The sequence below is a fragment of the Oncorhynchus nerka genome, linkage group LG17, assembly GCF_034236695.1.
Source record: "Oncorhynchus nerka isolate Pitt River linkage group LG17, Oner_Uvic_2.0, whole genome shotgun sequence".
Taxonomy (NCBI): Eukaryota; Metazoa; Chordata; class Actinopteri; order Salmoniformes; family Salmonidae; genus Oncorhynchus; species Oncorhynchus nerka.
Window position 1 is genome coordinate 19,351,643 of NC_088412.1, and position 72,089 is coordinate 19,423,731.

General features: G+C 43.5%; 1 protein-coding gene across 2 annotated transcripts; it reads right to left on the reverse strand.

The window, feature by feature from the left end:
* Positions 1-1,440: 1,440 nt before the first annotated feature.
* On the reverse strand, positions 1,441-60,624 carry LOC115144842 (protein Wnt-7b). Of its 2 annotated transcripts, none has more exons than XM_029685943.2 (4): positions 59,959-60,624; positions 51,664-51,890; positions 12,801-13,072; positions 1,441-3,151 (listed from the first exon to the last, which is right to left on the reverse strand). In XM_029685943.2, exons 1-4 carry the CDS (start codon positions 60,033-60,035, stop codon positions 2,672-2,674), a joined length of 1,056 nt encoding a protein of 351 aa, XP_029541803.1. In that variant the 5' UTR covers positions 60,036-60,624; the 3' UTR covers positions 1,441-2,671. The 2 variants fall into 2 exon arrangements, with proteins under 2 accessions (XP_029541803.1, XP_029541802.1); XM_029685942.2 differs by lacking the exon at positions 59,959-60,624 and adding an exon at positions 57,972-58,431.
* Between the last annotated feature and the right edge of the window lie 11,465 nt (positions 60,625-72,089).

The window sequence follows — 72,089 nt, forward strand, 5'->3', positions numbered from 1 at the left end:
AGCCCAGTCAAAACTGTTCGCTGCTCTGGCCCCCCAATGGTGGAACAAACTCCCTCACGACGCCAGGACAGCGGAGTCAATCACCACCTTCCGGAGACACCTGAAACCCCACCTCTTTAAGGAATACCTAGGATAGGATAAAGTAATCCCTCTCACCCCCTCCCCTGAAAAGATTTAGATGCACTACTGTTCCACTGGAGGTCATAAGGTGAATGCACCAATTTGTAAGTCGCTCTGGATAAGAGCGTCTGCTAAATGACTTAAATGTAAATGTAAATAAGTGAAATAATCTGTCTGTAAACAATTGTTGGAAAAATGACTTGTGTCATGCACGAAGTAGATGTCCTAACCGACTTGCTAAAACTATAGTTTGTTAACAAGAAATGCGTGAGGTGGTTGAAAAATGAGTTTTAATGACTCCAAACTAAGCGTATGTTAACTTCCGACTTCAACTGTATGGTTTTCTGCCAAAGAGTTTTGAAATAACTGATTCAGGATGAGTTTTTCATATTGTTTGTTTTGGTGTGGCTAAATGTGTATTAGTAATATTATGAGAAACTGTTTGAGAGATGGTTTGGATCATTTTCACGCTTTTGTCCCCTTGTTGCTGAGTTCATACTGTATCTAGAAATAGGAACATGCCTGCGGTGGTTTTAATCCAAATTAGAACGCATATAAATTAGCCAAGAAAGAAATTGGCCCATCTGACAGGTAAACCTTGGGTCATCATAATCTCAAATAAGCAGAAAGCAAATATTCTCTTATCAACATATGAACGTTAAAGCTAAAATCCACTGTTGAAACTATACCAAAGTGGTCACCTGCCTCCTTTTTGGGAAAAAGTTGAGGGATGGGCCTGGAGAAATGTAACCACTCTCAAATTCATAGACAGAGCTATGGATGCAATGACTGATCATCCCAGACATCAAAATTATAGTTTCAATCATGTTTTAAGGCTATACAGTGTTTGTTTACGTTGTTTTCAGACATTGGAGTAAAACAGGCTAATATTTGGGATTCTGATAGGATGAGACAGTTAAACTAAGCTCATGAGGCATTTACAAGTTATATTCTTCAAAAATCAATGGGTAAATACCATTAGTTTATAAGTCCAAAAATGGATGTTGCAACTAAATATTCTAGCTTTAAGCATGATGATAAGATGCTGAAATAATGACTGCTTTTGATCAGTGATGTATTCTGATGGTTTACGTCAATGGAACTCTACATAGCCTGACACTTGGTATAGTTTAACCACAACCAATGAATACAGATGAGAATGCCAACACAGCTTTGGAAGCAGTGAATTACCGAAACTGTTGGCTAAAACCTAACATTTCCTCTCACGACCAGCAGACTTCACTCACTGACTATCAGTCTTGTTTTTCTTTGATTCTCAGTCTTGTTTTTCTTTGCAATAAATTTCAAAAAGCAGTCAAATGGGAGATTATTTCTTTTTAATTTTGGTCGTTTCTGAATAGAAAATAATATCAGTGCACCACTCTACAATACATCCAGCAATATCATGTTTAAATAATTGAGGAAGGATCTTTGCGGTTAAGAGATGAGTTCTCTTGCTACTGTCTATGCTAAATAACCCAAACAGGATGTAGGCCTAACGTCTGCTGCATAAATGACTGAAAACAAAAGCTATGCTACAGCAAAATAGAACCAATGTGATTGATTGTGATGTGAAATACCCTGTATTGTTGATGTTTTATGTAGTCAACACACCAGTAGCAATGAAACCATTTTAGAAAAAGGGGGATTGATAGTGGGATAGTGGGATAGGGCCATATTCTAAAAGACACGCATTATCTTCAGTCAGAGTTTTCTAAAAAGTAATTTTTACACTTAGTACAAAAAAAGACATTTCTACCCGTTAGTGCTTTGTTTTAAGATACTATAACATAAATAAACAATTTATTTTCAGTGTTCAAACAGACAGTTCCAGTGTGACTGGAAAACTAACATACTCCACCGTATTCCAGTTGGCAGCAGAGGGCTTACTATAGAGACTTCTCCACTTTCAATGCGCCCCAAGGCACCACACTTACACAGCGTTCTTCATGTCTACACAGCTCCAAAAAGAAAACACCTCCAGTTTGGGGGCTCAAATATTCACCTCTGCCCTCTCCCTCTGTGGAAAAAGAAAGTAAAACTCAAAGTTCTCACTAAAAGACTTTTAGAGTCTCATGCCAGTCTCATCCCTCAACAGTTACTGTCATTTTCTACCACATCTCCAGAGTCTGTCTCTGTCTTTCTGTTCCATGAAGAAGCCATTTTGTGAAAAAAATAACTACAAATCCCAGAGTGCAATGCACAGTTCCCATCCAGGCACCATTTGCTTCCTGTAGTCATAACTTTTACATCAGTACATGATCACACATTATTCTGTCTCAGTCAGTCAAAGATTTTAGTATTATTATCTATTGATATTTAGCCCTCACTTTTCTTTTAAAAAGCTCATATAGATTCTGCTGTGCAAAACGATGCCATGAAGAGCTGATATTGAACATTCCATTCCTTTTTATTTTTAAATCTCTCACTATTCCTCTTCCAATACATGTCCTTTTCTCTTTTCTCTGGGGTCTTCCTTGTCATCCAGGTAGTCCTGCCACGCCCCTCCCAATCATAGTACCGTACTATAGGTCCATTATGTCATGCCCCTTTATTTGCAGGTAAACACCTCCGTCCTCTCGCTGCACGTGTTGCACTTGACGAAGCAGCACCACTGGAACTTACAGTTGCACTGCCACACTTTGGTGTACTGGTGCGTGTTGTAGCCCCGGCCGCAGCACATGAGGTCGCAGCCGTCTGTGTGGGGCGAGGTGCGGTTACACAGCCTCCCCTGGGTGCCAACGCTCCCCGTGGCTGCGTCCTCCTCGCAGTAGTTGGGCGACCTCTCGATGTAGACGAGGTCGGTCTCCATGGGCTTTCGGTAGCCCTGGGTCTTCTTCACCTTGAGGAAGGTGGGCTGGCGTAGTCGGCTGGCCCGGACCACCTCCACGTGGACCGCCTGGTTGTACTTGTCTTTCAGGACATAGCCGATCTCTCGGAACTTGGGCAGGGTCGTCCAGCAGGTTTTGGTGGTGCAGGAGCCTGACACGCCATGACACTTACACTCCAACTTCATCCGCTCCTCCAGGACCTGCATGGACACACAGGGATAGAGGAGGTTACATGGCATTAAATTACATTACTAAACATTACATGACATTACATGGACAAACAGGGATAGAGGAGGTTACATGGTGTTAGATTACATTACTAAACATTACATGACATTACATGGACAAACAGGGATAGAGGAGGCTACATGGTGTTAGATTACATTACTAAACATTACATAAATGGACATAGAGGAGGTTACATGGTGTTAGATTACATTACTAAACATTACATAACATTACATGGACACACAGGGATAGAGGAGGTTACATGGTGTTAGATTACATTACTAAACATTACATAACATTACATGGACACACAGGGATAGAGGAGGTTACATGGTGTTACATTACTAAACATTACTGGAAAACATTTACATGGTGTTACATTTACTGACACAGGATTTACATGGTGTTAGACATTACAAACATTACATGGACATTACATGACATTACATGGACAAACAGGGATAGAGGAGGTTACATGGTGTTAGATTACATTGCTGAACATTACATGACATTACATGGACAAACAGGGATAGAGGAGGTTACATGGTGTTAGATTACATTACTAAACATTACATGGACAAACAGGGATGGTGTTAGATTACATTACTAAACATTACATGGACAAACAGGGATAGAGGAGGTTACATGGTGTTAGATTACATTGCTGAACATTACATGACATTACATGGACAAACAGGGATAGAGGAGGTTACATGGTGTTAGATTACATTGCTGAACATTACATGACATTACATGGACAAACAGGGATAGAGGAGGTTACATGGTGTTAGATTACATTACTAAACATTACATGGACAAACAGGGATAGAGGAGGTTACATGGTGTTAGATTACATTGCTGAACATTACATGACATTACATGGACAAACAGGGGGAGAGGCGGTTACATGGTGTTAGATTACATTGCTGAATATTACATGGACAAACAGGGAGAGAGAGTCATACATGACAATGTTTTACTGGGGTAGGCCCAGTGTTGAAATAGAGAGATGACCTGACTTGGGTGGAAAGAGAAACCCAAAGAAACCCAAAGGGTGAAGAGGTTGCTAACTAGCTCTGCTGCTGAATGAATGATGGAAAAAACTATCCACAGAAGGTCAGTGAGAAAAGATGGTCCTTGGATACTATCATTTTTTTCTATAATAAAAGAACATTAGACAAGACCAAGCTGTTCTCAAACGTTGGTGAACCACCACACTTTTCTATAAACTCCCTACGAATTACCTCTTGAGCCAACAACTGTCCTTTGAAGGGATATTATTTTAGTGCGTTTGGCAATAACTACTGAACTCCTAAACCAAATGCAAGGTGAAAACGTGACATGATGCTGTCCAACAATCCTCTATTGGGCTTGGTAACATTGATGATGTTTCTTTTTAAAAAGTACGAGAACATTTAATGATACTAATGAATCACACTGCTCCAAATTCTTCCCTGACACTTTAAAAAGGACAAACTCAGATAACAATCAGGAACCAATTTTTACAAGACAAGTCTGAGAATACGTGAAAGCATAAAGTTTCAATGTCTCTAACCGTCTTAATATTCTTTAATTAAATGTGTCAAAACATGGAGCGATACCACACTGTTGCATGGACCAAAAGACAACTGTTGTCTGTGATGTATTTGGAGCACTTTTAGCTAATGTCTAAGTACAGTTTACACCATGGCACTGTGGCAAAATGACACTATATAGACTACCGTTCAAAAGTTTGGGGTCACTTAGAAATGTCCCTGTTTTTTAAAGAAAAGCACATTTTTTGTCCATTAAAATAACATCAAATTGATCAGAAATACAGTGTAGACATTATTAATGTTGACTTGTAGCTGGAAACGGCAGATTTTTAATGGAATATCTACGTAGGCGTACAGAGGCCCATTATCAGCAACCATCACTTCTGTGTTCCAATGTTATGTTGTGTTAGCTAATCCAAGTTTATTATTTTAAAAAGGCTAATTGATCCTTAGAAAACACTTTTGCAATTATGTTAGCATAGCTGAAAACTGTTGTTCTGATTAAAGAAGCAATAAAACTAGCCTTCTTTAGCCTAGTTGAGTATCTGGAGCATCAGCATTGGTGGGTTCGATTACAGGCAAAAAATGGCCAGAAACAAAGACCTTTCTATATATATATAAACAGAACCAGTCAAAAGTTTGGACACACCTACTCATTCAAGGGATTTTCTTTATTTTTACTATTTGAATGATAGAATGGTAGTGAAGCCATCAAAACTATGAAATAACACATAGAGTGGGGCAAAAAAAGTATTTAGTTAGCCACCAATTGTGCAAGTTCTCCCACTTAAAAAGATGAGAGAGGCCTGTAATTTTCATCATAGGTACACTTCAACTATGACAGACAAAATGAGAAAAACAAATCCAGAAAATCACATTGTAGGATTTTTTATTTGACTGGTACTGTATATAGGGGGAGAGGAAAAAGGGGGAGGTTTGCAAGCGAAAGAACACCATCCCAACCGTGAAGCACAGGGGTGGCAGCATCATGTTGTGGGGGTGCTTTGCTGCAGGAGGGACTGGTGCACTTCACAAAATAGATGGCATCATGAGGGAAGAAAATTATGTGGATATATTGAAGCAACATCTCAAGTCATCAGTCAGGAAGTTAAAGCTTGGTTGCAAATGGGTCTTCCAAATGGACAATGACCCCAAGCATACTTCCAAAGTTGTGGCAAAATGGCTTAAGGACAACAAAGTCAAGGTATTGGAGTGGCCATCACAAAGCCATGACTTCATCCTATAGAACATTTGTGGGCAGAACTGAAAAAGCATGTGTGAGCAAGGAGGCCTACAAACCTGACTCAGTTACACCAGCTCTGTCGGGAGGAATGGGCCAAAATTCACCCAACTTATTGTGGGAAGCTTGTGGAAGGCTACGTGAAACGTTTGACCCAAGATAAACAATTTAAAGGCAATGCTACCAAATACTAATTGAGTGTATGTAAACTTCTGACCCACTGGGACTGTGATGAAATAAAAGCTAAAATAAATCATTCTCTCTACTTTTATTCTGACATTTCGCATTCTTAAAATACTGTGGTGATCCTAACTGACCTAAGACAGGGAATGTTTACTAAGATTAAATGTCAGGAATTGTGAAAAACTGAATTTAAATGTATTTATCTAAGGTCTATGTAAACTTCCGACTTCAACTGTGTATATATATATTTAAGCAACAAGGCCTGAGGGGTATGGTATATTGCCAATATAACACGGCTTAGGGTTGTTCTTACGCATCGTGGAGTGCCTGGATACAGCCATTTTCCGTGGTATATTGGCCATATACCACAACCCCCCGAGGTGCCTTATTGCTATTCTAAATAATCATAATCATAATCAAATAATCTAATAATCAATCAAATAATCAAATAATCAAATTTTATTTGTCACATACACATGGTTAGCAGATGTTAATGCGAGTGTAGCGAAATGCTTGTGCTTCTAGTTCCGACAATGCAGTAATAACCAACAAGTAATCTAACAAACAATTCCAAAACTACTGTCTTATACACAGTGTAAGGGGATAAAGAATATGTACATAAGGATATATGAATGAGTGATGGTACAGAGCAGCATAGGCAAGATACAGTAGATGGTACCGAGTACAGTATATACATATGAGATGAGTATGTAAACAAAGTGGCATAGTTAAAGTGGCTAGTGATACATGTATTACATAAGGATGCAGTCGATGATATAGAGTTCAGTATATACGTATACATATGAGATGAATAATGTAGGGTATGTAAACATTATATTAGGTAGCATTGTTTAAAGTGGCTCGTGATATATTTTACATCATTTCCCATCAATTCCCATTATTAAAGTGGCTGGAGTTGAGTCAGTGTGTTGGTAGCAGCCACTCAATGTTAGTGGTGGCTGTTTAACAGTCTGATGGCCTTGAGATAGAAGCTGTTTTTCAGTCTCTCGGTCCCAGCTTTGATGCACCTGTACTGACCTCGCCTTCTGTATGATAGCGGGGTGAACAGGCAGTGGCTCGGGTGGTTGTTGTCCTTGATGATCTTTATGGCCTTCCTGTGACATCGGGTGGTGTAGGTGTCCTGGAGGGCAGGTAGTTTGCCCCCGGTGATGCGTTGTGCAGACCTCACTACCCTCTGGAGAGCCTTACGGTTGTGGGCGGAGCAGTTGACGTACCAGGCGGTGATACAGCCCGACAGGATGCTCTCGATTGTGCATCTGTAAAAGTTTGTGAGTGCTTTTGGTGACAAGCCGAATTTCTTCAGCCTCCTGAGGTTGAAGAGGCGCTGCCGCGCCTTCTTCACGATGCTGTCTGTGTGGGTGGACCAATTCAGTTTGTCTGTGATGTGTACGTCGAGGAACTTAAAACTTACTACCCTCTCCACTACTGTCCCATCGATGTGGATAGGGGGGTGCTCCCTCTGCTGTTTCCTGAAGTCCACAATCATCTCCTTAGTTTTGTTGACGTTGAGTGTGAGATTATTTTCCTGACACCACACTCCGAGGGCCCTCACCTCCTCCCTGTAGGCCGTCTCGTCGTTGTTGGTAATCAAGCCTACCACTGTTGTGTCGTCCGCAAACTTGATGATTGAGTGGTTACTAAAGTAATTCGAGCTGTAAAAATAAATGTTTTGTCATACCCATGGTATACGGTCTCAGTAGAGATGACTAGAAACGATTCGGTTGGCCGTTTTATGTGTGGATTAATTGTCGGAGTAGAGGACCTTGTGCATTTCGGGTAAAATAACAACTCAATGTTCATATCCCTGGACAAATTAACTAGCAACTGCAAGCTAGCTAAATAGGACAAATTAACGTTAGCTAGCAAGTGCAAGCTAACTAGCTAAATTGCCATACATGTTTAATGCTTTTCGACCTGTCCCCAAATTAATGTCATTGGTTCAGTTTGTTTTGATATTTTAACCTGCGTGACCGCATTTGGTGTAGGGGGACAAAATAAATATATGTACGATAGCGCACGATGGCGCACACGCGCAGCCGGTTTGGGTTCTGTGTTACATATACATTAGGAACATTAGGAACACCTTCCTAATATTGAGTTGCACCCCCTTTTGTCGGGGCATGGACTCTATAAGCAAGGTGTCGAAAGTGTTCCACAGGGATGCTGGCCCATGTTGACTCCAATTCTTTCCACAGTTGTATCAAGTTGGCTGAATTTCCTTTGGGTGGTGGACTATTCTTGATACACACGGGAAACTGTTGCGTTTGAAAAACCCAGCAGCATTGAAGTTCTTGACACACTGAAACCGGTGCGCCTGGCACCTACTACCATACCCCCTTCAAATGCACAAAATCTTTTGTCTTGCCCATTCACCCTCTGAATGGCACACATACACAATCCATGTCTCAGTTGTCTCAAAGCTTAAAAATCCTTCTTTAACTTGTCTCCTCTCATTCATCTACACTGATCTATCTCAAAGGACATCAGTCTGTTAAATAGCCATCACTAGCCGGCTTCCACCCGGTTACGCAACCCTGCACCTTAGAGACTGCTGCCCTTTATACATAGACTTGGAATCATTGGCCACTTTAATAATGGAACACCAGTCACTTTAATAATGGAACACTAGTCACTTCAATAATGTTTAAATAATGTTTACATACTGCTTTTCTCATCTCATATGTATATACTGTATTCTATTCTACTGTATTTTAGTCAATGTTACTAATATTTATATATTTCTTTATTCCATTCTTTTACTTTTAGATTTGTGTGTATTGTTGTGAATTGTTAGACACTACTGCACTGTTGGAACTAGGAACACAAGCATTTCGCTACAACCACAATAACATCTGCTAAATATGTGTGGCCAATAACATTTTGATTTGATTTGATTGAAGTTAATTTAACAGTGACATCAATAAGGGATCATAACTTTCACCTGGATTCACCTGGTCAGTCTATTTCATGGAAAGAGCAGGTGTTCCTAATGTTTTGTTCACTCAGTGTAAATTCTTTAGAGAGAGACCAAGAAGCATTCTGAGTGAAGAGGACGTATTTATTTGAGTTCAACATTGTGTTTATTAATGAATAACAAAGAGTTTTCAGCAGACGGTTGGTGAATGCACTCTTTGTATGGAGGAGTCCCTGTAAGTGGAAACGGATGTTCACAATGACAGATGCGTGCCATTCCAAAGACAGTTGTTTTGATTTTAAAGTATTTGAGTACATTGTGTTATAGAATAGAGTTGTGTTTGATCTGAATTCACACTGGTTGTTTGTTTTGTACGTTGTGCCACATCCATTTACATCTGAGGGTCAAACATTCACAATCTGGCGTAGAGTGACTGTTCCCTATGAAGTAGACCAAACCAGGCATATCTGACATTCTAAGAGGGACACTGATGCCAGCTATATGTCAAAAACAAGGGAAAATGCACTTACTGGTAATATTCAACCATATAATTATCCCTACCTTCCTGAAGACTACATCAATAGCAAGGGAAAATAAATATAAATCTCATATAACCATACACCATTACGCTTGAGTTAAATGTGGATCATTCAGCTATTTAATGCGTTGCAGATACGACATACTCGACAGATGTTTATTAACTGTTTGCATCTGGATCAGTGTGAATGCTGGGATCATGGTTTGGTTAATTAACTAAAGAAACATGACGTTTGAATGAAAGAAGTATTAAATACTGGATTTCACAATATAACAGATCATGCAAATCAACACTTCAAGGCCTCTTATCTTAAATCAAAACACTCTTACATGTTCAGATAGCGGTCATAGTTCTTAGAAACGGAATCATTTCAAAATGCACTGGTACCCATTCATTACCAAGCTCATCTCTGACATGTGGCACACAGTGTAGTAGAGAACTCCTCTAAATGCCTAATCCTAGGGCACCTGGGAAATATTGTGTGGTGTCCTCAGCAGTTTAGTGTCAGGACCAAGTCAATCCTTGTTCTACAACAGGCCTCTACTTACCTACTGTAAATCTGCATTCTGTCACTACAGTACATGTTGTATTCTGTGACTACAGTACGTGTTGTATTCTGTAACTACAGTACGTGTTGTATTCTGTGACTACAGTACGTGTTGTATTCTGTGACTACAGTACATGTTGTATTCTGTGACTACAGTACATGTTGTATTCTGTGACTACAGTACGTGTTGTATTCTGTGACTACAGTACATGTTGTATTCTGTGACTACAGTACGTGTTGTATTCTGTCACTACAGTACATTTTGTATTCTGTGACTACAGTACGTGTTGTATTCTGTGACTACAGTACGTGTTGTATTCTGTGACTACAGTACGTGTTGTATTCTGTGACTACAGTACATGTTGTATTCTGTGACTACAGTACGTGTTGTATTCTGTGACTACAGTACGTGTTGTATTCTGTGACTACAGTACGTGTTGTATTCTGTGACTACAGTACATGTTGTATTCTGTGACTACAGTACGTGTTGTATTCTGTCACTACAGTACATGTTGTATTCTGTGACTACAGTACGTGTTGTATTCTGTGACTACAGTACGTGTTGTATTCTGTGACTACAGTACGTGTTGTATTCTGTGACTACAGTACATGTTGTATTCTGTGACTACAGTACGTGTTGTAATCTGTGACTACAGTACGTGTTGTATTCTGTGACTACAGTACGTGTTGTATTCTGTGACTACAGTACATGTTGTATTCTGTGACTACAGTACATGTTGTATTCTGTCACTACAGTACATGTTGTATTCTGTGACTACAGTACATGTTGTATTCTGTGACTACAGTACGTGTTGTATTCTATGGAGAATAGAGCGGATGAAGTCATTGAGAAAAAAGAGACAGTGGCGCTTGTATAGGACATGGGATACATATAGTAGTCCTAACATGACTCTTCCAACCTAACTGGGTGCTTCTACTTGTAAGAACCAAGTATGTATTCGTTATATAAGATGTTCAGTTTTGTTGGCAGGGCATTTTTCCAGAGTGGTTTTTTTCCTGGCATGACGCCTTGCCAGCAGTAGTCATCGTTTCTGTCAGACACTTCCACAATGTACACAATGTACACAGAGTTATGGATCAATAAATGCTGCCTGATTCTTACATTGACACTGTTTGTGTTTTGAAATCCCTCATTAGCAGATATTCGATTAAAAGCGTAGGGAGAAGGTACATAGAATACTTGAGGGTCAACCGACAATCTCGTTACAGACGATGATTCAGAACGAGGATTTCCCAAAATATATGGTGGTATAAACCACAATGAATGTCTGTGTGAAACAGAATTACTGAATGGTTGAAAACATTTACTTTACACGGTGTCCATCAAAACCTTGTCTGCTACCAATTAGTCAGATATGACCAGATTTGTCAAACTCACTGGATCCCAGTATACAGAGAGACTAAATCATTCCATGGGTTTGTCTGTATTTATTTGGGATTCACATAACTGGAGCCTACAGTGTTTGTGTCGGAATGTTCTAGATACAGAGGGATCTTTGTAGTGGTAGAGTAGTAGTCTCGGGCCAGCATCAATCAAACCACAAACACTGTGAAGAAAATCACGTTATTCCTGTGCTGTGAAAATGCATCCTTTCAAACAAAAAAATGTGTTTAGCTGAGTTTCCCCATTGTCTCGTTAATCAACAGATTGCACTTAAAAATGTATTGATCACCAACCTCGCCCTGTTTCCACGGCGTGTGTTTGATTGAATCCCATCCTCTGTACCAAACCTCTGCCAGGCTTAACTCAGACTCAGACAGGTCATCTGACTACGATCCCCTCATATCAGTCTGCCTGCGTTAACTCCGGCATTGTCGCTGTGCTTTCAGAAACTGAATGGGCGCAGTGAAATGGCAGTGCTGTGTTTTTGGTACGGCTGAGAGACCTGCAATAATATCCTGTTCCTGACTTTACACTTCATAATTCCATGAAAGGGCTGGATGAAGGGCCATGGCAGAACTCCATCTGGCAGCCGGCTACCGTCCTCGCTCCGCTCTGCTTATTCATTAGATCCATTTATCACCAGAACGCCAGAGAAGCCCAGGCAGGCATGCTCTCTCTTACTCTCTCTTGCTCTCTCTCTCTTTCTCTCACTTTCTTGCTCTCTCTGTCTCTCTGTTATGATTCATGTTGTTCTTTGTTCTGGGATGACTAATAACAAACAAACATACCCCAGGACCACACCACCACCACCACCACCACCACCGCCGCCACCACCACCACCACCACCACCACCACCCCCACCACCACCGCCGCCACCACCACCACCACCACCACCGCCACAGGAGAAGTGTGCCAGATCTCCAAGAGAAAAACACCCCACATTATAGTAGGGAAAAAAACTGTAATTGAGCTAAAGCAAAACAGGCTACTGAGAGGCTAACTGTCAATCAGCACGACCCCCATTTAGGGGTTGCCGCCACCACTCTGTAGGTTCCATTCTTTATCTGGGCTGGGATGTTTACACGTGGACGCGCGTGCGCACACACAAACCACAAATACACGAGTGAACGAGCGTGCGCACACACACACACACACACACACACACACACACACACACACACACACACACACACTGATCTAAAAAGATAAAGATGCATTTCTTCTATGTGGGTGTTTACCTTTCTCCCTGCCTCATTGTTGTGGAGGTTCATCAGCCGGCGCGTGGTCTTCTTGATCTCGCGGGCGTCCACGAACCTCCTGGAGAACTCAACGCCGTACTTGATGTCTGCTGAGCAGCCTCCCCACTTCCAGCCCTCTTCCTGGTTATAGTAACCCTGCTTCTCCCGGTCACAGCCACACTGGCTCAGGTTGCCCTGGCTACACGCCGCCGTGATGGCATGGGCTACGCCGGCGGCCGTGATGGCGTACGTGAACGCAGCTTCCCGGCTACCTGAGAAGAGGTAGAGAGGTTAGGGACGTTAAATAACTGTAGACTTACAGCGATGACAACAGAACGTCATAGAAGCTTGTGTACTATGACCTTGTTGCTCTATTTTGACTTGATGATCTCTAGTTAAAGAAATCAGGCACAATCGTCCAGGCAAGACCTCCCTGGCGTCCCTCCTACCTCCGGTCCCTCCTGCACCTTGGTAAGAAGATGGTCACAGCATCAGACCACAAGTACTCAAGGACAGCCTCCAAGTGTGCAGTGCTGTGATTCTAGGCCGAGTGGGGAGAGGAGAGTACTGTAGCTAGGTGCTGTCCACAGTGCTGAATTCCTCTCCTCGAGCACCTTGTACTGCATGCCCACATTACTACAGCTGTGATTTGCAGGTCTGTCTGGCTGTCTGGTGCAGTTACTTCCCTTCTCCCTCTCTCTCTCTAGGAGCCTGGTGTTCTCTCTCTCTACAGTACACTTGCAGTGGTTAGGACTTCAGCATTACTGGTATAGGCCATGTATGCATGCACAAGTTCGGACAGAGGACAGTCAACAGACAAAAGTGATGCCGGTATGACATAGTATTTCCTCCAATGAGAGGAACTGTTCAAGACTGATAATACAAATGCTTTTTTCTACCATCCCTTTTCAAGTATGCATCCCCCAGACAGTGCTGTCCAATTGTCAGTAGGGAGTGCTCAATCTTTAAAAGGCTACTGTGCTCCAAAAGGGGCCGTGGATGCTGTGCTGTCACAGTGAGTTACCCAGGTGTCCCCTAAGTAGTCCTTCATGTGGGAGAGAGGGTGTGGGCCTCAGAGAGAGAAAAAGGGGCTCTGGGCCTCAAAGAGAGAGGGTAGAGGGGCTCTGGGCCTCAGAGAGAGAGGGTAGAGGGGCTCTGGGCCTCAGAGAGAGAGGGTTGATGGGCTCTGGGCCTCAGAGAGAGAGGGTAGAGGGGCTCTGGGCCTCAGAGAGAAAGGGTAGAGGGGCTCTGGGCCTCAGAGAGAGAGGGTAGAGGGGCTCTGGGCCTCAGAGAGAAAGGGTAGAGGGTGGAAGGAGAACAAATGCTACTAGTGACAAACCATTGGGTTTATTGGGCCTTAAAGGGGATATATTTTTTTTTACATGGATGTTTCTGTTTCTTTACGTAACATACTTGGCGTGTAACATCACTCTGTAGAATGTATGGTTGTGTTTTCTTCTTACTCAAATGTGTGTTCCATATCATGTAAACAATATTAATCAAGTATTTCAGATATCCAGGAGATTTTATGATCATCAGACCGACATGTACTTTCTGCTGTCTGGTCCATAAGGCAGAGCAGGCCTACTGTACCAGGCTACCAGCATGAGGGAAGGGAAAATGATATTGACCACTGCATATTGCAATACAGCCAAATTACAGAAAAAAAACCATGACAAATCTCAAATGTGAAAAGTTATACGTTATTTGGCTAAGCAAATACATATTTAACAATTTAGAAACTTGCTAGATGCAAAATCACTGCTTATTTTACATTATTTTACAGCCCCAAACACTGTGGTCACATCCAGTGGAGGCTGAGGACTAAGGCTGCTAGTCTGTGCTGCTGGAGATAAGCCCGGCCATGACTGCTGCTAATGCCCTGCCTGCTCACTGCCTGCTGTATGTACTGTATGGGGACTGACTCACAAACACCAGCCTTACTGGTTACCAACAGAGTTATGCCCTGCCAGTTTATGGTCACTCTCAGCCACCTTCATCTCACACATACAGACACACACACACAGAATCGCATACAGACACATGCACACAGACACACACACACACACAATGAACACACACACATGGCGGGGCAGTATGATGGTAAAAACAGAATGGAGTATGAAGTTTCCAGGGTAAGAAGGTTGGTTCCCTGTGTCATAGATGCAGGCCTGTTTCTGGGCCCATTCAGCCTGCACTGACACATCTCATGGGGGAAATGGTCTTGGTTGACACCCCCTGTTGGGTCTGGAACTGTCCACTAACGCTAATGGCGTCAACATGCTTCAGTTCGGCTGGTGCCTAGCCGAGCTCGGCTAGGAGAACCAAACGAGTGTGCTCGCATACTCCCTTAAAGGACATTCACTTGAAAACATTTCCTTTAATATTACCTTTATTTTAGCAGGGAGTCACCATTGAGACCAGTGTCTCTTTTCCAAGGAGCCCTGCATATACAATATTCATATTAATCTAATACAATATACAACAAGTCAAATACAGACAAGCATAAATACACAAAAGACAATCAACTAAAACAGACACATTGTTCATTATAACATTCCTCTTTCCACTTTCTAAACTGCCCCAGGGACAGTAAGGCATCTCTCTAAACAGCCCCAGGGACACTAAGGCATCTCTCTAAACAGCCCCAGGGACACTAAGGCATCTCTCTAAACTGCCCCAGGGACAGTAAGGCATCTCTCTAAACTGCCCCAGGGACACTAAGGCATCTCTCTAAACAGCCCCAGGGACACTAAGGCATCTCTCTAAACTGCCCCAGGGACAGTAAGGCATCTCTCTAAACTGCCCCAGGGACAGTAAGGCATCTCTCTAAACTGCCCCAGGGACAGTAAGGCATCTCTCTAAACAGCCCCAGGGACACTACGGCATCTCTCTAAACAGCCCCAGGGACACTAAGGCATCTCTCTAAACAGCCCCAGGGACACTAAGGCATCTCTCTAAACAGCCCCAGGGACACTAAGGCATCTCTCTAAACAGCCCCAGGGACACTAAGGCATCTCTCTAAACAGCCCCAGGGACACTAAGGCATCTCTCTAAACTGCCCCAGGGACAGTAAGGCATCTCTCTAAACTGCCCCAGGGACACTAAGGCATCTCTCTAAACAGCCCCAGGGACACTAAGGCATCTCTCTAAACTGCCCCAGGGACAGTAAGGCATCTCTAAACTGCCCCAGGGACAGTAAGGCATCTAAACTGCCCCAGGGACAGTAAGGCATCTCTCTAAACAGCCCCAGGGACACTACGGCATCTCTCTAAACAGCCCCAGGGACACTAAGGCATCTCTCTAAACAGCCCCAGGGACACTAAGGCATCTCTCTAAACAGCCCCAGGGACACTAAGGCATCTCTCTAAACAGCCCCAGGGACAGTAAGGCATCTCTCTAAACAGCCCCAGGGACACTAAGGCATCTCTAAACAGCCCCAGGGACACTAAGGCATCTCTCTAAACAGCCCCAGGGACAGTAAGGCATCTCTCTAAACTGCCCCAGGGACACTAAGGCATCTCTCTAAACTGCCCCAGGGACACTAAGGCATCTCTCTAAACTGCCCCAGGGACACTAAGGCATCTCTCTAAACTGCCCCAGGGACACTAAGGCATCTCTAAACTGCCCCAGGGACACTAAGGCATCTCTCTAAATGGCCCCAGGGACACTAAGGCATCTCTCTAAACTGCCCCAGGGACACTAAGGCATCTCTAAACGGCCCCAGGGACACTAAGGAATCTCTCTAAACTGCCCCAGGGACACTAAGGCATCTCTCTAAACTGCCCCAGGGACACTAAGGCATCTCTCTAAACTTCCCCAGGGACAGTAAGGCATCTCTCTAAACTGCCCCAGGGACACTAAGGCATCTCTCTAAACTGCCCCAGGGACACTAGGCATCTCTCTAAACTGCCCCAGGGACACTAAGGCATCTCTCTAAACAGCCCCAGGGACACTAAGGCATCTCTCTAAACTGCCCCAGGGACACTAAGGCATCTCTCTAAACTGCCCCAGGGACACTACGGCATCTCTCTAAACTGCCCCAGGGACACTAAGGCATCTCTCTAAACTGCCCCAGGGACACTAAGGCATCTCTCTAAACTGCCCCAGGGACACTAAGGCATCTCTCTAAACTGCCCCAGGGACACTAAGGCATCTCTCTAAACTGCCCCAGGGACAGTAAGGCATCTCTCTAAACTGCCCCAGGGACACTAAGGCATCTCTCTAAACTGCCCCAGGGACACTAAGGCATCTCTCTAAACGGCCCCAGGGACACTAAGGCATCTCTCTAAACTGCCCCAGGGACACTAAGGCATCTCTCTAAACAGCCCCAGGGACACTAAGGCATCTCTCTAAACAGCCCCAGGGACAGTAAGGCATCTCTCTAAACAGCCCCAGGGACACTAAGGCATCTCTCTAAACAGCCCCAGGGACAGTAAGGCATCTCTCTAAACAGCCCCAGGGACACTAAGGCATCTCTCTAAACTGCCCCAGGGACAGTAAGGCATCTCTCTAAACTGCCCCAGGGACAGTAAGGCATCTCTCTAAACTGCCCCAGGGACACTAAGGCATCTCTCTAAACAGCCCCAGGGACACTAAGGCATCTCTCTAAACTGCCCCAGGGACAGTAAGGCATCTCTCTAAACTGCCCCAGGGACAGTAAGACATCTCTCTAAACTGCCCCAGGGACAGTAAGGCATCTCTCTAAACAGCCCCAGGGACACTAAGGCATCTCTCTAAACAGCCCCAGGGACACTAAGGCATCTCTCTAAACAGCCCCAGGGACACTAAGGCATCTCTCTAAACAGCCCCAGGGACAGTAAGGCATCTCTCTAAACAGCCCCAGGGACACTAAGGCATCTCTCTAAACAGCCCCAGGGACACTAAGGCATCTCTCTAAACAGCCCCAGGGACAGTAAGGCATCTCTCTAAACTGCCCCAGGGACAGTAAGCTATCTCTCTAAACTGCCCCAGGGACACTAAGGCATCTCTCTAAACTGCCCCAGGGACACTAAGGCATCTCTCTAAACTGCCCCAGGGACACTAAGGCATCTCTCTAAACTGCCCCAGGGACACTAAGGCATCTCTCTAAACTGCCCCAGGGACACTAAGGCATCTCTCTAAATTGCCCCAGGGACACTAAGGCATCTCTCTAAACTGCCACAGGGACACTAAGGCATCTCTCTAAACGGCCCCAGGGACACTAAGGAATCTCTCTAAACTGCCCCAGGGACACTAAGGCATCTCTCTAAACTGCCCCAGGGACACTAAGGCATCTCTCTAAACTTCCCCAGGGACAGTAAGGCATCTCTCTAAACTGCCCCAGGGACACTAAGGCATCTCTCTAAACGGCCCCAGGGACACTAAGGCATCTCTCTAAACTGCCCCAGGGACAGTAAGGCATCTCTCTAAACTGCCCCAGGGACACTAAGGCATCTCTCTAAACTGCCCCAGGGACACTAGGCATCTCTCTAAACTGCCCCAGGGACACTAAGGCATCTCAAACAGCCCTCTAAACTGCCCCAGGGACACTAAGGCATCTCTCTAAACTGCCCCAGGGACACTACGGCATCTCTCTAAACTGCCCCAGGGACACTAAGGCATCTCTCTAAACTGCCCCAGGGACACTAGGCATCTCTCTAAACTGCCCCAGGGACACTAAGGCATCTCTCTAAACTGCCCCAGGGACACTAAGGCATCTCTCTAAACTGCCCCAGGGACACTAAGGCATCTCTCTAAACTGCCCCAGGGACACTAAGGCATCTCTAAACTGCCCCAGGGACACTAAGGCATCTCTCTAAACGGCCCCAGGGACACTAATTCATCTCTCTAAACAGCCCCAGGGACAGTAAGGCATCTCTCTAAACTGCCCCAGGGACACTAAGGCATCACTCTAAACTGCCCCAGGGACACTAAGGCATCTCTCTAAACTGCCCCAGGGACACTAAGGCATCTCTCTAAACAGCCCCAGGGACACTAAGGCATCTCTCTAAACTGCCCCAGGGACACTAAGGCATCTCTCTAAACTGCCCCAGGGACAGTAAGGCATCTCTCTAAACTGCCCCAGGGACACTAAGGCATCTCCTAAACTGCCCCAGGGACACTAAGGCATCCCAAACGGCCCCAGGACACTAAGGCATCTCTCTAAACTGCCCCAGGGACACTAAGGCATCTCTCTAAACAGCCCCAGGGACACTAAGGCATCTCTCTAAACAGCCCCAGGGACAGTAAGGCATCTCTCTAAACAGCCCCAGGGACACTAAGGCATCTCTCTAAACAGCCCCAGGGACACTAAGGCATCTCTCTAAACAGCCCCAGGGACAGTAAGGCATCTCTCTAAACTGCCCCAGGGACAGTAAGGCATCTCTCTAAACTGCCCCAGGGACAGTAAGGCATCTCTCTAAACTGCCCCAGGGACACTAAGGCATCTCTCTAAACAGCCCCAGGGACACTAAGGCATCTCTCTAAACTGCCCCAGGGACAGTAAGGCATCTCTAAACTGCCCCAGGGACAGTAAGACATCTCTCTAAACTGCCCCAGGGACAGTAAGGCATCTCTCTAAACAGCCCCAGGGACACTAAGGCATCTCTCTAAACAGCCCCAGGGACACTAAGGCATCTCTCTAAACAGCCCCAGGGACACTAAGGCATCTCTCTAAACAGCCCCAGGGACAGTAAGGCATCTCTCTAAACAGCCCCAGGGACACTAAGGCATCTCTCTAAACAGCCCCAGGGACACTAAGGCATCTCTCTAAACAGCCCCAGGGACAGTAAGGCATCTCTCTAAACTGCCCCAGGGACAGTAAGCTATCTCTCTAAACTGCCCCAGGGACACTAAGGCATCTCTCTAAACTGCCCCAGGGACACTAAGGCATCTCTAAACTGCCCCAGGGACACTAAGGCATCTCTCTAAACTGCCCCAGGGACACTAAGGCATCTCTCTAAACTGCCCCAGGGACACTAAGGCATCTCTCTAAATTGCCCCAGGGACACTAAGGCATCTCTCTAAACTGCCACAGGGACACTAAGGCATCTCTCTAAACGGCCCCAGGGACACTAAGGAATCTCTCTAAACTGCCCCAGGGACACTAAGGCATCTCTCTAAACTGCCCCAGGGACACTAAGGCATCTCTCTAAACTTCCCCAGGGACAGTAAGGCATCTCTCTAAACTGCCCCAGGGACACTAAGGCATCTCTCTAAACGGCCCCAGGGACACTAAGGCATCTCTCTAAACTGCCCCAGGGACAGTAAGGCATCTCTCTAAACTGCCCCAGGGACACTAAGGCATCTCTCTAAACTGCCCCAGGGACACTAGGCATCTCTCTAAACTGCCCCAGGGACACTAAGGCATCTCTCTAAACAGCCCCAGGGACACTAAGGCATCTCTCTAAACTGCCCCAGGGACACTAAGGCATCTCTCTAAACTGCCCCAGGGACACTACGGCATCTCTCTAAACTGCCCCAGGGACACTAAGGCATCTCTCTAAACTGCCCCAGGGACACTAGGCATCTCTCTAAACTGCCCCAGGGACACTAAGGCATCTCTCTAAACTGCCCCAGGGACAGTAAGGCATCTCTCTAAACTGCCCCAGGGACACTAAGGCATCTCTCTAAACTGCCCCAGGGACACTAAGGCATCTCTCTAAACTGCCCCAGGGACACTAAGGCATCTCTCTAAACGGCCCCAGGGACACTAATTCATCTCTCTAAACAGCCCCAGGGACAGTAAGGCATCTCTCTAAACTGCCCCAGGGACACTAAGGCATCACTCTAAACTGCCCCAGGGACACTAAGGCATCTCTCTAAACTGCCCCAGGGACACTAAGGCATCTCTCTAAACTGCCCCAGGGACACTAAGGCATCTCTCTAAACTGCCCCAGGGACACTACAGCATCTCTCTAAACGGCCCCAGGGACACTACCTCTATGTGTACTGCTTTTTGGAGATTATTCAAAACATATGGGGCATAAAACCTAAAGGCCAATTTACCAAAGAGACACCAACGGAGTCTCCAGAGTTAACCAACCCTGTGAACATACTTTCACATCTTAATAGTGAAGTTAAGTAAGTCGGAAGCTTGTGGAACAGGGCTTTGTGAACAAAAAGAGCGTAATCATGTGATCTACATGACTTCAAAGAGGTTCAGCCAACCTTTTGGTAAAGAATAGAGTGATGAGTAATAAAACTGTCTCATGGGATAAAAAGATGACAAATGGCATCCAGGAGTTTAAGAGAAGAGGCAGCTGTACTTTAATAAATAGTATCACCATAAGCAAGAACTGATAGAAAGTTTGACAGCACAATCTACTTCCTGCTGACTAGAGAGCGAAAATAGCTGTTTTTGTAAAAGGCTACTTTAAATCTTAGTTTCTTAACACGCTCATTCGTATGTTTTTTAAACTATAAATCATTGTCAATCCAAATACCAAGGTATTTGTATGACAGACTAGTTCAATTATAGAACCAGCCAATGAATGAAGGCCTAATCCATCTGAGACAATCTTACGAGGACTTGAAAACAACATGTATTTCGTTTTTTCCTGTATTAAGCACTAGTTTAATTAGGGCTTTCTGCACTGCTGCAAAATTGGACTGTAGCCTTGTCACAGCCAGGTCAGCAGTTGGAGCAATTGCATACATTGTAGTATCATTGACCAAGCATGTATATACATAGTGAAAAGACCAGGTCCTTGAATCGACCCCTGCTGAACACCTACATGTACTTCACGAAATGCGGACTTCACCCCATCAACCACGATGGCCTGACTTCTGTCACTTAGATCAGTGGTTCCCAAACTTGACGACCAGTCTGAATTAATTGTTTGGGGCAGAGAGGAGGAAGTGCAACCCTTTAGAGATTAGACAGTTTTCCAGATTTTAGCTAAGTTTCCCTTGCAATCATAAAGAGTGGTTACATAATAATCACATTTAGCCTTTTTGGTCAGTCTTACACATTGACTCCTCAGTTGCCTAAAATAAAAAAGCGGCTGCAGTACTGTTTGTCCATTTTGAGATGCCGTAGCCAGTATACACATCCTCAAAATAGTATAACTCAAGAAATCTGTCATTAATTTTGACGTTTTTGCCGAGGGGATCTTAGTCGCACAATTTTGCTTCTAACTAGGATGTTTGGTGTAGTATTTTTATTTAACCTTTATTTAACTAGACATGTCAGTTAAGAGCAAATTCTTATTTACAATGACGGCCTGGGCCAATTGTGTGCCGCCCTATGGGACTCCCAATCACGGCCGGATGTGATACAGCCTGAATGACAACAGGCACTTCAATGAAGCATCTCTACTGTAGACCAATCACCAATGAGGGGGCGTAGACTTCAGCTACTGACTTCAGCTTGCCTCAAGAAAAAATGTTGTGTGCCCGATCGGCCCCAAAAATACTTGTTGTAAATCCAAATTGAACAAAAACGTCACAAAATGTCATCATAATACTTGCAAGATCTGTTCCAAACTGTTTTGGCTGTGAGGCATGTGGATGCCTTAAGAGGGCTGAACCTAGTAATGGTAGGAGAGCAGGACCCTCATTGTTAAATAAAGGTCAAATAAAGGTTCAATAAAACATTTATATAAAAATATTCTCATGCAGTGATTCTAAGCATGTTAGTGGTAAACTGCATTATCCTCTAGACAATCATATTAACTGGGAATCTACATTATCCACCAGACAATGATATGAACTGGGAAGCTGCATTATCCACCAGACAATGATATGAACTGGGAATCTGCATTATTCACCAGACAATGATATGAACTGGGAAGCTGCATTATCCACCAGACAATGATATGAACTGGGAATCTGCATTATTCACCAGACAATGATATGAACTGGGAAGCTGCATTATCCACCAGACAATGATATGAACTGGGAATCTGCATTATTCACCAGACAATGATATGAACTGGGAAGCTGCATTATCCACCAGACAATGATATGAACTGGGAATCTGCATTATTCACCAGACAATGATATGAACTGGGAAGCTGCATTATCCACCAGACAATGATATGAACTGGGAAGCTGCATTATCCACCAGACAATGATATGAACTGGGAATCTGCATTATTCACCAGACAATGATATGAACTGGGAAGCTGCATTATTCACCAGACAATGATATCAACTGGGAGTCTGCATTATTCACCAGACAATGATATCAACTGGGAGTCTGCATTATTCACCAGACAATGATATCAACTGGGAGTCTGCATTATTCACCAGACAATGATATCAACTGGGAGTCTGCATTATCCACCAGACAATGATATGAACTGGGAATCTGCATTATTCACCAGACAATGATATGAACTGGGAGTCTGCATTATTAACCAGACAATGATATCAACTGGGAGTCTGCATTATTCACCAGACAATGATATCAACTGGGAGTCTGCATTATTCACCAGACAATGATATCAACTGGGAGTCTGCATTATTCACCAGACAATGATATCAACTGGGAAGCTGCATTATTCACCAGACAATGATATGAGCTGGGAATCTGCATTATTCACCAGACAATGATATCAACTGGGAGTCTGCATTATTCACCAGACAATGATATGAACTGGGAATCTGCATTATTCACCAGACAATGATATCAACTGGGAAGCTGCATTATTCACCAGACAATGATATCAACTGGGAGTCTGCATTATTCACCAGACAATGATATGAACTGGGAGTCTGCATTATTCACCAGACAATGATATGAACTGGGAATCTGCATTATTCACCAGACAATGATATCAACTGGGAGTCTGCATTATTCACCAGACAATGATATCAACTGGGAATCTGCATTATTCACCAGACAATGATATGAACTGGGAATCTGCATTATTCACCAGACAATGATATGAACTGGGAATCTACATTATTCACCAGACAATGATATCAACTGGGAGTCTGCATTATCCATTAGACAATGATATTAACTGGGAATCTGCATTATCCATTAGACAATCATATTAACTGGGAATCTGCATTATCCATTAGACAATCATATTAACTGGGAATCTACATTATCCACCAGACAATGATATGAACTGGGAATCTGCATTATTCACCAGACAATGATATGAACTGGGAATCTGCATTATTCACCAGACAATGATATCAACTGGGAGTCTGCATTATCCATTAGACAATGATATTAACTGGGAATCTGCATTATTCACCAGACAATCATATTAACTGGGAATCTACATTATCCACCAGACAATGATATGAACTGGGAAGCTGCATTATCCACCAGACAATGATATGAACTGGGAAGCTGCATTATTCACCAGACAATGATATCAACTGGGAGTCTGCATTATTCACCAGACAATGATATCAACTGGGAGTCTGCATTATTCACCAGACAATGATATCAACTGGGAGTCTGCATTATTCACCAGACAATGATATCAACTGGGAGTCTGCATTATCCACCAGACAATGATATGAACTGCGAATCTGCATTATTCACCAGACAATGATATGAACTGGGAGTCTGCATTATTCACCAGACAATGATATCAACTGGGAGTCTGCATTATTCACCAGACAATGATATCAACTGGGAGTCTGCATTATTCACCAGACAATGATATCAACTGGGAGTCTGCATTATTCACCAGACAATGATATCAACTGGGAAGCTGCATTATTCACCAGACAATGATATGAACTGGGAATCTGCATTATTCACCAGACAATGATATCAACTGGGAGTCTGCATTATTCACCAGACAATGATATGAACTGGGAATCTGCATTATTCACCAGACAATGATATCAACTGGGAATCTGCATTATTCACCAGACAATGATATCAACTGGGAGTCTGCATTATTCACCAGACACTGATATGAACTGGGAGCCTGCATTATTCACCAGACAATGATATGAACTGGGAATCTGCATTATTCACCAGACAATGATATCAACTGGGAGTCTGCATTATTCACCAGACAATGATATCAACTGGGAATCTGCATTATTCACCAGACAATGATATGAACTGGGAATCTGCATTATTCACCAGACAATGATATGAACTGGGAATCTACATTATTCACCAGACAATGATATCAACTGGGAGTCTGCATTATCCATTAGACAATGATATTAACTGGGAATCTGCATTATCCATTAGACAATCATATTAACTGGGAATCTACATTATCCACCAGACAATGATATGAACTGGGAATCTGCATTATTCACCAGACAATGATATGAACTGGGAATCTGCATTATTCACCAGACAATGATATCAACTGGGAGTCTGCATTATCCATTAGACAATGATATTAACTGGGAATCTGCATTATTCACCAGACAATCATATTAACTGGGAATCTACATTATCCACCAGACAATGATATGAACTGGGAAGCTGCATTATCCACCAGACAATGATATGAACTGGGAATCTGCATTATCCATTAGATAATGATATCAACATTTACTACTGCTGGACAACTTTCGTTCTATCATGTTTTGACTTTGACTGCTTTAAGTGTCTCAAAATGAAATTTGAGTGTTCCACAATGTTATTTCTAAAATCTGTATTTTTTATTGTCAGCTCTTGTATTTTTATGAGCACATTTTCTTAATTTTGAACTCTGCTTTGTTGGAAAGGCCTCTTAAGTAAGCATTTCACAGTCAAGTCTACAGTTGTATTCGGGGCACGTAATAAATAAATGTGATTTCATTTGTATAATTGTGAAGTGAAACTTTAATACACGTTTCTAACTCTAACTCTACAACTGGTTTACGTCCTCATTGAATCTGACTGTTTTACGACAGACGCAAGACCCAACCCTAGGGTTTTAAAGGTTGTGTTTTATGCTGTGTGAGTGAGTGACGGAGTTGCTTGATGTTTGGACTAGCAAGCAGTGAGAAACTTTAATACTGCTTCCATGGAGGAGATGTTCGATGCTACAACTGTGAGATTTCTGATGCTCCATTTCTGTGTTTGAGCCTCTGCGTCTCAGTGAGTGAAAGGTTTGATGTAGTTTGATGAGTAGTTTCATCATTGACCCGTGAGGTGGTTGATTGTGTTTTGAGAAGATAGATGTTTCATGCTGTGTTGGTCATGATGCTTCAGTACATCTACTCTATGATTTGGAGTTGTGTACTGTACTCCCATGCCCTTGGGGAGCTCCTACTTGTTGAACAGGCATGTGGTTTATGAAAGCGAAAAAGGCTAAAGAGGCACCAGGCCCCATCGTCCTGACAGGATTCCAGGAGGAACCACCCTGGGGTAGCCTTGTAGGCTGCCAGTGGAAAATTGGACGAACCATAAAAACCTCAATGAACTTGGAATGGTCTGGGGAGAAGAATAGAGAAATATTAAACCATCTGTCCAATGGAGTTTAGTGGCAAGTGTCTGTGACAGTGTCCAATATGGACAGAAGGAGAAGGAAGGAAGGCTCAAGCTCTTCCCTGAAAGCAGTTATCAGTTAACATCCTGTGGCCATACAGGACCGCTCACTACACCCTGTACGGAGCTATACACCCTGTACGGAGCTATACACCCTGTACGGAGGAATACACCCTGTACGGAGGAATACACCCTGTACGGAGGAGTACACCCTGTACGGAGGAATACACCCTGTACGGAGGAATACACCCTGTACGGAGGAATACACCCTGTACGGAGCTATACACCCTGTACGGAGGAATACACCCTGTACGGAGGAGTACACCCTGTACGGAGGAATACACCCTGTACGGAGGAATACACCCTGTACGGAGGAATACACCCTGTACGGAGCTATACACCCTGTACGGAGGAATACACCCTGTACGGAGGAATACACCCTGTATGGAGGAATACACCCTGTACGGAGGAATACACCCTGTACGGAGCTATACACCCTGTACGGAGGAATACACCCTGTACGGAGGAATACACCCTGTATGGAGGAATACACCCTGTACGGAGGAATACACCCTGTACGGAGGAATACACCCTGTACGGAGGAATACACCCTGTACAGAGGAATACACCCTGTACGGAGGAATACACCCTGTACGGAGCTATACACCCTGTATGGAGGAATACACCCTGTACGGAGGAATACACCCTGTACGGAGGAATACACCCTGTACGGAGGAATACACCCTGTATGGAGCTATACACCCTGTACGGAGGAATACACCCTATACGGAGCTATACACCCTGTACGGAGGAATACACCCTGTACGGAGCTATACACCCTGTACGGAGGAATACACCCTGTACGGAGCTATACACCCTGTACGGAGGAATACACCCTGTATGGAGAGAGTGGGTGTGAGAGTATGGCCTTCACATCAGCTGACCACTGCCTGGTCTCCGCGCGTCCTTCATACGTCCCAAATGGACCCAAACATTTCTGGATGTGGTGGCCGGCCGCTTTACGACAATCTGTGTTTAAAGCGGAGGAGAGCGCACCACTAAAAAAATGTACATGACACAGCAAAGGAGATTTACAACCTGAGAGAATACTGGCAGTGCTAGGCCACACTAGCAACACTCTCCTTGTGACCCCTCTGGGCTCAGCGTCCCCGCCACGCCAGGCCTATGTTGATGTTGCTGACCAGGGAGGAAAAAAGGGCACAAAAGGACACAGAAAGGACACATTGGGGAGAGTCACCGTAGAAACGACAGCCGGTTCATACATACTGAGGCTACAGCCAGCCCCTTGCCTGTCTTTTTGGTGAGCTCCTGGCCTTGACACTGGACTGCCTGGGAGTGGAAACACGACAACTAACCATTCCTCTGCTCTGGACTGCCTGGAAGTGGTAGTGAGTGGAAACACTACAACTAACCATGCCTCTGGACTGGTAGTGTGATGTCTCTGTAGATCCTGTGTTTGGAGCTCAGTAGGTGATGGGGGACAGAGGATCAGAGGACCAGACAGAGAGCTGTCCTAGTAAGTCACAGAGCACAGCGATGACTTAATCACTGCTCTAGGGTGGAGCGCAGGGAGAGGGGGAGATGATGGGGTGCAGGGGAGCAGGGGAGAGGAGGGGGAGCTGGGGAAAGGCGGAGAGGAGGGGAGCTGGGGAGAGGAGGAGAGGAGAGGAGGGGAGCTGGGGAGAGGAGGAGAAGCTGGGTAGAGGGGTAGAGGAGGAGAAGCTGGGTAGAGGGGAGCTGGGAAAAGAAAGAGAGCTAGGTAGGGGGAGCGGGGAAGAGGGGGTGAGGAGAGGGAGCTGGGTAGAGGGGGAGAGGAGGGGGAGTTGAGGAGAGGAGAGCGGGATAAGGAAAGAGAGCTGGGTAGGGGGAGCGGGGAAGAGGGGGTGAGGAGAGGGAGCTGGGGAGAGGGGGAGAGGGGGGAGTTGAGAGGAGAGGAGAGCGGGATAAGGAAAGAGAGCTGGGTAGGGGGAGCGGGGCGGGAAGAGGGGGTGAGGAGAGGGAGCTGGGGAGAGGGGGAGAGGAGGGGGAGTTGAGGAGAGCGGGATAAGGAAAGAGAGCTGGGTAGGGGGAGCGGGGAGCGGGGAAGAGGGGGTGAGGAGAGGGAGCTGGGGAGAGGGGGAGAGGAGGGGAGTTGGGGAGAGGAGAGGAGAGCGGGATAAGGAAAGAGAGCTGGGTAGGGGAGCGGGGAGCGGGGAAGAGGGGGTGAGGAGAGGGAGCTGGGGAGAGGGGGAGAGGAGGGGAGTTGGGGAGAGGAGAGCGGGGTAAGGAAAGAGAGCTGGGTAGGGGGGAGCGGGAGCGGGGAAGAGGGGGTAAGTAGAGGGAGCTGGGGAGAGGGGAGAGGAGGGGGAGTTGGGGAGAGGAGAGGAGAGCGGGATAAGGAAAGAGAGCTGGGTAGGGGGAGCGGGAGCGGGGAAGAGGGGGTGAGGAGAGGGAGCTGGGGAGAGGGGGAGAGGAGGGGGAGTTGGGGAGAGGAGAGCGGGGTAGGAAAGAGAGCTGGGTAGGGGGAGCGAGGAGCGGGGAAGAGGGGGTGAGGAGAGGGAGCTGGGGAGAGGGGGAGAGGAGGGGGAGTTGGGGAGAGGAGAGAGCGGGATAAGGAAAGAGCTGGGTAGGGGGAGCGGGAAAGAGGGGGAGAGGAGAGGGAGCTGGGGAGAGGGGGAGAGGAGGGGAGTTGGGGTGAGGAGAGGAGAGCGGGATAAGGAAAGAGAGCTGGGTAGGGGGAGCGGGAGCGGGGAGAGGGGGTGAGGAGAGGGAGCTGGGGAGAGGGGGAGAGGAGGGGGAGTTGGGGAGAGGAGAGCGGGGTAAGGAAAGAGCTGGGTAGGGGGAGCGGGGAAGAGGGGAGAGGAGAGGGGGTGCTGGGGAGAGGGGGAGAGGAGGGGAGTTGGGGAGAGGAGAGGAGAGCGGGATAAGGAAAGAGAGCTGGGTAGGGGGAGCGGGGAAGAGGGGGTGAGGAGAGGGAGCTGGGGAGAGGGGGAGAGGAGGGGGAGTTGGGGAGAGGAGAGCGGGTAAGGAAAGAGCTGGGTAGGGGGGAGCGGGGAAGAGGGGGAGAGGAGAGGAGCTGGGGAGAGGGGGAGAGGAGGGGGAGTTGGGGAGAGGAGAGCGGGTAAGGAAAGAGAGCTGGGTAGGGGGAGCGGGGAAGAGGGGGAGAGGAGAGGGAGCTGGGGAGAGGAGGGGGAGTTGGGGAGAGGAGAGCGGGATAAGGAAAGAGAGCTGGGTAGGGGGAGCGGGGAAGAGGGGGAGAGGGAAGCGGTCCCGGACGGAATCAGGGTGGGAACCCAGGCAAAGCAGAGGCAGAACACACAGACACACACAGACACAGACACAGACACACACACACACACACACACTGAGCCCAGCAGAGTAGACCAGTGGCCTCTACACACAAGCCCAGTATCTGTAAAAGAGAGGGGGACAGCCTTGGCTTCTGGAGAGGAAAGACTTAAGACCCTGTCTCTGACATGCACTCAGAGAGGAGGAGGAGGTGGAGGAGGAGAAAGGGAGGAGAGAAAGAAGAGGAGAGAGGGAGGAGTAGGAGATAAGAAAAAGGAGAGAGGAGGTGGAAGAGGACAGGAGGTGGAGGAGGAGAAAGGGAGGATGAGAGGAGGTGGAGGAGGAGAAAGGGAGGATGAGAGAGGCGGAGGAGGAGAGAGGAGGAGTGTGTTGCTTATAGCATGGACGCATTACAGCTATAGAACAGTTATATCGTTGTAGTCATCCATTAAAAGGTACACTATGCAGAAATTTCTTCCCCATTTCCTGGTTGCACATTTTTTTTATAGTTCACCTAATTTCAGTTTATGTGACAAAACAGGCAAGTATAGTGTAGAGAATAATTTTACCATCTAAATCTCACTGAAATATATTTTCCAAAACCAAAAATATTGTATTTTCAGCTGTTTGAAGCTGGTGTACAAAACTGAAAGTAAAAAACACAAAACCGAAACTTAAGAACAGGAAGCATAGAAATAGCGCACATAGAACTTCTTAGACTTTAATTTCAATGAGAATGACAGATCTATAACTCACATTTCTATGTGAATTTCGATTAATTGCCCAAAAAGTTACATATTGCAGCTTTAGGCACAGAGAGAGCCCATAATGTACAGCACAAATGTAATCATACATTTGGAACAAAGAAAAAAGTGGCACCTGCTGGTAGTCACGAGGTGCTGCAGTTGAACAGTATGGTTCATGATTCTTTAAAGGAAAACCCCTGCTTTGTATACCAACCCCCTCCAACTAATATACCCTGTACTACTGTTTTCCGTTCCGCTTTATGTACAGTTGCTATGAACCTCAGAGCTCAGAGAAAATGATGGACAATGTTGTGGTCCGTGAGGTTTGCAGCTAGAGGAAATAGCGCAGCCATGTTCCTTTACAATAAAATAATATATTTTTTTACCAGAACTACATACTGGATGTACTCACATTGTAACACACTTCGGCAGTCGAAAAAATAATGAGTCTTAACCTCTGTTCCATAGAGTGATGATGAGGAGAGAAAGAGTTAAGTTGTAATTAGAACTGAACAACAATATGGGGTCATTTGAGTTCAATGGTTTTAAATGCTGGGAAGCCAACCAATCTGCCTCCAAGACATGGACATAAGACTTACAGTTTGAACACTGTTCATGTGCCTGGCCTACACTTCTCCCATCTGTCTTCCCCCAGGTGAGGATAAAGATTTCGACACAATGATGACACTGTCAAAAAACCAGCCAGAATCCATCAAACTCCATCAAACAAAAATCCTATAATGAGTCAGTACAGTTCAAGACCTCATCTAACTGTGCAACTTAGAAAGAAGTTAATTTGAGGTCATTGTTAGAATGATTGTTTGTGACATCTTGTTTATTGACATCTTGTTTGATATGGAACAGTAGTATGCTGCCTAGATATCCAACGTACTGGTTGAACTGTAACTCAACCACTCATTCAAGTCTCAGAGGATATCTGATCGTCCCAACATTAACAATATGCAAAGCCTTCCATTCTCATATCCTCATCTCAATAAGGGGTTAAAGCCTCTTTAACAGTTCCTCATCCTAACCTCTCTGTATCTGTCTCTCAACTCTCTTTAATGGCCAATAGTACTGTGATTGTTGGCACATGTAAATGTGCTCTGCTGCCCTGCGGTAGTGAGCACAGTTAGTGCTGGGATTGTGTGGAACAAAGCACACTTTGAGATTACAGTTGATCCTCTCACATCCTGTTCCCCCGCGTCTAGCGGCCAGGCAGACATAGACGGACACAGATCCCAGCGGACGATAACGCCACGTGGGTTATCCACCCACCCCGGCCCATGGCATCAGGCCCCCAGGGGGCAAAGGGGTGGGGCAGGGAAACCCAGCCCCTGTCAGCAGACAATATAATCTGTAGTGGGAGGGAGGGAGGGAGGGAGGGAGGGAGGGAGGGAGGGAGGGAGGGAGGGAGGGAGGAACCCCATGCTGTCAGAGAGCAAGGGGTAGGTGGAGAGACAGAGAAATATTAACTTTTGGGAGTGCAATGTGTAAATGTTTTATGGTTTATTTCACTTTTGTTTATTATCTATTTCACTTGCTTTGGCAATTTAAACATATGTTTCCCATGCCAATAAAGCCCTTACATTGAAATTGAGTTGAGAGAGAGAGAGACCAGAGTACCAGTCAAGAGTTCTACAATGTTGTACATTGTAGAATAATAGGGAAGACATCAAAACTATGAAATAACACATATGGAATCATGTAGTAACCAATAAAGTGTTAAACACATTTTTAGATTCTTAAATTTCCACATATGCTGAGCACTTGTTGACTGCTTTTCCTTCACTCTGCGGTCCAACTAATCCCAAACCATCTCAATTGGGTTGAGAATAGGTGATTATGAAGGTCAGGTCATCTGACGTAGCACTCCATCACTTTCCTTCTTGGTCAAATAGCCCTTACACAGCCTGGAGGTGTGTTTGGTCATTGTCCTGTTGAAAAACAAATGATAGTCCCACTAAGCGCAAACTAGATGGTATGGTGTATCACTGCAGAATGCTTTAGTAACCAAGCTGGTTAAGTGTGCATTGAATTCTAAATAAATCACTGACTGGATCACCAGCAAAGCACCCCCACACCATCCCACCTCCTCTTTCATGCTTCATGGAGGGAACCACACATGAGGAGATCATCCGTTCACCTACTCTGCATCTCACAAAGACACGGTGGTTGGAACCAAAAATGTCAAATTTGGACTCGTCTGATCAATGGACAGATTTGCACCGGTCTAGTGTCCATTGCTCGTGTTTCTTGGCCCAAGTGTCTTCTTCTTCTTATTAGTGTCATTTAGTAGTGGTTTCTTTGCAGTAATTTGACCATGAAAGCCTGATTCACACAGTCTCCTCTGAACAGTTGATGTTGAGATGTGTCTGTTAATTGAACTCTGTGAAGCATTTATTTGGGCTGCAATTTATGAGGCTGGCAAATCCAAGTAACTTATCCTCTGCAGCAGAGGCAACTCTGGGTCTTCCATTCCTGTGGTGGTCCTTATTAGAGCCAGTTTCATCATTCATCATAGCGCTTGATGGTTTTTCAAAGTTCCTTGAAATTTTCCGCATTGACCAACCTTCATGTCTTAAAGTAATGATGGACTGTCGTTTCTATTTGCTTATTTGAGCTGTTCTTGCCAAAATATGTACTTGGTCTTTTACCAAATAGGGCTATCTTCTGTATACCCCCCTACCTTGTCACAACACAACTGACTGGCTCAAACACATTAAGAAAGAAAGAAATTCCACAAATTAACTTTTATCAAGGCACAACTATTAATTGAAATGCATTACAGGTGACCACCTCATGAAGCTGGTTGAGAGAATGCTAGCAGTATGCAAAGCTGTCATCAAGGCAAAGGGTGGCTACTTCGAAGAATCTCAAAAATAAAATATATTTTGATTTGTTTAACTCTTTTTGGTTACTACATGATTCCATATGTGTTATTTCATAGTTGTGATGTCTTCACTATTATTCTACAATGTAGAATATAATCAAAATAAAGAAAAACCCTGGAATGAGTAGGTGTCCAAACTTTTGACTGGTACAATATACGCTCCTGTTCAAAAGACATTGTTAAAGAAAGAAAAGCAATTTTTTTGTCCATTACAATAACATCAAATTGATCAGGAAATACAGTGTAGACATTGTTAATGTTGTAAATTACGATTGTAGTTGGAAACAGCTGATTTTTAATGGAATATCTAAATACAGAGGCCCGTTATCAGCAACCATCACTCCTGTTTTCTAATGGCACGTTGTGTTAGCTAATCCAAGTTTATTATTTTAAAAGGCTAATTGAACATTAGAAAACCCTTTAGCAATTATGTTAACACAGCTGAAAACTGTTGTTCTGATTAAAGAAGTAATAAAACTTGCCTTCTTTAGACTAGTTAAGTATCTGGAGCATCAGCAGTTGTGGGTTCGATTACAGGCTCGAAATGGCCGGAAGCAAATATCTTTCTTCTGAAACTCGTCAGTCTATTCTTGTTCTGAGAAATGAAAGCTATTCCATGTGAGAAATTGTTAAGAAACAACGGTATTGTATGAGGGAAAAAAAAGTTATATATTTTTTCCCTCGTCAATTTACACACAATACTCCATAATGACAATATGTTTTTAGAAATGTTTGCAAATTTATTAAAAATTAAAAACAGAAATACCTTATTTACATAAATATTCAGACCCTTTGCTATGAGACTCGAAATTGAGCTCAGGTGCATCCTGTTTCCATTGATCATCCTTGAGATGTTTCTACAACTTGATTGGAGTAAATTTAATTGATTGGGCATGACTTGGAAAGGCACACACCTGTCTATTTAAGGTCCCACAGTTGACAGTGCATGCCAGAGAAAAAAACAAGCCATGAGGTCAAGAGAATTGTCCGCAGAGCTCCGAGACAGTATTGTGTCGAGGCACATATCTGAGGAAGGGTACCAAAAAGTGTCTGTGTAACCGATGTGAAATGGCTAGCTAGTTAGCGCTAGTGGCGTTTCAATTGGTGACGTCACTTGCTCTGAGTCCTTGAAGTAGTGGTTCCCCTTGCTCTGCAAGGGCCGCGGCTTTTGTGGAGCGATGGGTAACGATGCTTCGAGGGTGACTGTTGACGTGTGCAGAGCGTCCCTGGTTCGCGCCCAGGTCGGGGGGACGGATGTAAAGTTTATACTGTCACATCTGCAGCATTGAAGGTCCCCAAAAACACAGTGGCCTCCATCATTCTTAAATGGAAGAAGTTTGAAAGCACCAAGACTCTTCCTAGAGCTGGCCGCCCAGCTAAACTGAGAAAACGGGAGAGAAGGGCCTTGGTCAGGGAGGTGACCAAGAACCCGATGGTCACTCTGACAGAGCTCAAGAGTTCCTCCATGGAGATGGGAGAAACTTCCAGAAGGACAACCATCTCTGCATCTCTCCACCAATCAGCCCTTTTCTGGTAGAGTGGCCAGACGGAATCCACTCCTCTGTAAAAGGCAAATGACAGCCCGCTTGGCGCATGCCAAAAAGCAGACTCTCAGACCATGAGAAACAAGATTCTCTGATCTGATGAAACCAAGATTGAACTCTTTGGCCTGAATGCCAATCGTCATGTCTGGAGGAAACCTGGCACCATCCCTACGGTGAAGCAAGGTGGTGGCAGCAGCATGCTGTGTGGATGTTTTTCAGCGGCAGGGACTGGGATACTAGTCAGTATCGAAGGAAAGATGAACAGAGCAAAGTACAGAGAGATCCTTGATGAAAACCTGCTCCTGAGCACTCAGGACTTCAGACTGGGGTGAATGTTCACCTTCCAACAGGACAACGACACTAAGCACACAGCCAAGACAATGCAGGAGTGGCTTCGGGACAAATCTCTGAATGTCCTTGAGTGGCCCAGGCAGACTTGAACACGATCGAACATCTCTGGGGAGAACTGAAAATAGCTGTGCAGCGACGCTCCCCATCAAACCTGACAGAGCTTGAGAGGATCTGCAGAGAAGAATGGGAGAAATTCCCCAAATACAAGTGTGCCAAGCTTGTAGCGTCAGACCCAAGAAGACTCGAGGCTATAATCTCTGTCAAAGGTGCTTCAACAAAGTACTGATTAAAGGGTCTGAATATTTACGTGAATGTAATATTTCTGTTTGCTAAATAAATAAAAAAGAGACTTTGTCATCATGAGGTATTGTGTGTTGATTGATGGGGGGGGGACTATTTAATCAATTTCATAATGAGGCTGTATTATAGCAAAATGTGTACAAAGTCAAGGGGTCTGAACACTTTCCAAATGCACTGTATATATATAGAGAGAGAGAGAAACAGAGAGAGAGAGTTGGTGGGTATACAGAGAGAGGTATACAGAACGAGAGAGAGAAAGAGAGAGCAAGAAAGAGGGAGAGAGAGAGAGGAAGAGAGACCAGCCATGGGGATCAGACATCACTGTTTCCCTGACGTAGGTGTTGGGCCCCACCTAGCCAACAAACGCATTAGGGAAAACACTGCACACTGTCTAAGGGGAAAAAGAACTGACCTTTGCCCTGCCTTGGGTACTAACAACCCACTCTCTGTAGGTCGACTCACAGCCAGACTACTGTACCTGATAAAGCCTAAAGATACTGCCCACACTGTAGTGGAACCCACAGCCAGACTACTGTACCTGATAAAGCCTAAAGATACTGCCCACACTGTAGTGGAACCCACAGCCAGACAACAGTACAGTACCTGATAAACTCTAATGATCCTGATAAAGCCTACAGATGGTGATACACATCCTGCATGTTTCCATTAGGAGTCCCTCATCCCACTCTGTTTCCCCTGGCCTCAGCGGATTGACAGGGAGGCGGCCAGTGGATTAGGCCTACCCACATGATGATGGCTCCAAACATAGGTATGTTATTTGCTGCCACTCTAGCATAGCACAGTGTATGCATCACTTGCATAGGGTTATCCACATGATATCAATTACTTGGCTATGGGTGACTCCATTTTCTGAGAGCTTCATGGACATTATGTTGTTGCACATTAAATCAATAGATACTATATCTATCCATAATAATGCTATAGATAGTAGGATAGCATAATTATCAGATTTGATTACAATAATTTACTTGAGAATAACATAGCCAACAGGAAGAGGAGAAACAGTGATGCTGAATGGAATAGCTCAGTAGCTGTATTATACAAAGGTGAATAATGATATTTTGGGAGAGTGTCAAAGCATCAACTTATAGTGCTCTTCCAAAAAAGAATTCTTTAAAAAATCTCTCCACAATAAACAAGGATTCGTTGGTTAAAGTACTTGGCTGTGGAATGGAATGTGCAATCAGATGCGGCATCAAATTATTATTCTAGCAAGAATTTAATTACTTTGTTTCCCTCCCCACTCGTCATGTTGGATGTAGAATTATGGGGAAAGAACAGGGAAATATATGACCACTGTCACATGTGATAATGTACTGGGATAATGAGATTCAAAGACTAATTTATAGCATTTCCTTTTCAGCATTGTTTATAAACTTCTTCCAAATTCATCATTTTTTGGGGGTATTTTTTTTGGGGGGGGGGCAGTGCCAATAGTTTCTATACGACTTTTCCATTTCAATGTCTGTATCAAGATATTTCTTGGAAAAAAGTAGCGGTTGTAGAAAACTTTCAGCAGCACATAATTAATATTGAAAAATGCCTTTCTTTTAATTTGATCAAATTGGAAGAAAGCATAAATTAATAAATTAAATCATACGTGTATGATTTTGATTTTGGCAGTGCATTTTAATACATTATTAGATTTAGGAGGATAATAGCTCATTATTAGGTAACCAATAAAGTGTTAAACAAAACAAAATATATTTTATATTTCAGATTCTTCAAAGTAGCCACCCTTTGCCTTGATGACAGCTTTGCATACTCTTGGAATTCTCTCAACCAGCTTCATGAGGTAGTCACCTGGAATACATTTCAATTAACAGGTTTGCTTTGTTTGTGTAATTTCTTTCCTTCTTAATGCCTTTGAGCCAATCAGTTGTGTTGTGACAAGGTAGAGGTGGTATATAGAAGATAGACCTACAGTTGAAGTCATAAGTTTACATACACTTAGTTTGAAGTCATTAATACTAGTTTTTCAACCACTCCACAAATTTCTTGTTAACAAACTATAGTTTTGGCAAGTCGGTTAGGACATCTATTTTGTGCATGACACAAGTCATTTTTTCCAACAATTGTTTACAGACAGATTATTTCACTCAAAATTCACTGTATCACAATTCCAGAGGGTATGAAGAAAACATACACTAAGTTGACTGTGCCTTTAAACAGCTTGGAAAATTCCAGAAAATGATGTCATGGCTTTAGAAACGTCTGATAGGCTAATTGACATCATTTGAGTCAATTGGAGGTGTACCTGTGGATGTATTTCAAGGCCTAACTTCCAACTCAGTGCCTCTTTGCTTGACATCATGGGAAAATCAAAAGAAATCAGCCAAGACTTCAAAAGAAATTGTAGACCTCCACAAGTCTGGTTCATGCTTGGGAGCAATTTCCAAATGCCTGAAGGTACCACGTTCATCTGTACAAACAATAGTACGTACGTGTAAACACCATTGGACCACGCAGCCGTCATACCGCTCAGGAAGGAGACACGTTCTGTCTCCTAGAGATGAACGTACCTTGGTGCGAAAAGTGCAAATCAATCCCAGAACAACAACAAAGGACCATGTGAAGACGCTGGAGGAAACCGTTACAAAAGTATCTATATCCACAGTAAAACAAGTCCTATATTGACATAACCCGAAAGGCGGCTCAGCAAGGAGGAAGCCACTCCTCCAAAACCGCCATAAAAAAAGCCAGGCTACGGTTTGCAACTGCACATGGGGACAAAGATCGTACTTTTTGGAGAAATGTCCTCTGGTCTGATGAAACAAAATATAACTGTTTGGCCATAAAGACCATTGTTATGTTTGGAGGAAAAAGGGGGAGGCATGCAAGCCGAAGAACACTACCCCAACCGTGAAGTACGGGGGTGGCAGCATCATGTTGTGGGGGTGCTTTGCTGCAGGAGGGACTGGTGCACTTCACAAACTAGATGGCATCATGAGGGAGGAAGATTATGTGGATATATTGAAGCAACATCTCAAGACATCAGTCAGGAAGTTAAAGCTTGGTCGCAAATGGGTCCTCCAAATGGACAATTACTGTCACATTCGTCGTATGAATCAGACCAAGGTGCAGCGTGGTATGCGTACGTTCTTCTTTATTTAAGAATGAACACTGAGCAAAATAACAAAACGAACCGTGAAGCTAATATGAGTAGTGCAGACAGGCAACTACACATAGAACAAGAACCCACAAACACAAAAGGGAAATTGCCACCTAAATATAATTCCCAATCAGAGACAACGATAAACAGCAGCCTCAGATTGTGAACCATATCAGGCCACCATAGACATATAAATACCTAGACCTACAAAACCCTGGACTGCAGCCCGTCGCCGGAGGGCCAGGACTGCGACCCGTCGCCGGAGGCCCCGGACTGTGAAACGTCGCGGAAGCTCCAGACTGGGTACTGTCGCCGGAGCTCCGGACAGGGTACTGTCGCCGGAAGCGGACTGGGGACTGTCGCCGGACTGGGGACTGTCGCCGGAAGCTCCGGACTGGGGACTGTCGCCGGAAGTTCCAGACAGCGGACTGGAAGCTCCGGACTGGGGACTGTCGCCGGAAGCTTGGGAATCGGAGGCGCACTGGATAACTGGTGCGTGGTGCCGGCACTGGTGGTACCGCGCTGAAGACACACACCTCAGGGCGAGTGCGAGGAGGAGGCACAGGACGTACGTGGACTCTGGAGGCGCACTAGAGGCCTGGTGCATGGTGTCGGCACTGGTGGTACCGGGCTGGAGACATGCACCTCAGGGCGAGTGCGGGAGGAGGCACAGGACGTACTGGACCGTGGAGGCGCACTGGTGATCTGGAACGTAGAGCTAGCTCAATACATCCTGGCTGGGATGCCCATTCTATCCCGGTAAATGCAAGGAGCTGTTATAGAGTGCACCGGGCTATGAATGCGAACTGGAGACACCGTGCGCATCTCTGCACAACACGGTGCCTGACCGGTCACACGCTCCCCACGGTAAGCACTAGGAGTTGGCTCAGGTCTCCAACCTGACTCAGCCAATCTCTGCGTGTACCCCCCCCCAAAAAAATCTTGGGGCTGCCTCTCGTGCTTGCCTCGTTTGTATTTCTCCTTGTAATATCGTTGTTCCGCTTTCGCTGCCTCTATACTCCCCCGCCTGCGTCCAGGGTCCTGCTCCATCTAGAATCTCTTCCCATGTCCATTCCTCCTGAACACGCTGCTCAGTCCTTTTGTGGTTGGCTCTTCTGTCACGTTCGTCGTATGAATCGGATCAAGGTGCAGTGTGTGGTATGCGTACATTCTTCTTTATTTAAGAATGAACACTGAACAAACGGACAAAATAACAAAACGAACCGTGAAGCTAATATGAGTAGTGCAGAGAGGCAACTAAACATAGAACAAGAACCCACAAACACAAAAGGGAAAATGGCCACCTAAATATAATCCCCAATCAGAGACAACAATAAACAGCTGCCTCTGATTGGGAACCGTATCAGGCCACCATAGACATAAATACCTAGACCTACAAAACCCCTAGACATACCAAAACCCTAGACAACACAAAAACTAGCATACCCACCCTCGTCACACCCTGACCTAACCAAAATATAAAGAAAACAGAGATATTAAAGGTCCGAGCGTGACAATTACCCCAAGCATACTTCCAAAGTTGTGGCAAAATGCCTTAAGGACAACAAAGTCAAGGTATTGGAGTGGCCATCACAAAGTCCTGACCTCAATCCTATAGACAATTTGTGGGCAGAACTGAAAAAGAGTGTGTGAGCAAGGAGGCCTACAAACCTGATTCAGTTACACCAGCTCTGTCAGGAGGAATGGGCCAAAATTCACCCAACTGATTGTGGGAAGCTTCTGGAAGGCAATTTAAAGGCAATGCTTCCAAATACTAATTGAGTGTAAACTTCTGACCCACTGGGAATGAGATGAAATAATTATCTCTACTATTATTCTGACATTTCACATTATTAAAATACAGTGGTGATCCTGACTGAGCTAAGACAGGAAATTTTTACTTGGATTAAATGTCAGGAATTGTGAAAAACCGAGTTTAAATATATTTAGCTAAGGTGTACGTAAACTTTCAACTTCAACTGTATGTAGATACCATCGGCATTTGCGCTCTTTCACAACAAATGACCATCAATTGATTCTGAGAAAGGGAAGTAACTGACCAATTCATTTATAATTGGAATGGAGTATTAGTTGTCCTCCAATTGTGAGCTTCAGCTATATTACAGTCCATGAGACAGAGCTATACTTTCTTTGTTTGCGCTCAAACCGCTAATGAATCATTTACACTATCACTTGCAACTCATCATCAAGCTTTGATTATTTGAATCAGCTGTGTAGTGCTAGGACAAAAACCAAAACGTGCACCCAGGGGGGTCCCAGGACCGACTTTGGGAAACCCTGATTTATTTGAACCCCTATGAGCCTAGCACAGGGCTCTCATACCCTGTTTCTGGAGCGCTACCTTCCTGTAGGTTTTTGCTCCAACCGCAATCTAGCGCACCCCATACTTTATCTGACCAGAGCCATGAACCTTTCTAGGGCAGGCGTTCCGCTAGCGGAACCCCTCCACAACATTCCGCTGAAAAGGCAAAAGGCGAAATTCAAAAATATTTTTTTAGAAATATGTAACTTTCACACATGAACAAATCCAATACAGCAAATGAAAGATAAACATCTTGTTAATCTACCCATCGTGTCCGATTTAAAAAATGCTTTACAGCGAATGCACAACATATGATTGTTAGGTCATAGCCAAGTCAAAAAAACACAGCCATTTTTCCAGCCAAAGAGAGGAGTCACAAAAAGCAGAAATATAGACAAAATTAATCACTAACCTTTGACGATCTTCATCAGATGACACTCATAGGACATCATGTTACACAATACATGGATGCTTTGTTCGATAATGTGCATATTTATATCCAAAAATCTCAGTTTACATTGGCGCGTTACGTGCAGTCATGTTTTGATTCCAAAACATCCGGTGATTTTGCAGAAATACTCATAATAAACATTGATAAAAGATACAACTGTTATTCACAGAATTAAAGATACACTTCTCCTTAATGCAACTGCTGTGTCAGATTTCAAAAAAACTTTACGGAAAAAGCATAATCTGAGAACAGCGCTCAGAACCCAAAACAGCCAGAGGAATATCTGCTGTTAGAAACAATACCATAAATATTCACTTACCTTTGATGATCTTCATCAGAAGGGACTCCCAGGAATCCCAGTTTGACAATAAATAACTGATTTGTTCCATAAAGTTCCATAAAGTCCATAATTTATGTCCGAATAGCCACTTGTTGTTAGCGTGTTCAGCCCAGTAATCCATCTTCATGAGGCGCAGGCACTTCGTCCAGACAAAAACTACAAAGTTCCCGTTACAGTCCCTTAGAAACATGTCAAACGATGTATGGAATCAATCTTTAGGATGTTTTTAACATAAAACATCAATAATGTTCCAACCGGAGAATTCCTTTGTCTGAAGAAAAGCACTGGAACGAGAGGCAACTCTGTCGGGAGCGCGCGTCATGAGACCAAGGCACTCTGCCAGACCACTGACTCAAAGAGGTCTCATGAGCCCCTCCTTTATAGTAGAATCCTCATTCAAGTTTCTAAAGACGGTTGACATCTAATGGAAGCCGTAGGAAGTGCAACTTTATCCATATCTCAATGTGTAGTCCAAGCTTTGAAAAACTACAAACCTCAGATGTCCCACTTCCTGGTTGGATTTTTCTCAGGTTTTCGCCTGCCATATGAGTTCTGTTATACTTACAGACATCATTCAAACAGTTTTAGAAACTCCAGAGTGTTTTCTATCCAATACTACTAATAATATGCATATATTAACATCTGGGACAGAGTAGGAGGCAGTTCGCTCTGGGTACGCTATTCATCCAAAAGTGAAAATGCTGCTCCCTATCCCTAAAATAGTTATTAATACAAAAACATAAACACGAAATATATCCAATTCAATCATTACTGCTGAGAAATTAGTGCTTTTGAGGTTGGTTTGTTTTTGGTTCGATTATTAAAAAAGAATCATGATTTCTACTTTTGTTTAGATATTATTATTTTTATACATTAAATGCACGATGCATGATGTTGGTTGAATGCTGTAACAACACAGAATAAAACAATTAAATAATGTCCCGTGATGGTAGTGACTGTCCATTACTGCTTATTAATTACTTAAAAATCTTACAATGTGATTTTCTGGATTTTTGTTTTAGATTCCGTCTCTCACAGTTGAAGTGTACTTATGATAAAATTACAGACCTCTACATGCTTTGTAAGTAGGAAAACCTGCAAAATCGTCAGTGAATCAAATACTTGTTCTCCCCACTGCATCTCTAGAGAATCTGAGGAATGTTGCTTATTGAGCTCACAGAAGAAAAAAAGAACGAAATGGAATTCAAATAATCGAACTAACTTGGGTCAATTCATTGTTAAAAATAAATAAAAATTTGGATTAATCCCTCAGCACTATAAATCACAGATATTACTTTGGAGTGACCTGTATAAGTCAAACTCTCCTCCAACACAATGCCAAAACATGATTCACCTTCCTCTGTGCAGCCCACTTCTAAGCAGAGATAAAAACACACTCTAATCACCGTGACTTATGGAGCGATGTGATCTATTGACAGTGACCTTGTCTGATCCGGGTCGGGGCGGGGGAGCTGGTCTGTTTAGGGGCGTAGTAGTTTCCATCTTCAGCTACTGATCTAGAATGTTCCACTCAAGTGGCTTTCAATGAACCTGCTGACTTGCTCATCATTTATCTGGCTAGACGTCTGTTTGGCTCGGCCTACCCCGGCAACTCTGCACCCCTATCCTCCCCTTCTGAACCCCTCCCCATCTATACCGCTCAGCGCACTCCGTCTACTGTACACCTCTCAGCCCACCCCGTCTACACCTCTCAGCCCACCCCGTCTACACCTCTCAGCCCACCCCGTCTACACCTCTCAGCCCACCCTGTCTACTGTACACCTCTCAGCCCACCCTGTCTACACCTCTCAGCCCACCCTGTCTACTGTACACCTCTCAGCCCACCCCGTCTACACCTCTCCGCCCACCCTGTCTACTGTACACCTCTCAGCCCACCCTGTCTACACCTCTCAGCCCACCCCGTCTACACCTCTCAGCCCACCCTGTCTACACCTCTCAGCCCACCCCGTCTACACCTCTCAGCCCACCCCGTCTACACTTCTCAATCCACCCCGTCTACACCTCTCCGCCCACCCTGTCTACTGTACACCTCTCAGCCCACCCTGTCTACACCTCTCAGCCCACCCCGTCTACACCTCTCAGCCCACCCCGTCTACACTTCTCAGCCCACCCCGTCTACACCTCTCAATCCACCCTGTCTACTGTACACCTCTCAGCCCACCCTGTCTACTGTACACCTCTCATCCCACCCTGTCCTACACCTCTCAGCCCACCCCGTCTACACCTCTCAATCCACCCTGTCTACTGTACACCTCTCAGCCCACCCTGTCTACTGTACACCTCTCAGCCCACCCTGTCTACACCTCTCAGCCCACCCCGTCTACTGTACACCTCTCAGCCCACCCCGTCTGCACTTCTCAGCCCACCCCGTCTGCACCTCTCAATCCACCCTGTCTACTGTACACCTCTCAGCCCACCCTGTCTACTGTACACCTCTCATCCCACCCTGTCCTACACCTCTCAGCCCACCCTGTCTACACCTCTCAATCCACCCTGTCTACTGTACACCTCTCAGCCCACCCTGTCTACTGCACCTCTCAGCCCACCCCGTCTGCACCTCTCAGCCCACCCTGTCTACTGTACACCTCTCAGCCCACCCCGTCTGCACCTCTCAGCCCACCCCGTCTGCACCTCTCAGCCCACCCGTCTGCACCTCTCAGCCCACCCCGTCTACACCTCTCAGCCCACCCTGTCTACACCTCTCAATCCCACCCTGTCTACACCTCTCATCCCACCCCGTCTACACCTCTCAGCCCACCCCGTCTGCACCTCTCAGCCCACCCCGTCTGCACCTCTCAGCCCACCCCGTCTGCACCTCTCAGCCCACCCCGTCTACACCTCTCAGCCCACCCTGTCTATACCTCTCAGCCCACCCCGTCTACACCTCTCAGCCCACCCTGTCTATACCTCTCAGCCCACCCCATCTACACCTCTCAGCCCACCCCATCTACACCTCTCAGCCCACCCCGTCTACACCTCTCAGCCCACCCCGTCTGTCTATACCTCTCAGCCCACCCCGTCTACACCTCTCAGCCCACCCCGTCTACACCTCTCAGCCCACCCCATCTACACCTCTCAGCCCACCCCATCTCTGCACCTCTCAGCCCACCCCGTCTACACCTCTCAGCCCACCCCGTCTACACCTCTCAGCCCACCCCATCTACACCTCTCAGCCCACCCCGTCTACACCTCTCAGCCCACCCCGTCTACACCTCTCAGCCCACCCTGGGAGTGAGACAGAGCTTCCTTGGGGAGATGATACTGTTTGCTATGGGCCAAGGGGAGAGGAAATAGAGATGGAACCACCCCCCACCAGCTCCCACATTCCACCCCTGTTTGTTTTCGCCTCTTCCTAAAGCACCGGACCTCTCGTTTGCTTGGTAACCAGGCAGTTGGAGCTGGTCGGCATTTCTCTTGCAGTCCGTTCGCCCCCTACCTGGTCGTGCCTTGGAGTGCCTCTTTCCAGAGCTGTACTCATGGAGTCAGGCTCAGCTCTATAACTCAACTCACAGCATGCCTGCCTGCCGGCCTGCCTGCCTGCCTGCCTGCCTGCCTGTCTGTCTGTCTGTCTGTCGGACTGTCTGTCTGTCTGTCTGGTGCAACGCAATGTCAGGCTCAGCGCTATAACTCAACTCACAGCCTGTGAGAACTGCCTGTTAGTCTGACAGCTTCTCCTCTCTGATAATTGGTAAAAAAAAACTAAGGGATAGACATCTACCGTATTGCTTTGTCATTGAATCAAAGCCTGTGGGTTGAGGTCTCCAGTCTCTAATATATTCTATAAAGTGGATTCCCCAGCCCAACCCAGGCTTTTAGTGTTGGTATGAAATAATAGCAGCATTCCTTTATTCTGCACTGAGGTTCACCAACCCCTTTGCTGCATACATTCTCCATTATTGTGCAATGAGCCAGGGGGTAGAGTGATTGAGCCAGGGGCCAGACTGATTGAGCCAGGGGGTAGAGTGATTGAGCCAGGGGCCAGACTGATTGAGCCAGGGGACAGAGTGATTGAGCCAGGGGACAGAGTGATTGAGCCAGGGGTCAGAGTGATTGAGCCAGGGGACAGACTGATTGAGCCAGGGGCCAGACTGATTGAGCCAGGGGACAGAGTGATTGAGCCAGGAGATAGAGTGATTGAACCAGGGGACAGAGTGATTGAGCCAGGGGACAGACTGATTGAGCCAGGGGACAGAGTGATTGAGCCAGGGGACAGAGTGATTGAGCCAGGGGACAGAGTGTTTCAGCCAGGGGACAGAGTGTTTGAGCCAGGGGACAGACTGATTGAGCCAGAGGTCAGAGTGATTGAGCCAGGGGACAGAGTGATTGAGCCAGGGGACAGAGTGATTGAGCCAGGGGTCAGAGTGATTGAGCCAGGGGGAAGACTGACTGAGCCAGGGGCTGGAGTGATTTAACTTTTGCAATATTTCATCATTGAGCACAATTATGAACCTCTTTGAGATGAAAAGCATGAATCCCTATGGTGACAAACTGGTTGGAATGTTAAATAGAAAGTAACCAGGGCAGGGCAGTTAGATGACGGAGCCTACATCTGCCTTTGATGCTGAGTGTAGCCGTTGAAAGGTGTCTGTTATCATACTATAATCGCTAACATCAAGCACTCTGCTCTTCTGTTCAGGCTGAGGCTGTTCAATCTGAAGGTGCTCAGGCTCAGGGGCTTAGGACTTCCCTGGTGCTCCCTACAATCTACTATTTCACATAAAATAACGACAGGGTTCTTTTAACTTATTGGTGACAGGGGGCAGTATTTTCACGTCCGGATGAAATGCATGCCCAAATTCAACTGCCTGATACTCATCCCCGGAAGATAAGATATGCATATTATTATTGGATTTGGATAGAAAACACTCTGAAGTTTCTAAAACGGTTTGAATCATGTCTGTGAGTATAGCAGAACTTATTTAGCAGGCGAAACCCCGAGGACAAACCATTCAGATTTTGTTTTGTTTTGAGGTCACTCTCTTTTCAATGACTTTTCATTGGGATTCCAGATTTCTAAGGGACCTTCTTGCAGTTCCTATCGCTTCCACTGGATGTCAACAGTCTTTAGAAATTGGTTGAGGTTATTCCTTTGTGTAATGAAGAAGTACGGCCATCTTGAACGAGGGTCACTTGAAGTGTACTGTTAGAGGCGTGTGACCAGAAAGCATGCTTCAGTTTGTTTTCCTCCTGTATTGAACACAGATCATCCCGTCTTCAATTTTATCGATTATTTATGTTAAAAAATACCTATAGTTGTATTACAAAAGTAGTTTGAATTGTTTTGGCAAAGTTTGCAGGTAACTTTTGAGATATTTTGTAGTCACATTGAGCATGTTGGAACCGGTGTTTTTCTGGATCAAATGCGCCAAATAAATTTACATTTTAGATATATATCGACGGAATTAATCGAACAAAAGGACCATTTGTGATGTTTATGGGACATATTGGAGTGCCAACAAAAGAAGCTCTTCAAAGGTAAGGCATGCATTATATTTTCATTTCTGCGTTTTGTGACGCGCCTGCAGGGTTGAAATATGGTTTCTCTCTTTGTTTACGGAGGTGCTATCCTCAGATAATCGCATCGTTTGCTTTCTCCAAAAAGCCTTTTTGAAATCTGACATGTTAGCTGGATTCACAACAAGTGTAGCTTTAATTTGCATGTGTGATTTAATGAATGTTTGATTTTTATAGTAATTTATTTGAATTTGGCGCTCTGCATTTTCCCTGGCTTTTGGCCAGGTGGACTAGCGTCCCACATATCCCAGAGAGGTTAACATCAACTACTACCAATTGAAGATGCCATTAATAATCTTAACTGGGGCCTCCCAGGTGGCGCAGTGGTTAAGGGCGCTGTACTACCAGAGACTCTGGGTTCGCGCCCAGGCTCTGTCGTAACCGTCTGCGACCGGGAGGTCCGTGGGGCAATGCACAATTGGCCTAGCTTCGTCCGGGTTAGGAAGGGTTTGGCCGGTAGGGATATCCTTGTCTCATCGCGCACCAGCGACTCCTGTGGCGGGCCGGGCTCAGTGCACGCTAACCAAGGTTGCCAGGTGCACAGTGTTTCCTCCGACACATTGGTGCGGCTGGCTTCCAGGTTGGATGCGCGCTGTGTTAAGAAGCAGTGCGGCTTGGTTGGGTTATGTATCGGAGGACGCATGACTTTCAACCTTCGTCTCTCCCGAACCCGTACAGGAGTTGTAGCGATGAGACAAGATAGTAGCTACTAAAAACAATTGGATACCATGAAATTAGGGAGAAAAAGGGGTAAAATAAAAAATTATATATATATATATATATATATATATATATATATAATCTTAACTGACCAGCAACAGGCCAATGTAGACAGCAGTGTTAAAACTGACAATGTGTTGACTTCCCACAGGAAACAACCCACCATTCATCCCTACTATTCTTACTGTATCAGAAAATTGCTGCTGAGTATCACTCTCTTGCCATTTATCCTGTTTTTTTCCATGTCTCTGTCCAACCCTACTGCGTCAATTTGCTTTGACTATCAAGGCCCCTCCCTGCCTTGATGATGGATCTGACTTCAATTGCGTTATTAACTGAGGGAAATATCCCGTTCAATAACACCCACTTCTGTTAGCACAGGATAATTCACTCCATATTTTATTGGCTCAACTGTCAGAGGGTGCCAATGTCATTGTGCTGTGAGTGAGATTGCTAAATCTTCTGTGTCCATTGGAGGAAACACAAACCTATTTTAATACCCAGGTTTCAGTGTTTATGGCCTTGTTCTCCAACGTGTCATTTAGAACATAACAGGAGAGCCAACGACTCTTCGCACAATAGAGGAACTGTTGAAGGACATGGCCGTAATGAGCATGTTTCCACCCATCCTTTAAAGTCCCATGGAACAGAACTGCCAGTGTTGAGGAGCGCGGCGTTAGCCAACAGCACCCTTTTTCTCGAAAGGATCTATATTTACAGTATAACACAGAAATAAATATCAAATTACTGGCCTTTTCTGAAACAGAATCTTTCCTTGAATCAAGATATTTGGGGTTCTGTAATTCTCAATAACCCAGCTATTAATGTGTGCTTTCTTGGAAGGCGAATGTAATACCACGGAACCCGGCCAAACTGACCGACTCCATCCCAGTGCAAGCAGCGCAGAGAGAAAGCATTAGGCTTGTGGTTCCCTGATCTTTAACTCTTCAGAAAACGACGGCATCTCCCCTGATCCAAAATGAAGACTGGATCATTGAGAAGAGGAAAGGTTTAGTGTTCATAATTTGGGGATTTGAATGAAAAATTTCAGCAGGAGCAGAACAGGGATATTTTCCTAGGAGTTGATTATGTGGGAGGAGAAGGAAAAGGATTGGAATGTTTGTCTAGGTGTATTCCATGACTTCATATCCCACACTGAACAACAGTACTGTCATAAATACAACAGAATTAGAGAGCACAGCTACTCTCAATGTTCACTAATTGTAAATATCAAATTAGTATCAAAAACAAGCAGCATTGAAAAACCCAATGGCAGATTGACAATAAGGTGTTTACGGAAACCACTAAATAGGGCCACTTTTAGAAGTGGAAGTTGACATGCAGCAGTGCTGGTTGATGTGGTGTCCCATGATGACCTAGTAAGGGACATGAAAACCCTAAGCTGAACACTGACTGAATGGCCATCCAATGACCTTTCTACCTACAGTACTGGAGCAGGTAACCTCACAGGTAATTCGCCCATGGAGACCCTGGTAGCAGCCAATCACTAACCAGTGTGAGTCATACTGTACAGTACCAGTACCCATGGTCTGGCTCCAGTTCTGAGAGAGTGTAGTGCAACATCCCTGGTTTCACTGCCACAGATTATCATAGAGGACAGTATGGCAGTACTGTAGAGAACAAGGACTCTCTCTCTCTCTCTCCCCTCTCTCTCAGCGTATAGGAGAGAGGGAAACATCCCTCTAAAGTTAAAGTACATGCCTGACTGAGTTAAGGCTTTGACCATAGATGTGGCCGGGTTCATGAGTAAAATAAGAAGAAGAAGTCATACAAATTGTCTAAAAACATAAGCAGCATAGTTGTTCAGGGACTAAAGAAAAGAAGATCCAGTAATCAGAGACATGCAGTAGCCTGATCATGTTCTCAGTGATAAGCAAGGCGTACCCTGCGGTGCTGTTCACTTCACGTCTCTCTGAAGCTTTGCAAAAAAGAAAAGATGAAAAAGAAGTGCAAAAGAGAAGAAAATGAGACGAGATCCATTACCAAAGCGCCAGAATTACAACAAAGAAAAATGCTTTTAGAGGGGTTGGAGCTAAGTCAGCCGCTCTTAAATAGCAGTGATTGTTAACAGAGCTATTGGATTAAATGCATAGTCAAACCGCACTTTAACAGCAACAAAACATTTCTAAATGAAAGGAAATGTATAAAAGTCCTTGTAAAAAAAGGCCAAGCAGAAGAGCTCTGCAGAATGCCATTTCCAACGAAAACACCGTAAATGTAAATGTAAATGTTTGTCTGTTTGTAGCTTGTTCTGACTGTATGTACACACACACACACACACACACACACACACACACACACACACACACACACACACACACACACACACACACACACACACACACACACACACACAAACCAAGCAATGGACACAACCAGTTTCCTAAGATGAACAACAGATGTGGCCATCTACAGTATTTTGGTTCAACAACGTTCTCTACAATAATACCATTGGTTGTCTCCTCATTTGCTATATAATTTTTCCACCATACTTTTTCCCCATTAGACTTTAGTGCTTCTGGTAACCTTTCCATAACTTTGGTACAGCCAGCAATGTACGGCATACTTTTAACCAGAAGTTCAATGCAAATCTTACATCAACAGAAACCAAGCCATGCTGCAGAAAAGTAACCGTGTTAATTGAGATGAGGATACACCGGACTGGAATATGTTGGAATGGTAACATAATGAAGACGTCTTGAGCAACCATTGCCAATATGTATGGTTATACAATAGAGTTGTGCTCAGTTGGTTAAAGTTTGACTCTGATGTGTACAGCTTGGGTATGGCTTGTGAAGAGCCATTTTTCACAAGGCTACAGGGGTCGGGGCTTGGTAGTGTATTGAGTTCCACTCTAAGGCTACCATTTAGGGAAGGCTACCATTTAGAGAAGGCTAACATCTAGAGAAGACTACCATATAGAGAAGGCTACCATTTAGAGAAGGCTACCATTAAAATGTAACATGTTTTCAATCACAGCTTCAATGACCGATGACTACCATTGCAATCAGGGTGGGAAATGTCCTCTTTGGTCCACCAGTCACTGGTGGATGCCCTACTTTTACCAGCCACTCAATTTGTTTACCAGATAAATAACAGAAAAAACTGTACCCCATCCCGCTTTCACCACTGTAGCATTGAGATGACACACACACATGTTGTTGCTTTTTACCATGTGGGCTTTGGAGACATTTTGTTTTACTACTCCCAAATGCTCTGTGTGACCACCCTCCAATGTGGCTGGTAAGAATAGACATTCTACCAGCCAATGCCAAAATCTACAAACATTTGGCTGGTGGCTGGTGTTAATTTCCCACCCTGATTGCAATCCAGTCCTCCCTGCAAATAAGATTTGAAGTAACTCTTAAAATGTCAGCCTCATGCCTCTCCACAAATGTAGCAAACTTATTTTTGTTTTATTATAATTTGTATTGTTTTTATCTCAAATGGTCCCCACACCCCCCCAATGGTCATGCTGTTCCCCCTATTGTCACCCCCCCCCCCTCAACTCCAATGGACATGTATTTATTCATCACTGCTACAGTTATGATTTCTGTGTCTATTGTTGTTGTTTTTTATTACCATTTTCATTATTTCATTCCACTCAGTCCTGCATGTTGGAGCTCTGAGCCTAAGATGTTCACTGTACCTTGCAATTACACCTGTCCATGTGACAATTAAACACTCTGAATCTAAATCTGGCATACATGTCTTTCTGAGTTGAGGAAATTACAGCGTAAGACCCTAGTGCAGCAGACAAGGATCTCCCCCTTCAAAGCCAAATCCTCCCCAGCCTTGAGACAGGCCCAAGGTGCCCAGACTGACCTACTCGCAGCTCCTGTCCAAAGACAGTCCTCTCCCCCAGGGCGGAGCAATTCCAGCGGCCATAGCGGAACTGGTACTGACACTCATTGATGCCCAGCTGGGCGCCCTCCCCCACCACGATGATGGCATCCGGGCGGCTCTGGCAGATGGCCCTCTGACGAGGGGCCAGCCCAGGGATCTTGTTGCAGATGATGTTGGCACCCAATGCCACCACGGAAGACAGGGCCCTATGGATCGGGAGGTAACACACACACACACACACACACACACACACACACACACACACACACACACACACACACACACACACACACACATAGTCAGTCAGTGCTACTGCAGGATAGATTACATGGACTTTAGGCCTCTCCTGACCAGGAATAAATTAAACCAAAGCCTTGATGAGCATTCCTTAATTACTCAGTGCTGTTTTACAAAAAAATATTACATTTGAATGGATTAGAGGTGAGATAGCAAAGAGAGCATCTGAAACCAATATCTGATGCTGCATAGGATTGTAAAACAGATTGTGTTTATTTTCTTACTGACAATGCCTCTCCGCATTGGTTTGGCTCGTGATCGTAGAGAAATGAGTTGGGAGTTTTGCGTTAATTGTTAGGTAACATGGCTAGAATTGTTTCCAGGGATGAGGGAGCTGGGCAAGCCTTGCACCGGCACAACCGTACCTTCAATTTGTAACTGGGCTTCTCAACCAAGAAGTCACACACAACTATGTTATCCCGACGAATTTTAGATTGATCTGTTTAAAGCATGCATGCAGTGTACTGCACCGCCTATAAATATATTTCCTGTGTGAGATTTCTTTCCTTTATCCACATTTTGATAGCTATGCTACAGTATGTCTGGCTAATAGCAAGGTTTCCGACACCAGCCTCTCTGCAAGCCGAATGAGGTGCAAGTCCTCGAGGGTTAACCCTAGATCAAGCAGCCATTTAACCCATGACATGACACCTTGGAGCTTCTGCTCCTCAGAGGCTGTTCTGTAGCACCTCTGATCACCGCCTTGGGACTTAATATCATCCCTGTTCCTGACACATGTTGGATGGGTTTGGAACAGTCATGTACCAGAAAACAGACGGCTAAACAAATGGGGTTATTTCTCTATCAGAGTGTTTATAGCCATCCAAACCCTGCAGATACATGCCTTTCAAACATGTCAGTAGGAGCCGTAAAAGAGCATGAAGACGAATGCCAGCTTTGATGTCTGACGTAGGCCTTCAAGGGCTTTACCACAAGCAGGGCAGGCTGATGCAGGCAAGTTGTGTGTCAGCGAAAAACGACAGTAGGGGTAGAGAGAGAGGGGGGGGTGAAAAGAGAGGGAGAGAAGAGAGAAAGGCGGGAGAGAAGAGAGAAAGGGGAGAGAGGGAGAGAAGAGAGAAAGGGGAGAGAGGAGATAGGGAGAGAAGAGAGAAAGAGGGGAGAGAAAAGAGAGAAAGGGGAGAGAGAGGAGAGAGAAAGGGGAGAGAGGAGAGAGGGAGAGAAGAGAGAAAGGGGGAGAGAGAAGAGAGAAAGGGGAGAGAGAGGAGAGAGGGAGAGAAGAGAGAAAGGGGGAGAGAGAAGAGAGAAAGGGGAGAGAGAGGAGAGAGGGAGAGAAGAGAGAAAGGGGGAGAGAGAGAGGGGGAGAAGAGAGAAAGGGGAGAGAGAGGAGAGAGGGAGAGAAGAGAGAAATGGGGAGAGAGGAGAGAGAAAGGGGAGAGAGGAGAGAGGGAGAGAAGAGAGAAAGGGGGAGAGAGAAAAGAGAAAGGGGAGAGAGAGGAGAGAGGGAGAGAAGAGAGAAAGGGGGGAGCGAGAGAGGGGGAGAAGAGAGAAAGGGGGAGAGAGAAGAGTGGGGGAGAAGGGAGTGTGACAAAGAAAAGAGGGAGAGAAGAGAGAGCGGGGTCGACTGCATTTTGTGGATTCCCCTTCAAAACGATTATGGAACAAAACCATACTGCCCCTCTGACTCAAACAACCCAAAGAGTGGATGAATATTGATTGTAAATTGGTTATGGCCAACCATGTTCATCTTAATTGTTTGGCTCTCTTCAGATAAAAAATAAACCTTGAATGTAAAACCACATGACATGTTGAAATTAAACCATAACGGCAACCAGTCATCTCTGGCAACAAGAAATACTTCTGTCTAATTCAGGATCTTTGGTACTTCATCTGCACTAGAGGATGTAGTATGGATGTGTTGTGGGTAAGCTTCAGTTGCAAAACTTGTTTAAAATTCTTAAAGATTCAAACATTTAAGCCCAGTGAACTCAAATGAACTGCAAAGGATTTTATTAGTTCAAAAGAGATGATTCAGACATCCCTGCTTGCTTCAAAACTGCTGTGCATCCTAAGCAACATATACCTCTCTGTTTTTCATATCCAAAACTATATGATAAATGAACCTCACCCATGCTTTGATCTTTGCAAAGATAACATAATCACCATGCAGGCGTAAAGAAATCAGGTGCATAATCAAAGTCTGGCAAATGCCATTAGAAATCTCTCAAATGTCATTCAAAATCTCAGCTTCATATCCATCCAAAACTGAAATTGAGATATGAAGCAAATAATTTGTGAAGCACAGAGCACTAAAATAACTCTGCATACCTCTCAAACCTGTTGTTCCTTGATGTCTACCAAACAAAATCATCCAAATGCTCCACCAACCTTCTCTACTGTAAAATAACCCCCATGGAGTTTGTGGTTTAAATGTATGATGGAATCATATACTGCATTATACTAATACAGCAGGGTAGCCTAGTGTTTAGAGCGTTGGACTAGTAACCGAAAGGTTGCAAGTTCAAATCCCCAGGCTGACAAGGTACAAATCTGTCATTCTGCCCCTGAACAGGCAGTTAACCCACTGTTCCTAGGCCGTCATTGAAAATAAGAATTTGTTCCTAACTGACTTGCCTAGTAAAATAAAGGTAAAAATATAAATAAAATAAAAATGTTTACGAGGTCAGGTGCACTGTAACTGAAGCTCTAGCAAGGTAAACCGATGGATTACATCACGTGACACAGTCAGGAGAACAAAGAGTTTGGCAGACATAGATCCCAAATATCCTATAACAACAATAATAACAGTAATACCTGTGTGTCGCGTCTCGGTCAGCAACGAGTCACTGTGCACCTCACTGACTATTAAACTGATTATGAGGAGCTTAATGATATTGCTATTATTCTCCTGGGTAATAGTATCCTTGCCATTTCCAGCTGCCAATTCCCAGTATCACTGTCTAACATGGGCTTGCAAAAGCAGCAGACAATGCAAAACAGAGCGTTCCTCAGTTAAGCTGTTAAATCCCTGCATCATCAAAGTGCACAAATGCGATTCTGTTTGCTTAGTGACAACTCTGTGTGCACAGTAGCAGTTTGCGACAGAGAGCACTGCAATAGACACAGCTAGGAGCCCCATTGCCTGCTCAAATGAGATATTGTGAATATGTGTTAACCAAAGAATGTGCTAAACACAAATGTGTTATCCGGTCTACATGTTGAAAGTGTAAGTACTTTTGGTAAATGTTTTTAAGGAAGAAAAAAAGATATACAATATATACTAAACAAAAATGCTGTATAAATGCAACATGTAAAGTGTTGGTCCCGTGTTTAATGAGTGAAAAAAAGATCAGAAATTTTCCAAAGGCACAAAAGCTTATTAGTCTCAAATTTTGTGTACAAATGTGTTTATATCCCTGTTAGTGAGCATTTCTCCTTTGCCAAGATAATCTATCTACCTGACAGGTGTGTTATGTCAAGTCGATGATTAAACAGCATGATAATTACACAGGTGCACCTTGTGCTGCATGGGGACAATAAACGGCCACTCAAAAATTGGCATGCTGACTGCAGGAATGTCCACCAGAGCTGTTGCCAGATAATTTAATGTTCATTTCTTTAGCAAAAGCGCATCCAACGTCATTTTAGATCATTATTTCAGCACTTCCAACCGGCCTCACAACCTCAGACCACGTGTAACCACGCCGTCCCTGGACCTCTGCATCATCTGAGATCAGCCACCCGGACAGCTGATGAAACTGAGGAGTGTTTATGTAATAAAGTCCTTTTTTGGCAAAAAAAATACTTCTGATTGGCTGGGCCTGGCTCCCTAGTGGGTGGGCCTATGCCCTGTCATGTGAAATCCATAGATTAGGGCCTAATGCATTTATTTAAATTGACTGATTTCTTTATATGAACTGTAACTCAGTAAAATTGTTGAAATTGTTGCATGTTGCGTTCATATTTCTGTTCATTATAGAAACAATTCTGCTACCAGAAATGTACAGTAGGCTATGTAGGGATGTTAACTATAGCAAATCCAGTGATTCCCACAGTGGATTATTGTGCAGGCAAAATAACCTTCCCACAAACCTTCCATTATAAAATGGTGGGTTGGATGGGGCTACACACACACCGACACACACACACCTATTCCATCAGAGAGATGCCTTTGATATGACACAGCATTAAGCTCACAGGTATGTCTCCCTGAGAAATAAGATGTCAGACACAAAGTGCTCCAGTGGCAAATTGCTGGAATATCAATTGTGAAACGAAATTAACCTGTTTTGTGGAAATTTACGATATCAATTAATAATATGTACCTTAAGTAAAAACAAATAGTTCTCTAATGAAAAGCTTTTAAAATTTGTGTAATATATGTAGGCCTATTTGAAGGCAAGATAAATAAGTAGAACAACAAAGGAGCTCGTTTTCATGTCTTATTCCAGGTTGATTTTTATTAGGGTTTAATATGGTAAAAACGTATTTTTAAAGTTCCCCGTTTTAAAAAACGACATACTGTTCCGATTTGGGGACGTGGCGCAATAAAGGCAACTTTAAATGTGTGATTGGCCTTAATTGAATATTATTTAATTGAATTATAGCGTACTCTGACTAATCCCTCTGTGTGTGGATGAGTTATTTGCCACCCATGCACAGTTCACCAAATTTCAATGTGAGTTACACATATGACAAATATAAACATTATTTGCACATGCAATGAGAGAGAAAGGAGCACCTTGGAGGATGGGGATCACTATCCTCTCTTTTCTTTTTCCACTTTAAAAACATCCTCATCCCTAAAACCTATTTCATTTTCTGTACTGTAATTAAGCATGTTTAAATGATAAATTCAAACAATGGTATGTAGTTTATCATGTGCAAATCCATACTAAACATAGGCATAGCCACTTTTAACTGCAACCATGAACCACATATATTTTAACATCAAGTTTGGGGTCTCCAGTAACATCAAGTTTGGGGTCTCCAGGATGGATTCAAAATATGGTTCAGTGATTATTTTTAAACCGAAAATAAAACGTTATCTTGCGAGAGCAACTGATTCAATGACGCAAGTATTATGACTAGTGTCAATCACGTGCATACATGTCAGAGACCGATGTTTTACAGCCACTTTTCCAGATGTGTCTTTACATTATACTTTGGTAGATCTGCATAAAACCATGGGTGATGTAATGCATAAATCCGAATCCATATCCACATCTGTGACAGGTAATAATCCAATGCATGCGTAAAAGCTATTCATACCTTCGGGGTTTGCTAACATAGGGGGAAAAATGAAATAATGTTCTCTCTCCATTTAATTGTCTTGAACATCTCTGCCACTCTGTGGCCAAATGAAACCGTGTCCAACCGTCATTACAATGTTGTAAGGAGGATTTGGGTCTTTAAGAAGAATAAATAGACCTAACAAAAAAAGTATTTATATTACCTCATCAGAAGCAAGTCCTGTGTTACAACCTGCCCATAAAATAGGACTTCGGGTAATTGACATCGACGTAAAACTCGATCCGTTATTTACCACGTGGACCGGATGGATTCCCCAGCTACCTGAAGCATACATGTATGCTTTGATAGCGAATAGATTTTGAGTATAATTTTGTCATTTTAAACGGTAAAGTCTTTAGAACACAATCGAATGTCTGGAAATACCCAATATTCAATCAAATTCGGTGCGTAAAATTCACACCCAAGCAGAAAAGCGCTGACATCGAAATAATGTTGAATCTTCATTTTGATATACCCTAGTTCTCTTAAATGACTTGTTCTATATTCAACGATGTTGTATGTTCTATATTCAAACCGTTTTTAGTAGGGACGTACACTGTGGAAGCAAACAACCATACCTTAACCAACAACCTGCGCCAATCTTTCAGAGAGAGATTTAACAACAGAATTGTCCAACAAGTATCTCGAAAATGAAATTCATATAGGCCTACTCAGTATGTCTTTGAACACAAAAGCACACAAGTGAGCTAACTAAGGGGCCCGTTGATTGGGTAACTTACAGGTAGCTCCCACTCGTAAGGATGAGGAAGATCTGTGGATAGTAGACTGACAGCAGTACACTGCGCGACGAGAATATGATCATGATGACATTGAACAAATGGCCGCTTTCTGATGGAGTGAAACGAAATAATGTGATAAACTCCTTTTTAATTCCTTGATGTCGCTCGTTTTAGTTCCCCTTTGCTCCAAAATCAAACAGCTGACTCCCCGTTTGCTGCGAAGCGTTTGCGGTGCTAGCTTGAGTGGCGGTGCTATGCAGCTCCTAGCTCCCAGTCCCAGGGCCGTGAGTGTGCAGCGGGCGCGGAGATTGGCTCTGTCATCTCTCAGCGGTAGAGGCTGTTACAGAGTGTGGTTTCCGAGCCGGAATGATGATGGTTTTAGGGATTTTGGATGGCAGAAAAGTGCCTTTCTTCACTCTCATGAGAGCCGTGGCTGCCATTGGGCAGAGAGACACTGCTATCCGCCCACTTCTGCGCCACAACAGGGCCATAGGGTGATAGTGATCCGCTGCAACCCTGGAAAGCTGTATTTCATTCATCAAATCAAACTCCAAAGTAAACAAACACTGGCGCACTCACTGACGGTTTCATCTTTAGGCCTACTGATTCACACACACATCATCAGGTTGAAAAAAAAACGTCCGTGCCTAATGGCGTAAAGCAAATATATTACATTGTATTGCAAACATTTTTATCCAAAGCTTGATAAAAAAAGTTAATGTGATCATATCGTTATTTAATTAATATACATACATTGTGAAAAGCCTAATAACTGCACTGTATATAAATTATCAATTGATATGATGTGTTATTAATAATGGTTTCAGTCTATCTATAAAGAGTACTGCAGGTTAAGGTGTTAATACCAACAAGCTCTCACAGTCTCACTGCAGAATTAGACGTTTTAATACTCAGGATCCGCAAGGTGCATCTTTGCGTTGAACCCGGTGAATGAAAGGCTCTGTCTGCACAATCGCTTCAGCCCAACGTGATTTCACTCGTCACCTGCAGACTCCACTTATTGTGTGTGAAGAGGTCATCGTGAAATATTTTCCCAGGCTGATGGAGGGAGTAGTAGGCGCGGGAATGAGCTAACTGGTTTGGCTTGATGAAACCATGAGATATCTGGTGACGCTTCACTTGGAGTGATTTTTTCCTATTTGGACTGTTTAGATATGAATACCTGTGGAGGTTATCCGTTAGGCCAATTTCACTCAAGTATCACAGCAATGGAACGAGCTGGGGAATGACACCTGTTGTTTTGATAACTATGACATGGCTATGGATTCTTGTTTGAGGAGCAACACTACTAGTCTGAAAGTCTTACTTCTGTTGAAATAGGTGTGTTTTATTACTATGTTGTATGAACCGGTTGCATATAATTATTCTCTATGAGGTATGGCATCTCTTCTTGTTTTTGTATAAATCATCTCTCTTTATGCATCAAGGTGAGCTATTGCAAAACAGGTAAAAACTCAGTCTAGGCTGTGGAATGTGGAAATACAACTCAACCAGGCTGCCGCTATTAATGAAGGTATGCAGCAGTGAGCCGGAGCGGTGGAGACAGACAGCGGGTCAAATTATCTCGCTATAGAGCGACAGACCAACCAGACTCTGAGCAAATGAACAAAAACTCAAATTGAATATGGATTAATCTTATTTGGGGTTTTTTGCAAACCGCTAAATAATTGGACAGCTTTTACGCACGCGTCCAGCAGTTGTCCCTGATGGCTATGGGTGTCAGGTTTATTTGAACACTGACATGGACGGAACACACTGAGTTGTTTTAGTTAGTTTGTTATATGTCATTTAGGTCAAAAGGGCAGGTTGGTCGAATTACTGCCCGAATTACACGGCATTTGTATGCATTCAGAATATCCATAGCCGTATGTGGTACAGCGTGTTGTAGGCTATATTTAAAATAATAATACACACAACAAAGCAACATAAACATATTGACAGTTGCAATAAGTACATTTACACTTACCCAAGCCTTAAGTAGATGATGCCAGAACACAAGAAGACGTAAAAACTCCACCTTCGGAGGGGTCTGTGCATGATCATAACCGCTTCTGGGACTGGCCATTCACTAGAATGAAATGGTCACGCTTACGTTCACATTGGCAACACTACAATACCTAACCTTTCCAGATGCAGATAGGCCTGTAACTTCTGTTTTCCAAAATGTTAAATCTAAACACCTTTGAAATATTCAGCCGTCTGAAATCCATTGTCAACGCGTCACAGGTGAGAGTCGCAGAGTGATGTTGATCCAAAACGTGCGTGTTAAAAAACGAAACACTTATGAGAGTGAGAGAGAGGGGTCGAGGTAAAAGATGAGTTCTCGAGTGAAGCGTTCTTATATTTCGTCCTTTGTATCAAAGTAGGGCAAGATATGATTTCTCACTTGTTCTTGCTAGCGCCAGGTACATTTACACCCGGTGCAATGTCCTCTTTTTCAATAGAATCTCGTCTGTAATTGAAGCCGTGACACATCGGTTGCAGTTCCTCTCCCTTGACGACATCTTAAATTCTTTCCATGTAGCTGCAGGTACTCTAATACAGGTAACAACAGTTCTATCCACGCCTCCTCCTTTGAACTGGTATGGATATGCAGGGGATGGGACGGGCTTCGGGGTTGAGCTGAACACGTGCAGTTGTTGTACAGTAACACACAGATAGCCGAACCGAAACGGCCTTATATACTGTAGACTAGTTGAGGTTGCAACCTTGGGTATTGCCCACCAGGAGATAGACTTTCCTCATCAAGTAGCCAGTCAATGGTAGCGATTAGTCCACCAGTTTACATTGTGACTAGTGAGTAGAAGAGTATTCTGCATTTAATTCGTATAGCAACAAAAACAGCTTTTATGGCACATTTTGTTAATTATAGACAATATGTAAAGCTCATTAGGGAAATGTATTTCTTATTTTTCGATAGATCAAATCATAGGACTCGTTTTCAATAAATACGCGACAGATGTTCCTACTATGATGAATGCGTTTTAGAACAATTCATAAAAATGCCTCCTTGAATGTCTGTCCCCTGGGGTCCCTTCCTGCTGTATAATACTCCCCCTGGTGGCTAAAGGAGACAACTGCTGTCTTACTGCCAGAAGTCTTCTGTGTTACTGTACTGTCCTATATGATGTGAGTGGGTGTGCCTCTGAATGTGTTTCTGACTGTGGGTCAAGCTAGGTCTTCTAGTTATATCACTACTCTTTTCACATCAAGATGCCATCACACTTGACATTACAGACAGTTTGGTGGCTCATTTCATGTATATTTTAATATGATGTGCGCCTGTGTAATCATTAGAAAGTGTAAATCACCATCAATATGCAAATGTATTTCAATTGAGTTTTGTTCATTTCTGTATTTTTTTTGTTGCATTTGAATTGTTTAAATGACAAAGAAATGTAATCCATTATTCAAGATTCCATAAGATTTTATGAATCATTAATGCTCTTTGTTAAAACAGCACATAAACTGTAAGTCATACCCTATTTGAACAAAACTATCCGCATGAAAACATCTAAACTGGAATAATAATGACAGTTTAAACAAAAATGACAGACATGACCCATCTCTGTGCTGCTGAGAGTTATTGTTAACTACGAGAAACAGACAAAACAGCAGAAACCTTTGTTTCAAGACATCCTTGCTTTGTGGTTTCCAGGCATTTTCCTTCAAAACATGTCCATCAAAATTCCAGATGGATTTTTTGAAATAATGAACGTCAACATAAAGACCCAGGGCGACATAAAAATACACGTATTTGATGTGTCCCTGTAAAAGATGGATTTGTTTCTCTCTCTTCACACATAACTCTTGGTAGAGGCTGGATGGGGATGTTTAGTTTCATTAAAACGTTCAAAGGAGCTCCCATGTTTTATTAGGCCCGATCCTCAAAGACCAGGGACAAAATACGTCAGCGCCATTTGTCACCCGCCACTGTCATTGCAGACAGACATGTCACACACATAGGCCTACACAGGCACACACACATGCACGTACGCACGCACACACACGCACGCACGCACGCACACACACACACACACACACACACACACACACACACACACACTCATGACACTGTGGTGGCTGGCATGTGGAACATCTTATGACAGAGTGTTTATAGTGTTTATTCTACTTTAAAGAGCTTAGGGAACAGGAGCAGAGATGAGAGCATTAGGGACAGGGAGGACTCATCAATCAAGCCAAGTCCTATGCTACAGCACACAATGCAGTCAGTTGTTTCAAGCAGAAAACTCTAGTGATACTCATGTGATTGTAATTAATTAGATAATTAATTAAGACAGTCAAGACAGTTGCAGACAGTGAAGAATATTTAGATATTGATGATGTTCAAATTAGGTACATATTTAATGTGCATATTGTACATAAATAACGTGTACAAATAGTAAATAACATAAATAGACTACTAAAGCAATTAGGCCCGAGGGGGTTTGTGGTATATGGCCGATATACCATGCTAAGGGCTGTTCTTAAGCATCACGCAACGCGGAGTGCCTGTATACAGCCCTTAGCCACAGTATATTGGCCATATACCACAAACCCTGAGGTGCCATGTTGCTATTATAAACTGGTTACTAACCTAATTAGAACAGTAAAAATAAACGTTTTCACATACCCGTGGTATACGGTCTAATATACCTTGGCTTTCAGCCAATCAGCATTCAGGGCTCGAACCACCCTGTTTAGAGAATGCTTTAGAATGTAACCTACTACTTGCTTGTAATTGTAGACTGGGAAGAATTGACATTCGCAATCATCCCCTATCTGCAAGCATGACCAATGGCATAACACCTTATTGATATGTAAATTCAAGGCAAGTGGAAACATCCTGTTACAAAAGCATATACAGAAAGATTTCATACCCCTTTACTTATTCCACATGTTGTTGTCTCTCTCTAAGAGCTTTGAACACCTGGATTGTACAATATTTGCACATTATTCTTGTTCGGGCGACCCTCGGCGGTCGGCTTCGCCGGTCGACTAGCCATCGCCGATCCACTTTTCATTTTCCATTTGTAATGTCTTTGTTTCTACACACCTGTTTTTCATTCCCCTAATTATTGTTCATGTATTTAACCCTCTGTTTCCCCCATGGTGTCGACTGATCCGTGTAAATGAAAGTATGAATGGGGCCATGTATCGTGAGATTTTCATCAGCAAGGGCATTGAAGATGAAACGTGGCTGGGTCAGCATGACAATGATCCCAAACTCACCGCCCGGGCAACGAAGGAGTGGCTTCATAAGAAGCATTTCAAGGTCCTGGAGTGGCCTAGCCAGTCTCCAGATCTCAACCCCATAGAAAATCTTTGGAGGGAGTTGAAAGTCCGTGTAGCCCAGCAACAGCCCCAAAACATCACTGCTCTAGAGGAGATCTGCATGGAGGAATGGGCCAAAATACCAGCAACAGTGTGTAAAAACCTTGTGAAGACTTACAGAAAACGTTTGACCTCTGTCATTGCCAACAAAGGGTATATAACAAAGTATTGAGATAAACTTTTGTTATTGACCAAATACTTATTTTCCACCATAATTTGCAAATAAATTCATTAAAAATCCTACAATGGCATTTTCTGGATTTTTTTTCCCATTTTGTCTGTCATAGTTGAAGTGTACCTATGATGAAAATTACAGGCCTCTCTCATCTTTTTAAGTGAGAGAACTTGCACAATTGGTGGCTGACTAAATACTTTTTTGCCCCACTGTAATTGTATGTGTGGTGTACAGATATGAAGTAGTCATTAAAAAAATAATGTTTAAACACTATTGTTGCACACAGAATGAGTCCATGCAACTTATTATGTAACTATTTTACTCCTGAACTTATTTAGGCTTGCCATAACAAAGTGGTTGAATTCTTATTGACTCAAGACATTTCAGCTTTTAATTTTTAATTAATTTGTAAACCTTTCTAAAAACATAATTCCACTTGATATTATGGGTTATTGTGTGTAGGCCATTGACAAAAAATTGGAATTCATGCCATTTTATATTCAGACTATAACGCAACAAAACTTGGAAAAAGTCAAGGGATGTGAATACTCTCTGAAGGCAGGAGTTTTTTTTAGATTGAAAACCTTGGGCCCCAACTACATGACCAGGAAAACTCCTGGACCAAACGTTTTTATTTAGTTTGGTCTATTATCACTTTGTATTTCCTGTAGCTAGATCCGTCACTATTTGACCCAATTATAAACATTATGTTACACATATAATACCTGTATTATAATCTTACACTAAATTGTATTGGCAGTTTTGTCCCATTGACATCGTGTTACGAAAGTTCAAAGTGTCCCCTTAAAAGTTTCTGAGAGTTTCCGTATGCTCCTCTGTAACGGTCAGTGATTTCTTTATTTTTAAGATTGCACAATTGTATCTGCTTTTCATTTGCGATCTTTTCAAACTGCAGGAGGGAAGAAGGAAAGTTGAAAAAAAGATCGGCCTGTGTTTTGGCAGAAGTCAAATGATATGTTGTACTGTCTTCTTGAATATTATTAAGTACTCTTGACCAACAACTAAACAAGAAAACCCACCGGACATCCATGTGTTTGTGTGGGAGTTCTGTCAGCTGGAAAGCGGCTGCAGCAGTGCAGTGAAAGGGATAAATGCAGCAGCATGCCAAACCAAGGCCCCAGGCAGATGCAGCTCAGAGGGGGAACCAACCAGCTATTATGCTGCTCCCTGGTGTCTCCGGCTCCATCAGCTCCACACTCTCTCTCCAGATTTTAACACTTCCCTCAATTAGCCCAGGGAAGATTTAGGTTGGCACGGAGATGGTGTGGATGAAAGAGGACTTCCTATTCCTGAAAGGGGGCCCCAGCTCACGGTCTGTCTGAGAGAGAAAAGACTGAGACCAGGATATGGATCACAGCAGAGAGGGAAAGAGAGAGCGGGAAAGAGAGAGAGGGAGAGAGAGGGAGGGAAAGAGAGAGAGAGGGAAAGAGAGAGGGAGGGAAAGAGAGAGAGAGGGAAAGAGAGAGAGAGAGGGAAAGAGAGAGAGAGAGAGAGAAAGAGAGAGAGAGGGAAAGAGAGAGAGAGAGGGAAAGAGAGAGAGAGGGAAAGAGAGAGAGAGAGGGAAAGAGAGAGAGAGGGAAAGAGAGAGGGAGGGAAAGAGAGAGAGAGGGAAAGAGAGAGAGAGAGAGAAAGAGAGAGAGAGAGAGGGAAAGAGAGAGAGGGAAAGAGAGAGAGATGGGGAAAGAGAGCGTTAGAAAGGGACAGAGAGTCCCCAGATCGATTTACCCAGATCTGACAGTTTTGGACTCAAAGCTATAGCCCTTTTTGTCAAGAGTACATTTCTAAATTGTCTAGTGGCTTAGAGAGAGAAAATCATTCAGTTTCTAACAAGAGGGGAGCTTCCTCTGTCTGAGAAGAGATTAGATTGTGCTGCCACTACTCTGTCTGGGTCATGGTGAGCTGTGTGTGTTGAGTAAGGGTCAGGAGTTTTTCCACAACAAATTCCACACACAAATGACCTTATTAGCAGAATACACCAATCAAGTGAAGAGTCCATCTGCAGACGTGAGTGACCAGTGATTTCTCAACTCTGTTAAACAGCTTAAGATCACTTTATTTGTCTATTGTACACCAACTGAAATGTATCCCAAATCAACACACAGCCTGTTAAACAGAATGGTGCCATGATTAACTGAAGGCCACATACGTAGAGTGGCGACTCTATAATGATGCACTGATCACATCCCACATTACACTGGCCTGTCATGGTGATTACAGGGGACAACAGTCTGTTGATGACTTATGATCCCATCTGGGACTTCATTGTGTGACGTGTCCTCCCCAAAGCCCTGAGACAATAGACTCAACAAACATTTTGGCCATGTGTAATATTTAGTGAATCCCACTCCCCTGCAGAGTACTGTAGCATACCAGACCTCCACTTAATCATTGTCTCCTGGCCAATGCCGAATATGTGAGCGCCCGCCGCATCCGGACACAGTATGCCCCTCTTAAGCCCCTTAGATCCCGTCATTATGTATCAATACTCTCTCCAATTCATTCCAGGGATAGAAGCCAGACTCTCGCTGCTCTTAAGGCCTGTTGCAATAGTTAGAGAAGCAATTTGTATGCAGATGTTTGAATTGAAATCAGATGGACAAGAGGCCATCACCACATTTGTGGACATGGATTGTCAAATGAAAGGAGGACAGGCTGTCCATAAATGAGCATGTGTGTTGTGTTTTGGAATGTGCGGTAGACGAATGACTGCATTAAGCTTTAGTGTTTTCACATGCTGTCTGTAGACAAGATCCAGTTCATCTACTAGCAGACAAGGACCGGGTCCAGTTCATCTACTAGCAGACAAGGACCGGGTCCTGTTCATCTACTAGCAAACAAGGACCGGGTCCTGTTCATCTACTAGCAGACAAGAACCGGGTCCAGTTCATCTACTAGCAGACAAGGACCGGGTCCTGTTCATCTACTAGCAGACAAGGACCGGGTCCAGTTCATCTACTAGCAGACAGACATATTTGAGTTCACCATTCAAAACCAAAATAAAAAATTATTGTAGTTACCCCAAAAAACATAAAAACATTCTGGTCTGCAAATGGAACTGAAGGATTTGCATTGATAATAAAATTAGACAGACATATTGCTTGTATATGGCCCGACCAATGACAGTTTGTGCTATGTTAATAAACCAGACGATATGAGAAAAACCTTTAGAAAAGACTAAGAAATCTAATTTAGTTTTTGGACATGATTTTTTCTGTAATATTATACAAGTTGTCTTTACATCCAGAGGAAACTAGTCCTCTAGTACATTTTAGTTTTGTTTTCAAATAGACGGCATGACAGAGATAGACAATAATAGCATCCATTTATTAGGTTGTGCTTATTGGCGTAGTATAGATGGTGCTTATTGGCGTAGTATAGATTGTGCTTATTGGCGTAGTATAGATTGTCCTTATTGGCGTAGTATAGATTGTGCTTATTGGCGTAGTATAGATAGTGTTTATTTGCATAGTATAGATGGTGCTTATTGGCGTAGTATAGATTGTGTTTATTGGCGTAGTATAGATTGTGTTTATTGGCGTAGTATAGATTGTGTTTATTGGCGTAGTATAGATTATGCTTATTGGCGTAGTATAGATTGTGCTTATTGGCGTAGTATAGATTGTGCTTATTGGCGTAGTATAGATTGTGCTTATTGGTGTAGTATAGATTGTGTTTATTGGCGTAGTATAGATTGTGTTTATTGGCGTAGCATTGATTGTTGTTATTGGTGTAGTATAGATTGTGTTTATTGGCGTAGTATAGATTGTGTTTATTGGCGTAGTATAGATTGTGTTTATTGGCGTAGTATAGATTGTGTTTATTGGCGTAGTATAGATTGTGTTTATTGGCGTAGTATAGATTGTGTTTATTGGCGTAGTATAGATTGTGTTTATTGGTGTAGTATAGATTGTGCTGTTTGGCGTAGTAGAGATTGAGCATTTTGGCATAGAATAGATTGTGCTTTTTGGCGTAGTATAGATTGTGTTTATTGGCGTAGTATAGATTGTGTTTATTGGCGTAGCATTGATTGTTGTTATTGGTGTAGTATAGATTGTGTTTATTTGCGTAGTATAGATTGTGTTTATTGGCGTAGTATAGATTGTGTTTATTGGTGTAGTATAGATTGTGTTTATTGGCGTAGTATAGATTGTGTTTATTGGCGTAGTATCGATTGTGCTGTTTGGCGTAGTAGAGATTGTGCTGTTTGGTGTAGTATAGATTGTGCTTTTTGGTGTAGTATAGATTGTGCTTATTGGCATAGTAGAGATTGTGCTGTTTGGTGTAGTATAGATTGTGCTTTTTGGTGTAGTATAGATTGTGCTTATTGGCATAGTAGAGATTGTGCTGTTTGGTGTAGTATAGATTGTGCTTTTTGGTGTAGTATAGATTGTGTTTATTGGTGTAGTATAGATTGTGCTGTTTGGCGTAGTAGAGATTGAGCATTTTGGCGTAGAATAGATTGTGCTTTTTGGCGTAGTATAGATTGTGTTTATTGGCGTAGCATTGATTGTTGTTATTGGTGTAGTATAGATTGTGTTTATTTGCGTAGTATAGATTGTGTTTATTGGCGTAGTATAGATTGTGTTTATTGGCGTAGTATAGATTGTGTTTATTGGCGTAGTATAGATTGTGTTTATTGGCGTAGTATAGATTGTGTTTATTGGCGTAGTATAGATTGTGTTTATTGGCGTAGTATAGATTGTGTTTATTGGTGTAGTATAGATTGTGCTTTATTAGTGTATTTTGTAAAAACAGATTGTGCTTTTGGTGTAGTATAGATTGTGCTGTTTGGCGTAGTAGAGATTGTGCTGTTTGGTGTAAAATAGATTGTGCTTTTTGGTGTAGTATAGATTGTGCTTATTGGCATAGTAGAGATTGTGCTGTTTGGGGTAGTATAGATTGTGCTTTTTGGTGTAGTATAGATTGTGTTTATGGGCATAGTAGAGATTGTGCATTTTGGCGTAGTAGAGATTGTGCATTTTGGCGTAGTATAGATTGTGTTTATTGGCGTAGTATAGATTGTGCTTATTGGCGTAGCATTGATTGTGTTTATTGGCGTAGTATAGATTGTGTTTATTGGCGTAGTATAGATTGTGTTTATTGGCGTAGCATTGATTGTGTTTATTGGCGTAGTATAGATTGTGTTTATTGGCGTATTATAGATTGTGTTTATTGGCATAGTATAGATTGTGTTTATTGGCGTAGCATTGATTGTTGTTATTGGTGTAGCATAGATTGTGTTTATTGGCGTAGTATAGATTGTGTTTATTGGCGTAGTATAGATTGTGTTTCTTGGTGTAGTATAGATTGTGCTGTTTGGCGTAGTAGGGATTGAGCATTTTGGCGTAGAATAGATTGTGCTTTTGGCGTAGTATAGATTGTGCTTATTGGCGTAGTATAGACTGTGCTTATTGGCGTAGTATAGATTGTGCTTATTGGCATAGTAGAGATTGTGCATTTTGGCGTAGTAGAGATTGTGCATTTTGGCGTAAAACATATTGTGCTTTTTGGCATAGTATAGATTGTGCTGTTTGGCGTAGTAGAGATTGTGCATTTTGGCGTAGTATAGATTGTGCTTTTTGGCGTAGTAGAGATTGTGCATTTTGGCGTAAAACAGATTGTGCTTTTTGGTGTAGTAGAGATTGTGCATTTTGGCGTAAAACAGATTGTGCTTTTTGTCATAGTATAGATTGTGCTTATTGGCGTAGTATAGATGGTGCTTTTTGGCGTAGTATAGATTGTGCTTATTGGCATAGTAGAGATTGTGCATTTTGGCATAGTATAGATTGTGCTGTTTGGTGTAGTATAGATTGTGCTTTTTGGCGTAGTAGAGATTGTGCATTTTGGCGTAAAACAGATTGTGCTTTTTGGAATAGTATAGATTGTGCTGTTTTGTGTAGTAGAGATTGTGCATTTTGGCGTAGTATAGATTGTGCTTTTTGGCGTAGTAGAGATTGTGCATTTTGGCGTAAAACAGATTGTGCTTTTTGGCATAGTATAGATTGTGCTGTTTGGCGTAGTAGAGATTGTACATTTTGGTGTAGTATAGGTTGTGCTTTTTGGCGTAGTATAGATTGTGTTTATGGGCATAGTAGAGATTGTGCATTTTGGCGTAGTAGAGATTGTGCATTTTGGCGTAGTATAGATTGTGTTTATTGGCGTAGTATAGATTGTGCTTATTGGCGTAGCATTGATTGTGTTTATTGGCGTAGTATAGATTGTGTTTATTGGCGTAGTATAGATTGTGTTTATTGGCGTAGCATTGATTGTGTTTATTGGCGTAGTATAGATTGTGTTTATTGGCGTATTATAGATTGTGTTTATTGGCATAGTATAGATTGTGTTTATTGGCGTAGCATTGATTGTTGTTATTGGTGTAGCATAGATTGTGTTTATTGGCGTAGTATAGATTGTGTTTATTGGCGTAGTATAGATTGTGTTTCTTGGTGTAGTATAGATTGTGCTGTTTGGCGTAGTAGGGATTGAGCATTTTGGCGTAGAATAGATTGTGCTTTTGGCGTAGTATAGATTGTGCTTATTGGCGTAGTATAGACTGTGCTTATTGGCGTAGTATAGATTGTGCTTATTGGCATAGTAGAGATTGTGCATTTTGGCGTAGTAGAGATTGTGTATTTTGGCGTAAAACATATTGTGCTTTTTGGCATAGTATAGATTGTGCTGTTTGGCGTAGTAGAGATTGTGCATTTTGGCGTAGTATAGATTGTGCTTTTTGGCGTAGTAGAGATTGTGCATTTTGGCGTAAAACAGATTGTGCTTTTTGGTGTAGTAGAGATTGTGCATTTTGGCGTAAAACAGATTGTGCTTTTTGTCATAGTATAGATTGTGCTTATTGGCGTAGTATAGATGGTGCTTTTTGGCGTAGTATAGATTGTGCTTATTGGCATAGTAGAGATTGTGCATTTTGGCATAGTATAGATTGTGCTGTTTGGTGTAGTATAGATTGTGCTTTTTGGCGTAGTAGAGATTGTGCATTTTGGCGTAAAACAGATTGTGCTTTTTGGAATAGTATAGATTGTGCTGTTTTGCGTAGTAGAGATTGTGCATTTTGGCGTAGTATAGATTGTGCTTTTTGGCGTAGTAGAGATTGTGCATTTTGGCGTAAAACAGATTGTGCTTTTTGGCATAGTATAGATTGTGCTGTTTGGCGTAGTAGAGATTGTACATTTTGGTGTAGTATAGGTTGTGCTTTTTGGCGTAGTATAGATTGTGCTTTTTGTCATAGTATAGATTGTGCTGTTTGGCGTAGTAGAGATTGTGCATTTTGGCGTAGAATAGATTGTGCTTTTTGGCATAGTATAGATTGTGCTGTTTGGCGTAGTATAGATTGTGCTTTTTGGCGTAGTAGAGATTGTGCATTTTGGTGTAAAACAGATTGTGCTTTTTGGCATAGTATAGATTGTGCTTATTGGCGTAGTATAGATGGTGCTTTTTGGCGTAGTATAGATTGTGCTTATTGGCATAGTAGAGATTGTGCATTTTGGCATAGTATAGATTGTGCTGTTTGGTGTAGTATAGATTGTGCTTTTTGGCGTAGTAGAGATTGTGCATTTTGGCGTAAAACAGATTGTGCTTTTTGGAATAGTATAGATTGTGCTGTTTTGTGTAGTAGAGATTGTGCATTTTGGCGTAGTATAGATTGTGCTTTTTGGCGTAGTAGAGATTGTGCTTATTGGCGTAGTATAGACTGTGCTTATTGGCGTAGTATAGATTGTGCTTATTGGCATAGTAGAGATTGTGCATTTTGGCGTAGTAGAGATTGTGCATTTTGGCGTAAAACATATTGTGCTTTTTGGCATAGTATAGATTGTGCTGTTTGGCGTAGTAGAGATTGTGCATTTTGGCGTAGTATAGATTGTGCTTTTTGGCGTAGTAGAGATTGTGCATTTTGGCGTAAAACAGATTGTGCTTTTTGGTGTAGTAGAGATTGTGCATTTTGGCGTAAAACAGATTGTGCTTTTTGTCATAGTATAGATTGTGCTTATTGGCGTAGTATAGATGGTGCTTTTTGGCGTAGTATAGATTGTGCTTATTGGCATAGTAGAGATTGTGCATTTTGGCATAGTATAGATTGTGCTGTTTGGTGTAGTATAGATTGTGCTTTTGGCGTAGTAGAGATTGTGCATTTTGGCGTAAAACAGATTGTGCTTTTTGGAATAGTATAGATTGTGCTGTTTTGTGTAGTAGAGATTGTGCATTTTGGCGTAGTATAGATTGTGCTTTTTGGCGTAGTAGAGATTGTGCATTTTGGCGTAAAACAGATTGTGCTTTTTGGCATAGTATAGATTGTGCTGTTTGGCGTAGTAGAGATTGTACATTTTGGTGTAGTATAGGTTGTGCTTTTTGGCGTAGTATAGATTGTGTTTATGGGCATAGTAGAGATTGTGCATTTTGGCGTAGTAGAGATTGTGCATTTTGGCGTAGTATAGATTGTGTTTATTGGCGTAGTATAGATTGTGCTTATTGGCGTAGCATTGATTGTGTTTATTGGCGTAGTATAGATTGTGTTTATTGGCGTAGTATAGATTGTGTTTATTGGCGTAGCATTG

Excerpts from the sequence above, each read along its gene's own strand:
- LOC115144842 (XM_029685942.2), bottom strand. The coding sequence starts at position 58,054 with ATGATCATATTCTCGTCGCGCAGTGTACTGCTGTCAGTCTACTATCCA. Across the intron at positions 51,891-57,971 it reads CTTACGAGTGGGAGCTACCT|GGCCCTGTCTTCCGTGGTGG; the intron begins GTAAGTTACCCA and ends CCCGATCCATAG. Across the intron at positions 13,073-51,663 it reads TGGACAGGAGCTGCGAGTAG|GTAGCCGGGAAGCTGCGTTC; the intron begins GTCAGTCTGGGC and ends ACCTCTTCTCAG.